General features: G+C 43.2%; 1 long non-coding RNA gene across 1 annotated transcript; it reads left to right on the plus strand.

The window, feature by feature from the left end:
• The first annotated feature begins 13300 nt into the window (after window positions 1–13300).
• On the plus strand, window positions 13301–31177 carry LOC136793706 (uncharacterized). Its single transcript, XR_010839322.1, has 3 exons — window positions 13301–13368; window positions 29308–29398; window positions 31119–31177. It is a non-coding gene; the product is annotated as an uncharacterized lncRNA (long non-coding RNA).
• The last annotated feature ends 40912 nt before the right edge of the window (window positions 31178–72089 follow it).

Here is a 72089-nt window from a genome sequence, read left to right on the forward strand (position 1 = left end):
CATTTGGAGTATGGAATGGGGGCAGAGATAGATAAAATGACAGCCCAAGAATGGAATTAATAAAGCAGCATAGACATATTTCCTGAAAAAATTGGTCTAAGGTGCCCCAGAAGGGCCAAAGAAATATTGGATACCATAGTGAAGGGTATTAGGAAAAATAAAACAAGAAAGAAAATAGCACTCTGCCCACAGCGAGGCTTGAAGAATGATTATGAGCACACTGCTAGTATAAACACTCACGAGTTGAGGACTTGTAACAGCACCCGCTCCTGTGTGTTTCTTGTCATCATGTAGTACAGAGGCAACATGGATTATTCAGAATTGTTCTGAAGCCCTTGGAGGTTCAGATACTTCTTTTCCTTTTGGGCCTCTCAGGCTAACACAATAGCAAAAGAAACCTTGCCGGTTTGTTACAAAATGCACAACAGGCGTTTACCCTGGGATGTTTTTAAAAAACAGAGGTATCTGTACTTAGAGGCTATTGGTTGCTACAGAGTAACATCTGTGAGGGTTGCTTTTTCCATCAGGGAAATCAAATTTCTTATTGTGCTATCAACCTCCTGCCACATCATTTTTAAAGGCGAGCCATAAAATGTTTCTCTCTACTGTGGTAGCAAGGAGGAAAACTTTATTAGGGGAAAAGTAATGCAGTTTGAAACAGTCCTGTAAACCAAAATCTGTTTAGGGAACTTAATTCTGGGTTTTACAAGGCGACCACGTCTTTCTTTGCAAATAAACACACAGCTCTCCAATTCACGTGCCTGGTAGAAACAGCGTTCATGTGGTTGGGCTGTACTGGTTTCAGGGCGCGGTTGAAAATTTGGTGAAGGAAGGGTGGTAGTAAAGTCCACCTCCTTCTTGCTATGACCCAGAAAGGTACAGGACTGAGAACTGGGAACATGGGTGAGATGCATCTGATAGGGATGTTCATTTGCTGCTCACCATGTGTGGCTGGAGCAGACATTGAAGCTGAGTGTGTCTGAGTATAAGCTTGTCTTAATACCTCTTTCTTGCCTAGCCCCTATCCTCGTTTTAAATTAGTAACAATTAACCTGGTGATTTCCAACTGATTAGTGATTTTGACTTGTTCTTTTCCTCACCCCCAAAAACAACCACAAAAAATCCCCAAAGCATGATAAAAGTAATACACATACATTCATTATAGAAAACTTGGGAAATACAGAAAAGCAGAGGGAAAGTGAAGACATATACCATCTTAGAAAAAGTAACCCTGTTGGTTTTCTTTGTGTGTTTAGGGGTGCATATTAAAAAAAAATAATTATGATCATATATACAAAAATGTATGTACTGATTTAAACATCTATTTTTGTGGGTATGAAAGTGATACACATGCTTTGCAGAAAACTTGAAGAATATAAAAGTATAAGGAAAAACTGATTACATAATTTCACCATCCAGAGATAAGTGCTAATATTCCATTTTATTGTATGTGTTTCAAAATGTATTCATTTCAAAGTTTAAAATATAGTTGATTCAGGGACATTTGTAACTATTAGGTGGAATATGATAAAAGAGGGATTGAAGAAGATAATATCTGCTATAAACTATTTTTTTATTTAGTTTTTACCCACTGGAAAAACAAAAATGTCTGAGACTTAGGTCATTCGATATGAGGTGTTGTGTTTTTTTTTTTTTTTTTTTGCGGTACTCGGGCCTCTCACTGTTGTGGCCTTTCCCGTTGCGGAGCACAGGCTCCGGACGCGCAGGCTCAGCCGCCATGGCTCACGGGCCCAGCCACTCTGCGGCACGTGGGATCTTCCGAGACTGGGGCCCGAACCCGTGTCCCCTGCATCGGCAGGTGGACTCTCAACCACTGCACCACCAGGGAAGCCCCAATATGAGTTTTAAAGTTGCAAGACATAATTACTTGAGTTCTTTGGCAATGGAAATGGTTATTATGTTGCTCTATGCAGCTATGCTTTCAGGGAAGAGGGAAGAAGAGATACTTTAACTCTGCATAACATCTTAACCATGTAAATATCTGTTATTGGAGCAAGTGCTGGAACAGAATAATATAGGTTATTTTAAGTGGTAATCAAACATGGCAAAAGCTTTTATCTGAACTCTGGTATAAAGAACAGGACTCAGTAAACATGCCTTCCGGCATTGGTAAGATAGAGAAAGCAGCCAAGGGTAGCATTGCAGGGTCAACCTATATCTTGAGATGTGGAATCCATATTGGAACGTAAAAATCCCACAGATATTCTTGTTTGAGGCTTAGACTGAGTAAGGGAAGACTGGTAAATCATTTTATACAACTAGCACATATCTTAAATGTGATTCTTCTCTTGGTGACTTCTTTTTCCACAGAAGATTATGTGGTAGCATATTTTACCTTTACATGTAAGAGATAATTTGGTTGGGTATAAAATTCTCAGCTATCCCCCCTAAAAAATAATAATCATAAAATAATTAAAAAATTAGAATTCTAATATTAAGTTCATAGTAAACCCACTAAGTTTAATATTTCTTTACTCTTCTTTGCTTTTAGAATATACACCCTAAGCAGATACAGTCATAGTTTTGTATTCAAAGAAATTTTGAATACTGTTTTTATCTGTGTGATTACCAATTTCATAGGCAGTTGAATTCATTTTGTTTCTGTGTATGATTTTAAGGCTTATTTTTTATTTAATTTAATTTTTAAATATGTAGAATATTTACATACTTCAAAAATCAAAATTATATACAAGAGTATATTTAGAGAAGTTCCTATCTCTTTCTTCTCCACCCTATTATCACCACCCTTATAGACATTAGCTAATTTTTATGTTTCTTTGAAAAAATTATCTGTGTATATTCATTTCTGTTTCTCACATAAAAGATGTCAAACTATATAATATTTTGTGCTTTGCATTTTTAACTGAGCAATATTTTCTAGAAGTCACTTTATATTAATTCAGAGAGATCTTGACTTTGCTACATGGTTCTCCACTGTGTATTATGGACTATTCACACAGCCCCCTACTGAGGGACATTTGGGTTTCCAGTCTTTTGCTATTAGAAATGCCTCAGCCATGAATACCCTTGTACGTAGGTTGTTTCATATTCGTGGAGATTTGTCTTAAGGGTGTTTGACATTGTATTTTTGTTCAGTTGGTCTCTGTCCTGGGGAGAAGCTCATGGTTAGGTTTTCTCAGTTCAATTTTATTTGTTAAAGTACAAGTAAATTCCTTCTGGATAATGGTATTAGGTTGATATCAGTTTACACTTTAATATTTTTGCCTCTTTCTTTTGGTCCTAAATACAGGCAGTTCTCTCCTTTCACGTATAATACAGTCTTGAAAATTTGTACAAGAGTTGCATGTGGGAAAGCCGGATGATAGACTTATTTCATATAAAGGAGGTAGGAGTTCCATTCCCAGAGAGCTAAAAAAAGTAAGATCCCTAATTACACCTCAGTTTTTTAAACACAGTTATTTATGATTTATTGCCAACATTTGGTACATGTTCTTTAACTGTGTTCATTTCCTTTCTAATTAATTGAACACACAATTGACCTAAGTCCAATGAGAATCAGATAAAGGTGAAAGATTCTCTGTCTTCTGGCTGCTTAATGATTTTCATCTTTGTCTCGAAGTATTGTTTACATGAACTATACTTCTTATCACTTGTATCAGTACTTTCCTTTTTCTGTTTTCTATTCATTTTTATAAAATAATAGGATAAAATATAATAAACATCCAAGTAATGGCACAAACATCTCTGAACTGAAACAGAACAATTCAGTCTTGGGTAACACCAGCATGTGATAGCTTGAATTGATCATTCCTTAACTATTGAATGAAAGTGTTGAATGAAAGCGTGGGAAAAGAAGTTTGGTGTGACAATATATGTTGTGTGAATGTACAGACTGTCTGGAAGTTGAGCATGAAAGTTGAGCCATCTCTGTGTTTCATGAGAAGTAGGGAGAGGCTGCACAGGAAGCTGCTAGGTCAATACCATTTAACAGTGAATGATAAAAATGCAGAGAAGAATGTGTGGGCAGTCTTCAGATTATTATCTAAGGTGTATGCTAATTGCAGTACAAAGCTGGCCTTCCACATCCTATTCATAGAGTTTCTATAAGGCATGTGATTTTGCCTCTGCATCTTGGGTGTTAATCACAGCCTATGAGTGGCATTGAAATATACAGAAATATCTCTGGATGGTACTTGAAGGAATAATTGTACTGGCTTCAGAAAGCCTAGATGGGATGGCAGGAAACATCTGTTGACTTTGTGGGGAAGTAATGTGTGGTCTGGAGCAGGTGACTCAGGACTAGCAGGAGAGCTTCAGAGGGTGCCCAAAATAGAACCACAAGCCAGCATCCAGATCAGGAATCTGAGACTGAAAAACATCAAATGAGATCAAAAGGAAAGTTCTGGAACAGACCAAAGGTGAACCTTGGGAGTAGAGGTAGAATGAAAACTGGAGGCTGAGGGAGAAAGGAAGACACCTGACCACACATTTAAAACAGGGGATAGAAGCCAGAATGAACTGTCTTTATCAGGAGAATGTTCCAGAGGCTGTGGCTCAGAGACCGGGAGCCAACCATGAAACCCACATGCCTATTTTTGTACATCTTTTCCAAAGGACACTCATGTAATGCAAGGGTTGGTTAAATAAGAAAGGAGAGGAAAAGTAGATATACGGGTTGGGATGCAGGTCCAGGGAATGAAAGCATTAGAATCCTGACTATGATGGATGATTTAGAAGAAGGGTTTCCAACCCTGTTCTGTAGAGCTGCATGGTGCTCCCTGGCCATTGAGAGTGTGCTTTCCAGTGTCCCAGGTCCTTGGGAGAGTAGGAAGGGAGAGGGTGGAGGGGAGAGATGGCCTGTGATGGAAGGCTAGTGCTCCCCACCCGTTTTCGACAGCAGCTCTCCTATGACCTGTTTTACGTGGTGCTGGGGTGCTGTGTAAGATGTCATTTGAAGGAAGGTTCTGCCCTGTGTTTGTTTGCTGTGGCTCCGGTAACAAATTGCCACACCTGGTGACTTAAGAAAAGACAGAAATGTGTTCTCTTGTAGTTTTGGAGGCCAGAAGTCTGAACTCAAGGTGTCGGCAGGACCACACTCCCTTTAGAGGATCTAGGAGAGAGTCATTCCTTATCTTCTCTAGTTTCTGGTGGCTGTTGGCATTCCTCGGCTTGCGGCTGCATCTCTCTGCTTCATCTTCCTATCACCTTCTCTTCTATAGATGTGTCTGATCTCCCTCTGGCACCCTCTTATAAGGATACCTGTGATGGCATTTAGGATTTACAGGAATAATCCTGGATGATCTCTTCATCCCAAGACACTTAATTTAATTACGGCTGCAAGGAATTTTTAAACAATAAGGTCCCATTCACAGGTTCTGGGGATTAGGACATGAGAGCTATCTTTTGGGGGGACTGCCATCCAGCCCACTACCTGCCACTAAAAAAGTTTGAAAACTTCTGATTTAAAATGATAAACATCTGTGAATTGGTTTGAAAGAGCCCCGATCTTTTCAATGCAGGGGAAGGAAGGCAGAGAAAGATGATTATGCTGCAACTTAACGTTTAAATGTTAGGCAGCTACAGGGTAGGAAGCTGATTTAAGCAACAAAAAGAGGTAGCAGGCATATTCATTTAGGGACTAAAAGTGACCTTAGCTCCCTTGGGGCCATTGGCTTTGTGAGAGCTCCCTTAGCTCACTCGGCTTCGCTCACGGCCTCTTTCATTGTCTTTCAACCCTGAACACTGATGATTTTGAAGAATGGTCAGAGGGGGCTCATCTGGTTGTGGTGTGGTTCTCTAACAAAACCTAGTCTTGATGAAAGGAGTAAAGAAAGCAGTTAAAAATGGCCCTACACCCATGTACATGTCACTAGTGTATTGATGTAAGCATAGCATATATAACAAAGATGTATGTGATACAGTCACTGGATTTCTGATCTTATTCCCCATACGGTTCTTACTAAGGAATAAGTGACAATCTTTGAGCATGTCTAAGAGAATGGTCTTTATTTTGTTCCATTTTCTCTACTGTATAGGTACTGTTTTCTTCTTTATAATTAACAAGTAAATTGTGGGGAGATACTCTGAGACCATATAAATACCACGTTCCTCATCAAACTTTCCTTTCTAGATTTTTTTTCTAGATTTAGCATCACTGGTGATTTTTTTGCCTCAATTTTTTCTATGATGGTTTCACTAATTCTATCCTTATTAGTCAACATTTCATTAAAATGAAGAGCTTTCCCTTTTTCATGTTTATATAAGTTCTTGATTATCTGGATAGACTCATGGATTCTTATTTTATTCAGTTGGTTATAAGACACTAATGTTTTTCTTTGTTCTGGTATTCAAGTTGTCCCAAATTTTGCCAGTGGGAACTCCCTCAAGCTGCCTCCTATGTTCTTTTAACATGTTCTTGTCATTCTTTGAGCACTTCCTCACTTTTTGGTATTAGGTGTTCCATGATCTTGTATTTTCCCTGCCCCAGCCCTAGAATCAGCCTTTCCTCCAAGGAGCATAGTTCCTTTTAGTAGGCAATGGTATTTATAAACCATGACCTGGAGGTGATTTGTTTTCTGTTTTGCAATATGTGGATACTATCCAGGAACTGAAAAAAAAAATCTGTCATAGGTATTGTCTTAGTTCAGTCAGGCTGCTATAATAAAATACCATAGACAGGGGCTTATAAACAGTCAAAATTTATTGCGTACAGTTCTAGAGGCTGGAAGTCTAAGATCAGAGTGCCAGCAAGGTCAGGTTCTGGTGAGGGTCCTCTTCCAGGTTGTAGACTGGTGACTTCTCATTGTATCCTTGTATGGTGGAAGGGGCTAGGGAGCCCTGTGGGAGTCTCTTTTTAAGGGCACTAAAGCCCATTTCTGAGGGCTCTACCCTCATAATCTCCCAAAGGCCTCACTTCTTCATAGTATCACCCCGAAAGTTAGAGTTTCAATCTAGGAGTTTTGGGGGAACACAAACATTTGGGTCATAACAGGTGGTCTGAATTTCGGTCCCCCAGAAGCTGACCTTGAGCCAAGAGTTCAAGGGCAAGCTGCTGATTGGGCAGGGCAGTGTAAGGTAAGGGTGAGGCAAGACAGGAAGGGTGCTCTCCATCTGGCTACTACAGTGGGTCACTTTGGTAGAAAACACACACCTCAAAACAACCTTGGCCAAGGGGTGAGAAAGCTGGAGTGTTTCACTCCCCACCTACGGGCCAATGCCCGGGGCTGCTGTGGGGATGGGCGGGGTGGAGGATTCACATTCCCAGGCCCCTGTAGCCTGGAAAGATGGCTGGAAGCCAGGCTGGCTCACACAGACATGGGAGCCAGACAGACATGGGGATTGGAAACTGTGGGCGTCCACAATGTCGGCCACGAGTTCCTGGCACCAGCAGACAAGGGGAGTAAAGCTGACAGAAATAAACAGAGTAACCTTGGGCCCTCTGAAGGAAGGTGCTCTGAGAGGCCTGGAGGTTTCTTCAGTTGGCTGGAGCCTTTTAGATAAGGAACCTCAGAACTTTTCACAGAAAGACCACCCTGGCTTGGCTGTTACCACTCCTGTTCTCGCCTCACACACTGCCAGGCCACATGCTTGGCCTCATCCACTCTTGGCTACATTGGTCTATATCTAGTCGTTCTGCTGGGCAAATGACTTTGAAGAGGGTGGTGTTGGGAGTGTCAGGGTTGGAAGCAGGAGGAGTTACTAATTTGGGCTGTAAAAATAGGAGGAAGGGGGAATAGGATGCCTTGCTTTCTTTATCACCGTCTATTCAACTCCCCAGAAATGTTAATATCCCAAATCTGGCCATGTCTAGCTACCCCCATTGCTCCCTGCTGGCTCTGGTGGCCATCGCCTCTCACGTGGATCACTGTGATGGCCTGTAACCTCTCTGCCACCTCCACCCTTGCCCTCTCTTCCCCTCACAGCGGGCTGAGCGTGGGGTCCGGACGTGTGACGGTCCTGCTCGGAAGCTGACGGCGCCTTTAAGTTATACCCAGGAGGCAATCCAGGGCCGACAGGCCCCTGCAGCCTGGCCTCTCCTGCACCTCAGCTCTCCTCCCATAGCACTCTCCCCTGCCTTTCTTATGCTGACTGATTCTAGAACACACCAGCTTGTTTTCTTGCTGTTCCCTCTGCTTGGGATGCTTTTCCATGAGTCCCATGGCTCCTTCCATCCTTCCTCCTCTCTTCTCACCCCCAGTGTCACCTCTTTCCCAACCTCCCCATCCATTCGTCAGTCTGTCCCTTTACTCTCTTTTGCTCCAAAGCCCTGTGGCAATAAATGAAGCCCAACCAGATGAGAACAAGCCAAGGCTGCCTATTGAGAGTTCTGCTCCAGCAGGGGAGTCCACCGCCATCCCTTGTGTGTGGCAGAGACTCAGAGGCAGGCAGAGGAGTAGCTAAGCTTTACGGTGGAAAAGGGGAGGCTTCAGGTGTGCCCTGATTGGAAGCTGTTATCCTGGGGAGGCTGTAGGTGGGGTAACTAGAAGGGGCCTCCTCCGCGAATGGTTAGGGGTGCATATTTGCTACTCTGGTTGGTCCTAAGTTGGAAGCAAGGGCAAAAGTTAGGGAAGCTGCCAGTTATTAATCAAGTCCTGGCCATTTGGAGCCAGCTGTTACCGGGGCTATTGTCTGGCTTCCTAAACTATCACTGGGGATAGTGTTCTGACCTCCTGCAAGTCTGATTATAAGAGGCTGGCTTCCTGGGTTGGTTTCCTGGGCAGGTTGCTGCAGGTTGTGGGTCAGAATTCTATTCATATATATATTCTGTCATCCGTTTGTATATTCAGTCTCTCAGCACTCACCATCTATCCAGTGTGACGCCTATTTGTTTTTCTAGTTATTGCCTGTCTCAGGAGAGAAAGAAAGCTTCGTGAAGGCAGGGATCTTGTTGCTACTGCGACTCCAGCTCCTCAAACTGTACCAGGCACAAGGTGGTTGCTCAATAAATATGTATTGAATGAGGGAAGGACAATACCAGATCCTTCCTCTATGTAAGTTTCTAGAAATAGAACCTTCTGCTCTATTTTTTTCTCTCTTTATGGGCCAGCATTTTGGACAAGACCAACCACCCACTGAGGAAACTTGAAGAGGTCCATATGGAGAACCCTGGAATTTGGATTTAGGGGACCAAACTCATAGGTCTATAGGAGCGAGGCAGGTGAAAGAATGAACCGGCCTGGTGGGTGGGGTTGACAGAACATGGAGTCTTTGTCCTGCAGAAAGATGGCTGTCTTGACTCGGCACTTTCCAATTTTTAACATGTCAGAATGTGGGCCTCCTGTTTACAGAACATAAGAGTCATCAAAAGAATCTGACACCCTGGAGTTTTATGTAAAAAATACTTCCGATATTTAAATGTTAGCCACTCTTTGGACTTCCCTGGGGGTCCAGTGGTTGAGACTCCACATTTCCACTGTGGAGGGCATGGGTTCAACCCCTGGTGGGGAAAGTTCTGAATGTGGCATGGCATGGACAAAAAATTATATATTAGCCACTAATAAAATACGATGTATTGGGGTAGGGAGGAGGAAGGTGGGAAAAACAAAATGTTTTTGGGGGCTGCTTTCAGGCCTGAGGTAGCAGGCTTGGCCTCTTCTCAGATCCTCTCTGGAAGTCTCTGGGTCTCCCCTCCCTGTTTTGTCTGACCTTCCCCACGATGGAGGCTAGAGGTTAAGGGGAAGGCAGTTGGTGTGAACCCCCAAGCTCCAGCCATTATATACCACAAACCAGGTCTCAGCATATCAGTTGCCTTTGAATGATTTTCTTCATTAGGAGTCCTCTGTAGACGTGAGGAGGGTGACTGCATGAGGCCGTTTTGGCTTTGAGCTGATTCTAAGTGTAGCTGCAGGAGCCATCTTTCTGATTATAACTGAGGTTCTGAAGCCAGATGAATTAATAATGCAGTGACGTGCTGGGGAGAAGGAGGGTCTCCGGTCTTGTTTATGTTCAGAGAAGTTTTAGGTGCTTTCACTAAAAAAAAAAAAAAAAAAAAAAAAAAAGAAAGAAAAAAGTGATTTCTCAGAACTTTAAATCATTGATTGGTACCTGGGGTAATTAAGCTCATTTTCCCAGAGTATAACCCTTTAGGAAATCCTTTTCCTAAGTACCATTCATTACAGTTTGCGAAGGATTTAAAGAGAAAGATTCTGGGCAATGCTGATGATAAAATGGGAGAGGAAAGGGAACGCGGAAGAGTTATTGGTTGTTATTTTCACAGCTACCCCTTAAGAGCCCAACAAAAATTATACTCAAAGTGGATTTTTTTTCCCCTCCAATTCCACAAAAACGCCAAAATGCAAACCAGCTAGGTTGATGTTATTTAAGAAGCTATTATCCGTGGTGAAATCTAAGCACACCAAAAACGCTATCCAGCTTCTCCGGGAATGGGAGATAAATGGTATTTGGGGTAAGGATAACATTTTGCCAAATTTTGTGGTGGTAGCAGACCCCATAGTTATTTGAAGTTGCTTAAAATTTATTCTCCCTAGCTCTGATTGAGCTAATTAGAACCCACAGAATAATGTGGGTAATGGTGTGAATGGGGAAGTCGAAATATGCAATGCAATTAGCTCCTGCTCTTTTTCTGTGTGATGCAACCTGGGAGCTCGTGAGCTTGCAAAAACTTGGAACAATAGGATCCATTGATAACTCAAGCTGCTAGCGGAGTCCATAATTATGATATTATATCTTGCCAGCCTTTTGCAGGCACGAAGGTAGAATGGAACACGAGTAAATAAAATCCAGCAATTTTCTCTATCCATAATTCTTTTTATCAATAGCATATTTTCTCTGTTCTTTTATTTTTTTCCCAAAGAAGATAGAAACTTAGTTGAACATTTTGTGTCCCATCGGAGGACTTCATCTCCATGGGAATAAATTTGGTTTGCAATCAGTTAAATGATAGGTTTTCTTGGTGTTATTACAAGTTGAAGAAAGCTATTCCACAATGCCCTCTTCCTACCATCAGCAGATGTCCTTGACTTTGCTTGCTACTGTTGTGTAAACTCATGCCAGGAGAAAACTTGAATTTAGTCATTTATACCTTAATTTGTTTGGACTGTACTCAGGCTGGGCCGACCTCATGGGCAGGGACCTATGAAGTCTCTTATAGCTGCATTTAAACCTAGCACAATGCAATATAAAGATGAACAAGGTTCTTGCTAATAATTTAAATTTAGATTTTTCTTAATTTAGAATGACATTAAATAGCAAATAAAGGAAACTGTGACAGGTGAAGAGAGAGGGCACAGAACAAAGGAAAACGTTTTATATTTTAGTACCTTTAACATCACTTTTTTTCCTGCTTTTTGAACAAGGGGGGTTAATTTGCATTTTGCACTGGGCCACATAAATTATGTAGCTGGTGCTGTACCCAGGCACAGGTAAATGTAATTCAGAGATTCAGTCACTCATTCAACAACTGTTTTTTGAACATGTACTTGGTATACCACAGTGCCAGGTATAGGAGATGTAAAAACAAAACAAAACAAACAAACAGAAAACCCCAAACCAAAATGAAGAGCTGGTTTCTGCCACCTGGGCCTTAGTACCTGCTTTTGCGAGAAATACCTGCAGCCAAGGCTTGTAGATAATTATGGAATCTCGAGGCCCAGATCTGGTGCCAGGAGTGAATTCCGAGATTCTCCTGGTGATGGGAGGAGTCTGGAAAGAATTTGTAGAGGTGTTATTTCAGATTGTATCTGAGTGTTCAAACTTGTAAGATATTTTAGAAACACTCTTTTTTGTTAAGACAAAACCAAATAATTAGAACTAGCCACACAGAGATTGGAGGCTTTCTCATCTTCTACTCCAAGCTCATAAATTATGAGAGAGGCCCTGCAGTTATCTTTAATCAGATCTGAGAGAGTGATTGTATTCTGCTAGTGACTGTCTAAAAGTAGGAGTGAAACCTAGGTCATCTGATTTCAAATTATTTTCCACTTCATTCCAATTATCTACTCCATTGTAATCCTTAATTTGACAGCTGTTCTTACTTTCCTGTTACTAATATTAAGAAATTAGGAAGTGATATAGCATTTTTCAGAAGATTTGATTTGATTTTATCTTCCTATCAAAACTTATGTAAGGGGTCTTCTAAACTGAAAATGTTTCCGATGCACTTAAATTATAATTTGTTTTCTAAAAACCAACTTCTCCCTCACCACTGTCACCCTGAGGGAGGAAGGTCTGTGTTCTGGAGCCAGCCTCCTGGTGTGGAAGAACACAGGCTTTACAATCAGAGTGGGAGGAATCTGAGTCTGCCTTTGAAGAGCCATATGCCTTTGTAACTGTGATCAGCCTGCTTGAGCCTCCAATTCCTCATCTGGAAAATGGGCGCAGTAATGACTGCTTGGTAGTGATGTTGGAGGGTTTCATGAAATGAGGTGGTAGAGTACCATACGGACACTGGCTGCTTGGTGAATCTTGCTTCCTTCTCTTGAAAGACAAAACATTTCCCCTTCTCCCCAGCTCTTTTAAGGCTTCTGCCTTGTGAAATTGCTTATTTTACATTAATGGCCTATTTTATCTGTGTTTGAACTTGAGAAATTTCTATGACTTTTAACTTTCTGTTAATATATTGGTAAAGAGAGAAAAATGTGACTCTTCAATTTCAATATTTTCCTTCTGTGTTCACTTTCTATCCCAATGGTGAAATCCCAGAATACTAAGAATTTTAGGGAACGTATCAGAGTCATGGAGTTGAATAATTTTAAAATGATAAGGCACTTTGGGGATAATCATAATATATAGCTGTCATTTAAGAAGGCCTCTGGGCTAGGTTGTATTCTGTGCACTTTACAGGTATTAATTTGGTTAAATCTCACAGAGAGTCTTTGAGGAAGTGTGTTTTTGTTTCCATCTCACAGGTAAGGAAACAGAAGCAACGAGTTAAGTAACTCATCCAAGGTCACTTGGGCTGGCCCAGGACCCGTGCCCTAACCATTATGCTAAACTGCCTTAATTATGAGGCATTCCAGACCCCTGATTTTACAGGTGATTGAGATCTGCAAAGAATAACTGACTTGCCCAAAGTCATCTAGCTGCTCAAATGCAGGGGCAGGACTGGCACCCCGGGATACTGACCCCCCACCCCCACCCCTCCCCACCCCACCCAGTGCAAGGTTCTCTCCACGCCCCCCAGAATTACCGGCAGGACAGGCTCACAAGAGGCTCAAACTGGGAACCAGCAGAGCTAGATAATAATATTTCTATTCCTGTGCCTTTCATTAAGGATGCATGATTTTTGTAATTCTTTCCTTTAACAGTAATTGCTCTGTTTTGTCTTTCAGGAACCTGGGCAGGAGGAGATAAGCCAATGTATCTGCCTGTTGAGCCTACAGTTAAAAATAATTATAGAGAACATGGTGATGCTTCAGAAACTGTCAGGTGATGTGACATTTTTCAAATCATGCATTTTTACATTATTCAGTTCTAGTCTGGAGGAATTACCTTCGGGTAGAAAGGAGAAAAGAGTGGGAAAATAGAAGTCAAACATTCACTTGTTTCTTTTGTGGAAAATGCCTGACCATTATTATAAGAAGGTAGATGCAGATAAAATTTGGATATACAGGTTACTTATTACTTACAAGTTACTTATTACAATAAGTCAAAATTACTTACTGAATATACGTACCCTTTTCCAAAAAGAATTTGGTGTGTACAACAAGATTAGTAAGCTGTTTTTGTGATGCAGCTGTAAGATGAAGGGAAAACAAAGAGGCCAGGTGTAAGGGTCAGTGCTGTCCCTGTGGTTGAACAAAACCTTGTGTTTTGGTGGATCAAGGCCGCCATTCTTGTTCTCCAGAAAGGAAGGAACATAGCAATGGTGTCTACAGGAGGCAAAGTTTGTTTGTTTGTTTATCAGAGTATAGTTGCCTTACACTGTTGTGTTAGTTTCTGCTGTGCAGCAAAGTGAATCAGCCACACGTATACATATATCCCCTCTTCCTTGGATTTCCTTCCCATTGAGGTCACCACAGAGCATTGAGTAGAGTTCCCTGTGCTATACAGTAGGTTCTCATTGGTTATCTATTTTACACATAGTAGTGTATATATGTCAATCCCAATCTCCCAATTCATCCCCCACCTTCTCCTCTTGGTGTCCATACATTTGTTCTCTACATCTGTGTCTCTATTTCTGTTTTGCAAATAAGTTCATCTGTACCATTTTTCTAGATTCCACATATATGTGATAATATACGATATTTGTTTTTCTCTTTCTGACTTACTTCACTCTGTATGACAGTCTCTAAGTCCATCCATGTCTATGCAAATGGCACAGTTTCATTCCTTTTTATGGCTGAGAAATATGCCATTGTATATATGTACCACCTCTTCTTTATCCATTCATCTAGTGATGGACACTTAGGTTGCTTCCATGTCCTGGCTATTGTAAATAGTGCTGCAATGAGCACTGGGGTGCATGTGTCTTTTTGAATTATGGTTTTCTCAGGATATATGCCCAGTAGTGGGATTGCTGGGTCGTATGGTAGTTGTATTTGTAGTTTTTTAAGGAACTTCCTTGCTGTTCTCCATAGTGGCTGCACCAATTTACATTCCCACCAACAGTGTAGGAGTGTTCCCTTTTCTCCACACCCTCAAGCAAAGTTTATTTTAATGAAATTCAAAGAGCAGTTTCTCCTAACGAGTGTGGTATAGGACATATTAACCAGTAACAGAACAGCCACTGTATTAGTAGTCAGGGCTCTCCAGAGAAAGAGAACCAGTAGGAGATCTCTCTGTCTCTGTCTCTGTTTCTATCAAGAAATTTATTGTAAGGGATTGGCTCATGTAATTATGGAGGCTGACAAATCCCAAGACCTGCAGTCAGCAAGCTGGAGGCCGAGGTGAGCCGGCGATATAGTTCCAGTTTGAGTCTGAAGGCCTGACAACCAGGAGAGCTGATGGGGTAAGTTCTAGTCTAAGCCCAAAGTCAGGAGAAGACCTACGTCCCAGCTCAGTGTCAGGCAGAGAGGGAATTCTCCATTACTCAGTCTTTTTGTTCTATTCAGGCCTCCAGTCGATTGGGTGAGGCTCTCCTACACTGGGGAGGGTGGTCTGCCTTACTCAGTTTCCTGATGTAAATGTCAGCCTCATCTGAGGACACCCTCACAGACACACCCAGAAGAATATTTTCACCAAATATCTGGGCACCTTGTGGCCCAGTCAAGTTGACCCATAAAATCAACCATCACAATCCTGCCCTCTTTCACACATAATCTTGTGCAGTTCTCTAATTCATGACACAGGTGAGAATCAGGATTTTGTACTAGCATAAATCTATATTACATCAAGAGTTCAAGTTTACAATTGACTTATAATAAACAGTCAGTGAGGGAAAATGAGACTGTTTTGGTGAACACGAAAATAGGCAATCAGGGGTTATGGATGGCAGTTGCAACCTTACATTGGCCTCAGTTCCAAATGTCTGCATTGCGATTTGACTGCATAATATTGAGACAGATTCACAGATAATTAGCTATACTATATGACATTCTTTTTTTTTGTAGCTTGCCTTGATATAATAGAATACATTTCCATTAAACTCATTTGGAAGCTGGAAAGAGGAACAGTAGGAAATATTTGTTTTAATGTTAAAGCGGTGATGACATTGGCTCATGTTTGACTTAGAAGAGTCAGAGAAGAGCACTAAGGACTGAGAACAAGCTGTAGAGACTCTACATTATTACTGGTTATGATGCAGCTCTTATGGTTGGGTCTGAATCTGAAGAGCTGAGCCTGGCCGGCCTGGCATTGCAGTGGCTTACGTGTGGACGGCTGTCATCCTGTAGTTCTTCTTTTGTGATTTTATATCCACAGGTCTGGGTTTTTTTAGGGTGCAGTGTAAAACTACACACTTTCTGCTGTATAACCTATTTACCGCTATTAGTAGCTAATAGTTAATTACTACCACTTCCGTGTGCTGAGTACATTTTTGAGTGGTGGTGCCTCCCCCTCCACCCCCCCAACACACATTGGGTGGTTTAAACAACAAAAATTTGTCTTCTCACAGTTTTGGAGGCTAGAAGTCTGAGACCACGGTGTTCCTTCTGAGGGCTGTGTGAGGGAACATGTTCCAGGCCTCCCTCTGTGGCTTGCAGATGGCCATTTTCTCCCTGTGTCTACATGTTGTCTTCCTTCTGTACACGCCTGTATTCAAATTTCCTCTTCTTATAAGGACACCAGTCATACTGGATTAGGGTCCCACCCCAATAATTCCATTTTAACTGATTACCTCTGTAAAGACCCTATCTCTAAACAAGGTCACATTCTGAGGTCCTGGGGGTTAGGACTCAACATATGAATTTTGGGGGGAACAATTCAACCCACACTATACCTGTATATAACTATATACCAAATAGATATAACTATACCTGTGTATACCTGTATATACCTGTATGTACAGGTATAGTTATATACGTGTGTATATGTATACTATTTTTGCAGCTGTTTGAAGTTTGTATATTTTCAGTACTGCAGAGTTCAACACTATACTGTAGTCTAAGTGTACAATAGCATTATATCTAAAAAAACTAGGTACACACCATAATTAAAAAACACGTTATTGCTAAAAAATGCTAACCATCATCTGATCCTTCAGTAAGTCATAATCTTTTTGCAATAATAACATCAAAGATCACTTATCACAGATCATAACAGAAATAATAATAATGAAAAAGTTTGAAATATTGCAAGAATTACCGAAATGTGACACAGAGACGCAAAGTGAGGAAATGCTGTTAGAAAAATGGTGCCGATAGACTTCCTTGAGGCAGGGTTGCCATAAGTCTTCAATCTGTAAAAAATTCAGTACCTGTGAAGTCCAATAAATTGAGGTATGCCTGTATATACATATATATGTGTAATACATACACATACACACATACTCATTTAAACCTTACAGGTGGGTACTGTGATTATTACCCTTTTAAATATGAGGAAACTAAGGCACAAAGCTCAGTGCCCCACAACTACCAAGTTCAGGAGCTGAGATTTCAACTCAGCCCCTGGACCCTGAGACTGTGTGCAGCTCACACAACAGTGAGTTTTCCTGACAGTACAAGGTAACACGCTGATGGACTGCAAAGGGTTAACATTAGGGATTTAGGCTCTTAAGTTTTTAAAAACTAGTTTACTGAATTGTGAAAAGATGTAGAAATGATACCTGAAAGGCAATTCTGCAGCCCTCCTGAAGCGGCATTTTGTTTGGAAAGCCTCGTGTGCTTGAGATACTTATTTGAAGTCGGTGAAGATTTATCCCAACCAGTAAGTAAGCGTCCTGAGGCATCTGGGCTGGGCCTCTGCTTCCCTCCCCTGGCCTGCCAGCGGTCTGTGTGCTCAGGTTCAGCTGGCTCTCTTGTACGCGCACAATCCTAAGTATTCCTGACAATCAGAGCCAGTATGGAGTTATGGCTGACCCAAAGTATGAAGACCCCACGTGGAGGGACGTGGTGGGTGGGGTCATGGGGTGAGATCACCAGCCCCAGGTATGGGATCATGAACAGAGGCTCGCTCATGGGCCTTCCTCTCCACCTCTTCCATCAATGGGTGGCTTGTCCCTCAAAAGGCCATCAGGGTGGCATGGTAGAAAGAACAAACCACTAAGGGATCTGACACTTTGAGCCATCATCTGCTTCCCCGTTGTCTCTCTGACCTAGGACAAACTATGTAACCTCTCTTTTCTTTGGTTTCCTCATGTGCAAAGTGATCCTTGTTGACTAAATCATCTTTCTGTTGATGGGTCTTTGTGGGGGGCCTTCCACGTGGTAGACACCATGGGGCACAGAAGTCTGAAACACAAGGGGTCTGGTGGTTACGAGCTTGGTCTCTGACAGCCCTCATGAATTCAAATCTCAGTACAGCAGCTGATGAGCTGCTACCTTGGCAAGTTACTCTATCTCTCTCTCTCTGTGCCTCAGTTTCCTCATCTGTAAAATAGGAATCATAAAAGGAATGACCATTTACCAAGTCAATGTGTGTAAAGATTTAGAGCTAAGATTGGCACATACATGCTATGTGTTTATTAAATAATAAGCCCTCTCTGGCTTTTTTTCCCCCTATTTTATATGTTTATCTTTTTTTTTTTTTAAAGCCATTTCTGGCTTTCAAGAATTTACCCTGCTGCTGTGTGGTTGGATAAATGTGTACCGATAAAATGAGACATAATTGCTAAATCAACACTATCATGCTCTAGGAGAGGGTATGGGTTGGGAGTCTGGAAGAGTCAGGGGGACTAAGAGGGGAAAGAGGGAAAGAGGCACTGGGGCTCACTGTATGCCAGGCACTGTACTAAGGACTTCACATGCATTTCCTCTTAATCTTCAAAATAATACTGGGCAGTAAATATTGTCTTCTCCATTATATAGCTGAGAAAACTGTGGCTTTGGACAGGTCAAGTCTTTTACTAAAATTTGTAAGTGACAAAGCCAGGATTCTTTGGGGGCTGGGAGTCCAGGAGGAGGCCAGGTGGGCCAGATGGAGGTGCCCGTGTGGTCAGAATAGTGACAAGACTGCAGTGGCCTGGACATGTTCTGGCATTTGAAAGGATCCTGAGCTGGCTTTTCACGCCGCCCCTTTCAGAGGCCTCCTTGGACTCAGGGGGCCCTTGACACAGGTGTCTTGCTGTGGTGCTCCTTTGGATTTTGCTCATTACTCCAGCAATACTCCAGTGTCAATATTTTACAGTGTGCTTGGATTATACTTTGTTCCCAAGGCTTTACAAGAAGAGCATATTTTTAAAAGATGAATAAATAAATGGTTTAGCTCTCTGTGTTGTTAACCACACTTGATGCTGTTAGAGTTTTCCTTGAAGAGCAAGAATGATGCTCTATGTTCATGGATTTCTGAAATCAGTTATGTTTTTGTTAATTGGATTTTGTTCCCGTTCTTTTGGCTTTCCCCTAACACAGAAAATAAAATCTGGGGGTTAGTCCTCTCCTTCTGATGGATGGCACCCAAGGGCAATAAAAGCATTTTTCACTAGTCTACTTTGTTTTTCTGGAATTCTCTGAGTGACCGTTAACACAAGTCTGAGGGACCCAGGGTCAACTTCTATTTATGTGACAGATTCCTCATGTTGGTTTATTTTACCTCAAAATCTAACCCCATGGAAATGTTTCAAGATGTTGACCTATAAACACTATGGATAAAATTCTGCTTCTTTCCCATGCTTAACAACAAAAACAACCACTGTGATAGATTATAACAATAGCTTCTATTCACTGAGTGTTTAATACATTCCAAGGCACCCTGTTAAGGGCCTTTCATGCATAATCTCATTTACTTCTCTCAGTAACCCTGTGAGCTCTGTGGTGTTTTTATCCTATTTTACAGATAAGGAGATGGAGGCTTAGGGAAGGTAAAGAGTGAGCTTAGGGTCACTTGCCTAGCTAGATATCAGTGGAGAGTGAATTCCAACTCCTGCACTGAGTCAAATTCCTCAGTGTTCTTTAATGCAGTTAAATGCACTTCTAGCAATGAATGGTCTTACCTTCTCCAACAATTCTTGGAACACACTATTGTGTGAAGTTTGAGGTTCACAAAGCAAAGTAGGCAGACCCATCTCAGCTCAGAAACTTTGGAACATTGATTCCCAGAACAAGAAAACCAGGGTGCAATGATACACCACACAACCTGACCCGCTAAAGGGCCAGTGAGCCTTGAGGCCTTAAGTTTTACAGCTGGAGGAATCTCCTGAAACTACGAATTGTGACACACACACACACAGTGCCTTCCTTCTCAGTCACCTTTCCCAGGTGCCTGGTGCCTCCAAACGGGGTGATTGGTCAACAGGTCCTTGTTTGCCTGACTTTCCCCATTTTAGCACCAAATGTCTATCATCCTGGGAAACCCCTCAGTCTTGGGCAAAATGGGACTGGTGCTTATCCCCCCTCTAAGGGAGAGTTCAAAATCATCAGCCTGGCTTTTGACCTCTCGCTGTCAATCCCATCCATCTACTGCTTTTCTATGTAGGGGGCTCTGTCAATGCCCAGCCCGCTGGCTAGAAGCTGCCCTCCAACAGACTCTCTCCTTGGACTAAACTCCAGCCAGGTTTCCCTGAGTCCTCTTCATGAGGCCTCAACCTTGGCCTATAAAGACTTGAACAAACACTACCATAGTTCCTAATAGCTCAAGGCTGCAACCCTAGGATGACCCTAGCCCCCCTTAAAGTACCTGCCTGAGAAAACTCAAGGCTGCTAAAGGAATTTACTGTTTGTTCCAGCCACTGTGGGAGCCCGCCTTTAATAAGCTCCAGTTAGCAAACTCAGATGGGTTTCACGTGGACCAACCCCTTGTAGCCTGTTGTCATTTTCCACTTCCTGATTGAGCCTCTGCCCCCCATCTCCTCCCTATTCTCTCATCCTCCCTTTAAAATGCCCTGTCACCTCTGTACAACTCAAAGCTGAGTTTAGTCCCTGCTGGACCCTTTTCCCTACTGTAGTAGTATGTTGCTGATTAAAATCTGCCCTTACTGCTCTAACTAGTGTCAAGCTTTGTTTATCTTTGACACCTTCTGTATTCTGTCTGTGTTGCCTCCAGTGCTTGTCTCCACTACCTCCACCCCATCACCCCCCTGCCCCCCACCCACGTGCACACAGGATCTTCCCTCTAAGGTCCTGCTTAATCCCCATGGGCCTGCAGTGCCTGCCTCACCTCCGCTCATCCCCTTCCAGCTCTTGCGGGGTCTCCTTTTTTTGACCGCCTATATCACTTGGATGGGGTGCTACTCCCTGGGGAAATAAGATATGCTATAGCATATTGCTTTCTGTGCAGAGATCTTATTTCTGCTTCTGGTTTTGGGCCTCTTGAGGACAAGAACAATGTCTCTTGCTTCTTCGTGTATCTCAGGCCTCAAGAAGGCTTGCACAATGGGCAGCCCAAAGTGGGTGTTATCAATGACGTCTTAGAATAGGCAACTGTCCAGTCCTTGCATTACCTACCCTCCCTTAGAAAACAATGGCTATACTTTTGAATAACTCTCAGTCCACTGGAATATAATATATAATATAAATTACTATATATAATATAAATTACTCTATATATAGTAATATAAATTACTCCTTGGATGGACAGGATAATGAAGTAGCTAAAGAGCACAGCCTCTGGAGTCCCATTGTCCTAGAATTCCTTGCTCTTAATTCAACTTTGAAAAAAATCATGGGCAGGTTTATATCACTTCTCTGGGCCTCCTTTCATCAACTATAAAACAAGCATATCACGTTCTTCAGTGGGTAATTGTGGTGGTGAGCATTATATGTCATAACAGTCCCTGCCACAGAGTAAGTACCAGTAAATGGAATCAGTGAAAAACATACACCAACCACACAAAACATACCATGGATAGAGAGAGTTAAACAAGTGTAGGGTTGGAGGGGAAGAAAGGAAAGGGATGAAACAGAAAATGGGAAAAATGGGGTGCCTGGAGCTTTGGGTCAGGGGTCTGGAAAGACTTCTTGGGTGGCAAAAGGAGAAGGAAAAATGTCTTGTACTTATCGATCTTCTATCTTGTGCACTAGATATTTTGTATGCTGCATTTCATTGACTTCTCAGAACAATGCTGTAAGACATATATTTATCCCATAATTTACAGGTATTGACACTTTGCTGTGGTCACAGAGTTTATAAGAGGCAAAGCTGAGATGGACCTGAGACTATCTCACTCCAGATCCATGTTTTCCCCACATTACCAACCTCCCTGCCTTATCCAGTTACAAGCGTGTGTGCATGCATTGTATGGGTTCATTAAAGACTTTGGACTTTCTTGGCAGCTGCCAACAGTTGTTCTATCTACTCTGATTAAAAATGTGTGAGGATGGGTTAAGACACTGGCTTCACCTGGACAGTCCCTCTAACCTGCTTTGAATATATTGGCTTGTGCAAATACAGTATACCTTGGACTGTAAGGAATAGAAATCCCACTTAAAGTGTTTTAAACAACGAGGAAATGTACTATTCTTGTAACGGAGGACAGAAAGTAGGGCAGGCTCCAGGCACAGTACCTGAATCCTTGGGACTGTGGCTTTATCCCCTGCTTACCCTTATCCATGTATAGGCTCTGTCCTCAGAGTTTCAAGAGGGCTGCCATTGACAGCTGAGACAAGTGACTTCTTTGTGAGTGAGAGAAAACTCATTCCCTCAATTATGGACTAAGTATTCCTTCTCTTCAGTCTGACTGGGTGGTTTAGATTGTGGACCCAACCCTGGCCCAGTAGCCGTCAACAGTGGGAATACTCTGTACTGACCGCCTGAAGTCAGGGTACCTGAACCAGTCACTGGCAAGAAGGATAGGATGACTGTGATTGGCTGATACTAATCAGGACTCATTTCTATAGTCATGACTGGTTCTTAGACTATCTGGGGAGAGAACTGAAATTCTTAATATGTTACATCCAGCACAATTCGGACACAACGAATCAGGGTGGATGCTCTCTATAAACAGCAGTAAGTCTATCTGTTTTGGACTAGCTGATTATCAATCCTAGATACCTGACCACAATGTGGGTTTTCCTAAGAAAGAGGAAGGGAGAATGGATCCTGGGTAGGCAGCCCACGGTGACTGCTTGGTCTGTTATGTGTCTCCCCGAGTGTTAGGCTTAAGGGACAGTGAAGGTAACCCCCCACCCCAGTGGTTAAGACTCTGCGCTTCCAAGGCAGGGGGTGTGGGTTCAAACCCTGATCAGGGAACTAAGATCCCACATGCTGCACAGCGTGGCTAAAAAATTTAAAAAAGAAAAAAAGGAAAAACAACTTAAAAGTCCTTAACCAGCCTTTTCTTCAGTTTACTCAGTCCTTACAAATCCTGACTAATTGGGAGCGTAGACAGCTTAAATCAGCTTATAGGTCTGATTACAGAAGATTTTAAGAGATGTGCAGTTATGTCACTTTCAAGTGCGGGCAGTAACTCAAATTAGATTATAGAGAGATGTCTTCTAAAGCCCCTAATATCTATCTATCTATCTGTCTATCTATCTATCTATCTATCTATCTATCTATCTAGATAGATAGATAAGGTGACTTGTAACAAGCTTATCAATTATGTGTATTTAATTCCTTGCTTTGAACGTGCTTCTGGTGGCTTAATACCTGTGTGTTCTGCCAATTACTTTAACATTTTCCCCCAGAAATCTTGTTTGCACTATTAATTTGGACTGTCAAGGTAGAGTCTGAAATAATAAGGTTTTGGCCTACTCCTGATTTTACAAGGAAGATTGAAATCGTACATGTTCATCAGGTCGATTTTTTATTGGACACACAAAAGGGTGTTTGGTCTTTGGATGCTAGTTATTTGCAAAGTCAGCTGGAAAGAAGGTTTAATTTTTTTTGCTATTATTATTGTTTTTTTTAAGGGAAAATGTAGAAACTTGATCTCTAGAAAATGTTAAATGGAAGTGCAGAGGGGCAGTTTGCCCACCCTCAATGTAAATAGTCGAATCAATCCAGAGAAATGAGCCATCCCTAGGCTCGCAGTGTGGCCAGGTTGAAGGAGCACTAGAGCATGAGAAAACCTGTGTTCTGTTCCTTGCTTCGTACTAGCTGGCTGTGTGACCTTGGACAAGTCACTTAACTTCTCCGAGCCTCAGCTTATCAAGGTTTCACTAGGCCAGCAGTGGCAAACACTCCTGGCCACAGGGGTGAGACAGAAAATACATCTGGATAAAGAGGACTGGGAAGAAAACAAAACAATGAAACAGAAAGCCAACAGAACACCAACTTTATTGTGAGGCTGGGGGGCAATCGGGGATGGTGGGGACTGAGGCAGAGCACAGCCCAATCTAAAGGGGATGGCCCACTAGTCAGCTTCAAGCTGAATGCAGACCTCATGTGACCAGATCTTCTAATTTCTTTTTAAAGAGAAGGTGAAAAATCCAGAGCTTTATATAAAATCATTTACTTTTCAAATATATTGCATGTAACAATAAACCTGTGTGAACCAACCACACTCTGAACAAAATGAAGTTTTCCCCTGGACTGAATTCAACTTGGGGGTGCTAATTTGCAGCCTTTAGACATGATGAACTCAGAAATCCGTTGCCGGTGTGGAATGCTGTGGCCCTGTGAGTTTCATGTGTGTAGCCTCTCAGAGTCACACCAATGTCGAGGTGGAAAAGTCTTAGAAGGTTCCTGGTTTGCCTCTCGTGCACCATCCCTGGCAGTTATTACCTAACCTTTGCTTAGCTCTTCCACAAGCCTGACTGTCCCAAAAGGGACAAACTCTGTTTGGAGTTCTTTCTTGGATTGAGGAGAAACCCTTCATTCACCTACTTCTTGGTCTCAATTTTATCACCTGGAGCGATACAGAACGCATCCTTGGTCTCTTGGGGCTTTAGACCTGGCTGAGACTGCTTCTATCCCCTGACCCACATCAGACAGCTGCTTCCTGGGCAGTCAGGGCTTTGTAAGGTCTTCTTAGAGCACAAAACCCTGGATAAGTTAGAGACATTTCCCTGGAAGAGAATTCAGCTGGAACCCCTTTCACCATGACTTGTGCATGGTTGAGGTGAGTTTCCCTTTGGGGGAGAGAGGAGGGGGCTGGGAGGTATAGAGCGCCACTGCTAGCCTATTGGGAGGCCTGAGGGAGGCAGGGTGCAGCCTGTGTCCTTCAAAGGGTCACCACTGGGGGCTCTTTGTTCTGTAGAATGGGTCAAAGTGGGAGTGTCACTTCGTCCCAGAAGGATAGCCCTGTGACCACTTCTTACCTCATTGTAACCTTTGGATGCTTTCTGCCCACACAGAGATGACCTGGAATCACTTTCTCCTACAGCTGCTTGCCAGGCTCTGGGATAGAGCAGCAGACAGCGGGGCTGGGTGGGCACATGGCGGTGTGCTTTGGCCCCGCTGGAGAGAGGTGGGCAAGTGGCTGCTGTTTGCATTGACAGGCGTGCAGCTCAGGGACCGCTGGGAGCCTGTGTTGGATACGGGGCAGAGTCTTGAAGAGATGTAGGACTCAGCTGCTGTTCAGAGCTGTTCCGTGCGGGGTGAAACGCTTCCTTCAAAATGTGACTCTGCATTATAGTAGAGTCTCCGCGATGTATTGTGGGGATAGTCTTTCACATGCTCTGTGATTCGACCCATAAGTCCAGAACAGGGAAATTAACTAGGTGTAATAAATAATATAGAATCTGGCGACTATTTAGCGTCTGGTAATGATGATAAGTCAGGTTTGAAATGTTCCTTGAGGAGACTGTGAGATTCTGAGAAAGGAAGCCAGGAAGACTGATTAGGGCCTATTGCTGTTCAGAAAATCAACTGCAAAAAATACAGGGAGGTATTGCTAGGCTAATAGGAAAGACAAATACAATCCACCTTGGCCTCTGAAAACCAGATGGGTGTGATCAGCAAATGTCATGGCTTTTAGGGGTGAATGCACAGGAGAGCAAGAGACACCCTGCCACAAGCAGCTAGAGAGCGTTGTTGATTTGATCAGTGACAGCAAAGAAAGAACACGTTAGCTTTTCTCTATGGTCCTTACTTCCTTTGAAGCCTTATTTATTTATTCATTTATTTGTTTGCTTATTTGGTTATTTATCTCTCCAGTTTTAAGGAAAGACCCCTATTGAAGAAATAAAAGTTTTGTTTTTAAGGGTTTGTGCCACCCAAATTTGTTCTTCTTAGGGGGGGTCACACACTTGTTTTTCAGCTCTTGATGTAAAGATTCATATCCTACATTGTGTACAGCTGTACCGGGTGGTGTTTACATTGCATACTTTGAGGATGAATCACCCTATTCTCCCAAAATCTGGCCGCACTTGTTGGATGAATTTAGCAGCAATATAAAATAACCCTTTTGGAAGTTATCTGGGGAGAGAGTAACCCTAATCCTGTAGTAGTAGAAAGAAGAAAAACCCAGATAAAGTGTTGACTGTGAATGGAGGGAACAAAGGCATGGGGAAGAACAGTAGCTAATACTTAGCAGACCAGGGATAATTTGTGATGTATCAGGAAGAAGATGGGCTTGGGTTCATTATTGGCTGTGTGACCTTGGGCAAGTTACTTAACTCCTCTGAGCATCAGTTTCTGCATGGGTAAAATAGGGGAGAACAAATTTGTATCTTGTCAGAATTGAAGGGGAAAAGGTGTGTCAGTGCCCAGCGCTGAGTGTGGCACAGGGTCACTCCCTTCTCCCCACTGGGTGATCTTCTGTCTTCACATATTTGTCATTCAGTGCCTTTACACATAATGAGCACTTGATATTTTTTGGTTAATGTACAGAGGCAGGGAGTCAGAGTGCATTGTCCAAAACCCAGGAGGCAGACAGCCTGCCTCAATGCTGCTCTCTGATCTCTCATTTGGAACCTCGGGTAAATAGGGGAGCCTGGGGAAGGTGCAGGGAAGGTATCCAGTGCAAGACAGAATCCTTCCTTTTCTCACAGGCACATGCACACACAGGCGGCACATGCCAGGCAGACCTTGGTCAGTGCATGTTCCAGTACCTTCCCTTTCTTCTGCCCTCACTTCCCAGTGAAGAGAGGTGATGGTTCCAAATGAAAGACTAGCAATTTAAGAAGTTTTTCTTAAGAGGGAGGAGAACAAATTTATATCTCTTGGGAATTAAAGGAGAAAATGTGTGACAGTGCCTCGCTTTCCTTCTTTTTTTTTTTTTTTTTTTTTTGCGGTATGCGGGCCTCTCACTGCTGTGGCCTCTCCCGTTGCGGAGCACAGGCTCCGGACGCGCAGGCCTAGCGGCCATGGCTCACGGGCTTAGTTGCTCTGCGGCATGTGGGATCTTCCCAGACCAGGGCACGAACCCGTGACCCCTGCATCGGCAGGCGGATTCTCAACCACTGCGCCACCAGGGAAGCCCTTTCCTTCTTTTTAATGTGAAGTATGAATAGAAATGTCAATTCTGTGTAGACAAATTATTTGATTAAACAGGACATCAGTGTGCTCAATGGTTAGATTTGCCAAGAGATCAGAGGCAAGCTGTTAATGGTTTTCCTCATTTACTCGAGGATAAATAATGCAGGAAGCTCATCAGATTCGCCCACAGAGATTTGAAAGAATCTGATTTCCCCCCGCCCCCCCCCCCCCGCCCCGCCCTGAGCTAAGGAAGTGGTGGAGGAAGGAGATTGCCACAAAGCTGGTTTTACTGCTCGAGAGATCTAGAGCTGCAGAAAACCATGTTGAAATCAAATTACACGTCTGTCTTCAGCCAGAGAAGGAAATTGAAAGTTAAGAGAAGCTTCCCCCTCAGGCTTGACTCTATTAATCAGCTTTCATACTGGGCGGTCTCTTTAGAGATTGGCCCATTATAGCTATTGTGCATCAAGCAGGCCCTTCCCCGGTGGGCCATCCACTGTGTGGCAGGAAGTAGATTATCATGAGTAGAAGTCTCAGGGTGAACAGTGGTGTGTCACTGTTAGGCTTTCTAAAAATATGCGTGCTGTCTTCAATTGGCTGCAAACTGTGGCTGATTGAGGACACCAGGGCTATTTTATGACAGATAAATATGCAGTTAAGATGTCCCTGCTGTCCCTGAAAGGGAATGGACAACTGCCTTTGGAATATGAATCCCCATACCATATTCAGCCCTGGAATATTCCTCCTAACTACTTCTTTGGGGTATGAAAGGAGGAAACTATAATCATCCGTTAATATTGGATTGATTTCATTGATTAGTCTAGCTCTCCCCCTACCCCACCCCCTTCTTCCTTCCTTCCCTCCTTCCTTCCTACAAATACCTGTCAGGCGCAGGAGATATACATCTTTAAACACTACAGAAAATTCTCTGCCCTTATGTTAATGCTGCTTGCATTCCTCTGTGTGTGTTTGTGTGTAGGAAGAGGAAGATACTAAGACAAATAAATGTATATATGTGTTTATATACACATAATTGTACCTGTCCATCTTTTTGCCATTTAAAAGCTGATGCTGTGACCAGTTAGATATTAGAAAACTTAGTAGAGGCATTTAAGACCCCAAAGGTTTTTCCAGAAGCTCCCCACTACCTCAAAGAGTGCTGAAAGGAGACAGACTACAAAGCGTCTGCTGTTTGCTTCCATAAGTAGAGTCTTGGGCCACCTCTGGGTGGGAGAGTCAGATGGCAGCCTGGGAGCAGGTGACAGTCGTTACTCAAACTCCAAAGTACTTTGGAGGAACTGAAGGGTCCCCCAGGGGACAAGCAGGTCTTTCATGTCAAGAAGACCATAGCGTTTGGTTTGAGGCAGGTTAGTACTGCCCGCTACTTGAGGCTCAACCTCACCTTGGTTTGGTCTGTGGCTCTCAAGGTACAGTCCAGGGTAGGGCCCACTACTCTGCAACAGAATCACTCGGTATACTGGTTATCTATTGCTGGGTAAAAAAATTTTTTCCCATGAGGCAGTTGTTTTTATTTCCATTTCATAGATGAAGCAACTGAGATCTGAAGAAGTTACCCAAGTTTATACCAGTAGATGGCAGCAGAGTCGGGTGCTTTTGACATCAAGTTATTTTCTTGTTCTATTCCATTATACGTGAGAATGAGATTTTGATACTTTCTCCTTGGCAAGAGCCAGCAGAATTCACCTGGTGTTTAGTCAGCTCCGGCTTCTATAGCAAAATACCATAGACTGGGTGGCTTAAACAATAAACATTTATGTCTCACAGTCCTGGAGGCTGGAAGTATAAGATCAGGGTGCCAGCAGGGTTCTCTCTTAGATCCTTCTGGGTTGTAGACTGATGACTTCTCATTGTATCCTCACATGGCTGAGAAAAGGCCAGTTATGTTTCTGGCCTCTTTTTGTAAAGCACTAATCCCATTCATGAGGGTTCTGCCCTCAGGACCTAATCACTTCCCAAAGACCCACTTCCAAATACCGTCACACTGGGGTTTCTATCTCAACACATGAATAATGAGAGGCCCCAAACATTCAGTTCCTAACACATGATGTATTCATTTTCTATTGTTGTGTAACAAAGCACCACTAATTTTGGAGCTTAAAATGACCTGTATTTGTTATCTCCTATGGGTCAGGAGCCCGGGCAGGGCTCAGCTGTATCCTCTTCTTGGTTTCTGACTTACTTCACTTAGTATAATAATCTCTAGTTGCATCCATGTTGCTGCAAATGGCATTATTTCATTCTTTTTTATGGCTGAGTAGTACTCCATTATATATATATATGTATATATATACACACACCCCACATCTTCTTTATCCATTCATCTGTTGATGGACATTTAGGTTGTTTCCATGTCTTGGCTATTGTGAATAGTGCTGCAATGAACGTTGGGGTGCATGTATCTTTTTGAATTGTAATTTTGTCCAGGCATATGCCCTGGAGTGGGATTGCTGGATCATATGGTAACTCTATTTTTAGTTTTTTGAGGAACCTCCATACTGTTTTTCACAGTGTCTGCACCACTCTGCTTGTTTTCTCATGAGGCTGCAATCAAGATGTTGACTGCTGGGCTGTGGGAGAATCCACCTCCAAGCTCACTCAGGTAGGTGGGGTTGTCAGGCTAAGGGTCATGACTTCTTGGTGATGGAGGCTGGAGGCTGCCGCAGCTCCTAGAGACCACCGGAGGGTTTTGGCACGTGGGCTTTGCCCACGTGGCCACTTACTTCATCGAGCCAGCATGGAGTGTCTCTAGAGCAAGTCTCCTAGCCAGATGTTATGTATAACATAACCTAATCACCTGTGTCATATTCTATTGGCTGAGAATCAAGTCACAGGTCCCACCCACACTGAAGTGGAGATTACACAAAAGTGTGAACACCAGGAAGGGGGAGGAGCCAAGGGAGGCACACCTGGTTTGCTTGATATAAATGCAGATTGCTGGGCTCACCTTGAAGTGACCCAATCAGGATTTCTGGGGTTGGGCTCAGGAATCTGCATTGCGGCCACTGCCCAGGCACTTCCTGGTTGGAGAAGCTACACTGAGCAGCAGAGGACACCTGGCATTCTTTCCTGCCAGCGCTGCTGAGGCTCCTCTAATCCAGTCCTCATGCTGACCAGAGGCCACATGGTGATGGGCCTTGAAGCTCCAGGACTCAGCAGCTAGCTCAGCATCTAAGGGGTGGAAATGCTTTACCTCCACAGCCTGTCCGTGCACAGTGAGCCCAACACTCAGTGGCCATTTACCAATGGGGTCTGTCCCAGAACGTAGACTATGAATTTTATGTCCCTCAGCATTGGAGAAACTGGACACGAATGTTCATGGCAGCTTCACTCATAATAGACTCAGATGGGAAACAGCCCAAATGCCCTTCAACAGGTAAAGGGTTCAACTATGGTGCATCCATGCCATAGAATACTACTCAGAAATAAAAAGAATAAACTATTGATACACACACAACTTGGACAAATAGCCAGGGCATTATGTTGAGCAAAAAAAGCCAATCCCAAGAAGCCACTATCGTGGATTCCATTTATATAACAATACGAACATGATAATAGTTAGAAATGGAAAACAGATTTAGTGGTCATTACGCGTTAGGGGAGATGATTGTGGTCATAAAAGGGCAGCATGAGGGATCCTTTGGTGTTGGAGTTGTGCATTTTCTTTACTCTTGAGATGGATACATGAATCTGCACAGGTGATGAAATTGTATAGAACTTTATAGACACACACAAAAATGAGTACAAGTAGGGCTTCCCTGGTGGCGCAGTGGTTGAGAGTCCACCTGCCGATGCAGGGGACACGGGTTCCTGCCCCGGTCCGGGAAGATCCCACATGCCACGGAGCGGCTGGGCCCGTGAGCCATGGCCGCTGAGCCTGCGCGTCCGGAGGCTGTGCTCCGCAACAGGAGAGGCCACAACAGTGAGAGGCCCGCATACCTCAAAAAAAAAAGAAAAAAAAAAAGAGTGCAAGTAGAACTGGGAAATTGGAATAAGACTGGTGGATTATACGACTGTCAATATCCTGGTTGTGATAGTAGAGTGTGATTTTGCAAGATGTTGTCTTTGGGGGAAGCTGGGAAAAGCATACAGGATTTCTCTGTAGTATTTCTTACAATGCATGTAAATCTACAAGTACTGCAATAAAAATTTTAATTAATAAAATAGGGCCTGGACTTCAGCTTTCTCATCTCATCTGTGCTGTCCCGCACCCATCTGCAATAGATCTTTGTTAAGAGTAGTCACCTTTCTTCTTTCTTCCTCCACAATCCTTCTGGGGAGGAGGTCTTAGCTTCGGTTAAGTTGCTCTCTTCTTTCTACAGGAATCATTCTCCTCAGGTGACTGCCCTTCTTGGGCGAGAGCTTTGACTACAGAAAAACCAGAAAGCTGAGACATGGAGTTTCTTGCAGGGTAAGTAGAATCCAGTCTCTTCTTATTCCAGGGCCTGATTTTTTGTAGCTGCAAAAAATCAGGAGCAAAATCAAGACTCCAAAGGCATGCCCCTGCATAGCTTTCCCTCACTGTCCACTGAACAGTTAGAATGCTGCATCCATAGCATGAGAGACTCACTTCTCCTGTAGCATCATTCTACCGTGAGGCTCTGAGGTTAGTGTTATAGCTTTCGATATTTCTAGTTAGATCAGGAAATCGTGGACCAGCAATCTGTCCTGTTCATCGCTGTACCACCTAGCACAGGGTTGTCCATTAAATGTTTAGTGAATGAATGAATTAATGAATGCTGAGCCTGACTTTATTATTGTCCAGTTTCATTTGGAAGAGGCAAGGAGGAAGGCACAGTGGTTCTCTAAGAAAATGTTACATGGCTCTTGTCAGCATTCATTCCTCAAGGCTGGAATCAGGGCTTCCCTGGTGGCTCAGTGGTTAAGAATCCACTTGCCAATGCAGGGGACACGGGTTCGAGTGCTGGTCTGGGAAGATCCCACATGCCATGGAGCAACTAAGCCCATGAGCCACAGCTTCTGAGCCTGCGCTCTAGAACCCGTGAGCCACAGCTACTGAAGCCCGCATGCTACAACTACTGAAGCCTACACGCCTAGAGCCCGTGCTCCACAAGAGAAGCCAGTGCAGTGAGAAGCCTTCTAGATTTATGGAGAGTACGGTTAATATTATTGTGGGATGGTGATGGCAGTAGAGCCTACGGTTGAAGTGTTTGGAACCAAAGTACCAGAGACCCATATAGGGCAGTTGCTGGAATGTGGACCCCAGTGGGGGAAGAAAAGAGGGCTGCCTCGAGCTGTAGATCTGTAAGAAAACATTGTTGACTGAATCAACGCCATGTCTGACACATACGTATGTAAGTCATGTAAAATCTCAGCATCCAGAATAATTGGAATAGGAATGTGAGCCTTCTGCATTCTCTTTTGAAAATATCAAAGGGTGGAGAGGGGATAAAATGTGGCCAGAAAATCTTTTTAAATTTTTAAAATTTTTGAAAATTTTATTGCCATATAGTTGATTTATAATGTTATGTTAATTTCTGCTGTACAGCAAAGTGATTCAGTTATACACATATATACATTCTTTTTTATATTCTTTTCCATTATGGTTCATCACAGGATATTAAATATGGTTCCTTGTGCTACACAGTAGGACCTTGTTGTTTGTCCATCCTCTATATACTAGTTTGTATCTGCTAACCCCAAACTCCCCATCCCTTCCTCCCCCACCCTCCCTCCCCCTTGGCAGCCATCAGTCTGTCCTCTATGTCTGTGTTTCTGTTTTGTAGATAAGTTCATTTGTGTCGTATTTTAGATTCCACATATACATATGGTATTTGTCTTTCTCTTTCTGATTTGCTGTGCTTAGTATAATAATCTCTAGGTCCATCCATGTTGCTGTACATTGTCCAGAAAATCTTGTTCTTTGCTCTCTGTAAACTCCCACAGACTTTTTGTGACACTCATCCCGAAGAAGTTTTCCTTCCACCAGTCCCTCTAGTGATCCACTCTTTAGAGGGCATGGTTTGGGATGTAAGACAGAAGGGGGAAAGATTGCAGCTAGAATAATTTAAAATTATGTTTTATCCTTAGGACACATGCTTTGCGATAGTTCAAGGGTGTATAGACTACTGCTATGATTAATATACTAGAAATCTATTTAGTGGGTCACTGAATTCAAAAGCTTTTCATCATCTACATTTTCCTAATCAATAGGTATTAAAAGGCAAGTGCTATCAAGTAGGTGGTCTAGGAAATTTTCAGTTAAAACGGAGTTTTTGTTTTCAAAAGAGGTGGAGACATCTATAGGTTGAACTCGCCTACTTTTATTTATTTATTTTTTAGATAACAGTCTCAAGTGTGTTTCAGTGCTTTAAAAAATGTTTTAACTATAGTTTTTTTCTGATTTAGTTTAATCAATACCAGGGCAAATTATTTCACTCTGTGGTATACTTGTGACATGAAATGATTGATTAACTGGAAAAAAAATCTCTGATGGAATAGTGGCTCTAGGCAATGATTATCAATGGCTACACAAACACTAGGTGAAAATTCATGGGGAGACTTTTTAGTGGGTGAATCAGGTTGACATCACCTGAACTCATTGATTATCACAAAAAAGTGCAACAACCAGACATTCTGTGCCTCCTGATGTGATGCAGTAGGACATCACAGCATGGTCTGTAACATCTTGCTGCTAAAAATATTGAACCTAGATGTAATCAAATCTCTAGATCCAACCACCAGTTTATAGAAAATACAGAGGAAAAGGAAACATGTTGGATGATGCCACAAGGATGCATTCAACCACTGGACAAATGACCAGTTTCCTTCAAAAATAAATGGCATGGAGAAGAAAGGGAGAGAAAATGGTTTTGTACTAAAAGGGGCTTAAAACACTAATCAAACAAATGTTATATGCAAACTTTGGAGGCTGATTTCAACAAATTGACTATAAAAATGCATTTTTGAGGGCTTCCCTGGTGGCACAGTGGTTGAGAATCCGCCTGCCGATGCAGGGGACACGGGTTCGTGCCCCAGTCTGGGAAGATCCCACATGCCGCGGAGCGTCTGGGCCCGTGAGCCATGGCTGCTGAGCCTGCGCGTCCGGAGCCTGTGCTCCGCAACGGGAGAGGCCACAAGAGTGAGAGGCCCGCGTACCACAAAAAAAAAACAAAAAACAAACAAACAAAAAAACATTTTTGAGACAATCAGGGAAAAATAAGGGTGGTTCTGAGGTGATAATTAGAAATTCTTGTTAAGTTTGTTGAATGAGATAATGGCATTATGGTGAAGTGAAAAAGAGAAAAAAATCCCAATCACTCAGAAGTACATGCTGAAGTATTTATGGGTGAAATGGTAGGAGATCTGGGTTTTGAAATCCAATATGAAAAGAGGTGGAAGGCAGAGATGAAATAAAAATGGCAGAATTGTTGATAATTATTGAAGCTGGGAATAAGTACTTGGGGTTCATAGTCTATTCTTTCTACTTTATATGTTTGAAATTTTCCATAATATGTGGTTAAAGTAAAGTTGAAACATGTTCTAGTTTTTGTTTGAAGGCCTCAGAGAAATGAAGCAGAAGACATAAGTAATGGAATAAGCTATGCCTCTAAATGATGATTCCATTTTTCTTTTTTTATTAAGGATGGTGTTTTTTTTGTTTTTTTGTTTTTGGGGTTTTTTTTGGTTCTCGGGCCTCTCACTGTTGTGGCCTCTCCCATTGCAGAGCACAGGCTCCAGACAAACAGGCTCAGCAGCCATGGCTCACGGGCCCAGCCGCTCTGCGGCACGTGGGATCTTCCCGGACCGGGGCACAAACCCATGTCCCCCGCATCGGTAAGCGGACTCTCAACCACTGCGCCACCAGGGAAGCCCTAAGGATGTATTTTGTGGCACAGGCTCAAGCTGTCTTAGTTAAAGGTAACAGGGATCCAGAGAAGGAGGTGATAATTGCTGGTCAGATGGAGGAAATTTAGGAGGGACAGTGATAAGTTTAACTGTCTGGAGGTTGTTGGATGCTATGGTCTCTGAATGTTTGTTTCCCCTCAAAATTCACATTTTGAATTCTAATGCACAATGTGATGGTGATAGAAGTTGGGGCCTTTGGGAAGTGATTAGATGATGAGGGTGAGGCTTCATGAATGGGATTAATGCTCTCATAAAGATCCCATAGAGCTCCCTAGCCCCTTCTGCCATGTGAAGATGCAACAAGAAGTCTGTGTCCCAGAAGAAAGCCCTCATCTGACCATACTGGCACCCTGATCTCAGACTTCTAGCCTCCTGAACTGTGTTTATCCTTTATAAGCTACCCAGTGTGTGGTATTCTGTTATAACAGCTGGAAGGGACAAATACATTGGACCATGTTAAATTCAGATATGTTTCCGTTTTCTGCCAAGACCTATCCGCAGTGCCTGCTAGAATGTCTGGGAAAAGATCGGGCACTTAATAAATGTTGACTTGATGAATGATTAAACTTCAGTTAATTGGCACCCCCCTTTTGTATGAGTGGCCTAGATAAGCCTTTAACAAACAACCAATGTAATGAGTAAGTTGATCTAAACAAATCCTTAGTGTTGGAGACAAAATGACCGCTATTAGGTGTCAGGAATATTATGCCAAATAAATACAAAGCCTCTTCGTTACAGTTAGGCACTGGGCTATTTTAGAGATGGAGTCACTGTACCTGCTTTGCAGCCTTATGAATTCTCATTATTATCTCCCTGGTTATAACAAACAAGAATAATGCTAAAAATACTACTTTCTTAGGGACAGTATTACCGGTGTGGAGACACAAGATTATCTGCAAATGAGGAAACAAAAGGGGCTTCAATAAAATTATTTCCTATCAAGTGTAATAAACATGTACAATAGTTATTATTAAGGACCTTTGAGGCAGACCAAATTAATGAGATATGGAGACACCTAAAATAGATTTCAAGTAAAAAAAAAAAAAAAGGAGAGATAGCAAGAATAAAGACGAATGTAAGAGAGAAGAGGAAAATGAAGAAAACAAAAAGGAGTAGGTATGATGAAAATTGCCCTGCCATTCTGTGGCAAGAGTGAAAGCAAACCTAATGACTTTCTCTGCTTTCAGTTTTAAAAATAAGACACATTTCTCAGATATGAAATGTGGCCCATTATCTGTCAGTGGTGTTCTGAGCTGTGTTCAGGCAGCAAATATATGCCATAAAATAAACTTCAAACTCCCCATATTCTCCTTTTAAGGGGTGGCACAAGGCTAGCCTGTTTGGAAAATTGGTTCTTGGTGACAGTTTTTCTACCCTTGCTTAGAGGAATTCATTGCCGAGTATGATGTGTGTGTGCGCGTGTGTGCGTGTGCGCCTGTGTGTATGCTGTGGTTCATAGATTTTAAGGTGAACCCTTTTTTCACATTTCAACATCTCTGAAACCAAGGTGTGTGTCAGGGTTTAATTGGCAGCATTTTTTTCTGTCTTGATGGCTCACAGAATAATGTTGCATATTATAATCGGCCACATCTTACGTTGTAAATTTGATTTATTTAGAGGCAGGGTAGGGTGGAGAAAGAGGAAGAGGACAGAAGTGGGAGAAAATGTGCTGATGCTTTGTATAATGGCATAATTTAGAAAAAATTCTTTTTAACTTCAATCCCCAGTATTCTTTTGGGTGACTGGGAATAAAAACGGCACTTGCTTATATTCTTTGGGTGGATCCGTGAAAATGGTTAAACTCTTCCTTCTGAATTCTCCTTCACTTATTTGTTCCAGCCTTTCCTGTTTCTCATACATGTGCAATTTTAGCTTGGTTCGAGCTCCACATTTACAACTTTCCAAAATGTGTCCATGACTTAAATCAACTATTAGTTTGAGAAGAATCAGCCATGAAAAGATCTGAGAAGAGCATCAGAGCTGTACTCTAAGGTGGGACAAAAATGCCCCTTGGGCTTCCCTGGTGGCGCAGTGGTTGAGAGTCCTTCTGCCGATGCAGGGGACACGGGTTCGTGCCCCGTCCGGGAGGATCCCACATGCTGCGGAGCGACTGGGCCCGTGAGCCATGGCCGCTGAGCCTGCACATCCGGAGCCTGTGCTCCACAACAGGAGAGTCCACGACAGTGAGAGGCCCGCGTACAGAAAAAAAAAAAAAAATGCCCCTTAATATCTTAGAGAATTCTACTTCTTCTAAGTCCAGACATATTAACGTGTGCCCAAGCTGTGCTTCTGCTTCTGTTTCTCATTTCTGGTTTTCTGGGCACAGGCTCATGCTAGATGCCAAGCAACTGCAGGCTGCAGCTCAGCAGCTATGAAACAAAGGGGCCTTGGTTCTCTCCTCCAGGAGGGAATGGCTTATAACCCTTCAAAGCAGTTCCTTTGGTTCCTTTTTGTAGCTGTAGGTCTCAGGGATTCCTACTTAGAGGTAAGGGCATTAACTCTCATGGGCTCAGATGGCATGTCGCCCATCACACAGAGGGAGAGGAAGTACAGCTGGAAAACCAGTGCCTCCTCGGATCAGGAGCCTTGAATATTGAATTCTCATGCAGGATCTGACATCTCTTAAACTGGTTTTGATTTTATGATACAACTGAGCTCATATGAACAGGTGGCATACTATGGCTCTGGTTGGATCAGCAAGATGGCGCTGTTCGAGGTTATGGGGCAGATAGCCAAGGCATCTGAATATAGGCCGCTGACAGCCAAGCGGTGAGTTTGGATATTAGGTGATAGAGAGAAAGCAGTAGCATACAGTCTCTGGCTCTAGCTCTCACCCAAACAACAGGCAGAAATTCAGTGAAAAATACTCATCAAGTCAATTGAGCCATGTTAGCGTAGGCAGGGTTTAAGAGTTCTGGGCATGCGCTCATTGCAGACAGTAGAAATGGGGTGATGTTTGCTTGCCTCCTATGCAAATGTTCTTTTATGCACCCATATAGTCACCAGTTTCATCAGACCCAATCTCTCCTTGCCAGAACCCAAACAAAATGTCACCTCCCTTTTGGAGAGATTTCGTCATTGACAGAAACATAATTTCACTTACCCAGCGAGAGAAATGTTGACACGGACAAGAAGATAGTACCTTTTACCTTCAAAACTGTTTTATAGGAAACAATTTAGGCTAAAAGAGCTTTTTCTTCCATTTTCTCCGTTTTCTCAGCAGCGATTACTCCTTTTGCTGCTGTGCCATGTCAACCTACGTCCAAAGTACCTGAGATTGATCTGATCAGTGTCTGGTTTTAAATGAAGATTAAATATTCCCAGCCCAGGTTTTGGAGTTGGGGCACCTGTGGGGATTTGGAACAAGGTTTAGGGTCCTGGTAATGTTAAGCTTGTAGCTGTGAGGGGGTGGAGGGGATGTGAAATCTCAGCGCCGTGAGAGTTGCCTCTCTGATCATTACCATGTTGGACAAGGTCACTGCAGGGAGAAGGACCATCCAGGTCCTGAGCAAGGGTGTCTATGGGGATGAGGGAGAGCAGTAAGTTAGGCAGGAAAGAGCCGAGGAGAGTAATAAGGGAATGAGCTACCTGTCTATGTCTCCAGCTAGAGGCAGACGCCTTTGTGGTTCGGAGTGTGCCTGGGGAAATCACACTGCCTACATTGATTGATTTGACTGTCGGGCCGTGGAGCTTACAGGATCTTAGTCCCCCATCCAGGGATTGAGCCTGTGCCCCCTGCATTGGGAGCGTGGAGTCTGAACCACTGGACCGCCAGGGGAGTCCCCACTGCCTACCTGTAACTCCCGATCCTCCCCCTTACTTAGCTCTGTGACCTTTGTGAGCTATGACCTCAGTAACGACTCCGTCATCCATCTTGTTTCTCCGGCAGAAACCCAGTCGTCACCTCTGTCTTCACTTGCCCTACTTGATCTGTGAGCAAGTCCTTTTGGTTCAGCCTCCAAATGATCTCAGAGCCAGCCACTTCCCTCCACCTCTGCCACCACTCCAGACCATCTTGGTCTCTTTTCTACAATACTCCAGCAGCCTCCTTAACAGTTCTCCCTGTCTCTACCGTTGGCCTCTGAGAGTCCGTTTTCCATGTGCAGCCAGAGAAATCTTGTAGAAACATAATTGGATCACATTCCTTCTCTGATCATAATCCTTCACGGCTTCCTTTGCACACAGCACAAAACCCAGAGTCCCCAAAGAGCACACAAAGCCCTGCAGGATGGGGCCCCGCCTGTTTCTCAAGCACCTTGCACACCCCTGCTTCCTGTATTCACCATTGTCCAGTCAGTTGAGCTTTCTTTAAGTTTGTTTCATGCTCCAGATCTTTTAGTGGGTTATTTCTGCTGCTTGGAATCCCTTTCTCCCAGCTCCCTGCCTGAGCCTCTCATTCTACAGAGCTTGTCTTGAATGTCACTTCCAATGTGGGCCACCCTTCCCCTATTTCTCTTTGACCCAGCCTCCTATTTATTTACTTCATAGTACATTCCAAATTTGCAATTTGTAATTCTTTTATTTCATTGTCTTGTGTCCCTTTTCCCCACCAGGGCACACAGATCACAGCTGGTCATTCACTGTGCTATCTCCAAATCATAGTGCCTGGCACATTAGTCAGACTCTGTAAATACCTGGTGAATGAATGAATCCAGCGAAGTGCTAAATAGACATGTATTGAATGAACGAGCAAAGCTAGTGATGTCTAAAAGTGTGTGATGCTTTTTAGGGGTATTGGCATTGCTCCCAGGAGGTAAAGTGTTAAGCCCGATGGACACAACATGGTGCAGGGGAAAGACTGGGGACATTGGTACAGAAAGACAGAGCTTGAGTTGTGGCTCTGCCTCTTATTAGCTGTGTGATATAGGAAGTATTTCTTAACCACTCCCAGCTTTAATTTTCTCATCTGTGAAATGGGGATTAGACATCTTTACCTCAGAGGGTGCCATGAGGAGTAAACGAGTTAATGTATGTAAATCCCCTGGCATAGAGCTAGCATGGGATCGGCATTCAATACCCGGTCACTCATTTCTTCCCTTCCACCAACAAAACTGGAACTACAGGCATCCGTGAGCTGATAAGAAAGGTTGTTTTGGAGGAGAGAGAACTTCCAGGTGCCAGCTCCCTCCCCCTCTTACCCCCCAGTCACATATCGTTAGGAATCTCACACCATTGCAGGAAGACACTTTTTCTAGCAATAGAGGTTGCCAGTCATTGTGGGACATATGAGCCAGGTCATTGCCTTTGCTTATTCTTCCTTGAAGTTGCAGATTTCAAACTGAAGATTCTCAGATTCTTCTGTTCAGAATATGACGATATTTGGGGGTGAAACCCAGTGTCTTTTTTTTCCCCCCAATTTTTTCAACTGTGTTTCCTAATACCCTCCTGACTGCCACCTCCATTACTCTGCTTGAATAAATACCAGAGCTCCTAACCCTATTTCATTAAGTGGCATTATCCCATTTGTCTGAAAATCTGCTCTCTGCTCTTCCTTCATTAGCAGAGGGACTGAGCTTTTTCTGGGGTCCTAACTGTTCCCTCTCACTTGGCTTCTGGACTCCTTCCTTTCCCCTTTTCCATCTCCTTCTTGTCCATGTTCCTACCATCTTTCTTTCCCTTTTTTCCTCCATCCCTCCTTATCCTCACTGTCTCCCCACTGAATGTTCCTTTTGTCATCTCTCTGCTCGGTGGTCCTCCTTGAGTAGCATAACTGGTAAAGCAGATACTTGGGTGCCCCTTGTCACATCCCTGGGTCTACTTGGGATTTCAGCCATGGCTATGGAGGGCAGCTTCAGGTCCTCCTTGCTTCTGTGCTGCAGGGCCTTCTCCAGTGCCAAGTCAGCCTGGAAGTGTCAGGGAGTTATGGCCTCAGAGGCCACTCTCAACCAAGTGGGAGGGACCCTGGGTCTTGGTGACTAATTGGATTTGGCATTTGAGGGATAAGGAGGGGTGCCGGATGACTGCCAGGTTGCTGAGTTTGGGGAGACTGGGAGAGTCCCGGGGACAGCAAGATAGAGAAAGGACAGAGGGAAACTATCGAGTGAGGGCAAGCAACCTCAGGGCAGGAATCACTTTATTTACCTTTGTATTCCCAACATTTAGCACAGCACCGGCATCTAAGTGTTCATGAAATGTTCACCGAAATAGCAAACCCATTTCTTCCTGTGCCAGTGCCTTTAGGGAAAGCTGTCCGGTTGGTATGGCTTTCTTCAGAAAGCCAGGAACAGCTACCCAGGCACCATAATCTTATCCTGGAGATATTGATAGATTTTTCTCTTTTAATATTTGTTCCATCGTAACACAGAACATCAGTATGAGAGTCATAAAACTGCTATTTCCTTGTCATTTATCAAGCCACTGTGGAAGTCGTTTGCTTTTAGGGGGGATTAATCTTCTAGAAAATCAGTATTGCACAGTATTTCAGTACGCATCCTAAGTGGTTCGGCAAATGTAAATTGTTTAGCATTTATATATCACTTACATTCTTCAGGAGTACACATTAGTTAATTCTCATGATACCTAGAGATAAGAGTCAAATTCAAGGCATGATCTGTATATGTTTCCAGTTTAGAAGTGTTCTCCGTCTGCCTTTTTTTTTTTTTTTTTTTTTTTTTAATTTTTTTTTTTGCGGGCCTCTCACTGTTGTGGCCTCTCCCGTTGCGGAGCACAGGCTCCGGACGCGCAGGCTCAGCGGCCATGGCTCACGAGCCCAGCCGCTCAGCGGCATGTGGGATCTTCCCGGACCGGGGCACGAACCCGTGTCCCCTGCATCGGCAGGCGGATTCTCAACCACTGCGCCACCAGGGAAGCCCTCCGTCTGCCTTTTTTGTCAGTAGCTATTTCACTTTCGATCACAAGACCTCTATTTAATTTTGTTTATCCCATTCTTCTTGAACTGGTAACACATGATGACTTTTATTTGCTGTGCAACTGCTATTTGAATAGCTTGGAACTTAGAGCTGATCTCAAAGGTCCTGCATCCTGCCTGGAGTTGCAGGTTGTTCTTGGAGTTGATTGTAGTTGATTGTATTCTCCCACCCTTGGAAGAATATCTACTAGGCTTCACAAAGACACCAGCCCCTTGAGTGGAGAAAGTATGAACATCAGTCCAGGAATGAGGCCAGTGTGTTGCCCTGGGAGATGCATGACCGAGACACCAAGGAGCATGCCCTGGAGGTCCTGTGCCCCTGGACGCAGCTACAGGGAGCCTTGGCTACCTCACTGAGGCTCTGCACACTGGAAGGCTGGGAGACAGCTGAGTGCTGCTAAGGAAAGCAGCATGCCACCCAGAACAAGGCACAGTAGCAGAGGCCACCAATATTAGATCAACCCAGGTATGGAACAAGGAGGCCTGTCTCCCTCCTGCTGGCCCAGGCTATGGCTGTGGCTGACGTGAACCCTTCCAACACGTGGACCAGCAGAGAGGTGAACTCTAGCGGAAGGAGGTGAGGGCTGACTAGATGGACACCACTCCATCTTAATACCATGAAGAATCCCCTCGTACCCAGATGCCTCCCAGAAGGTTGGGGGTGAACCTTGAATTTAAGTCAATCTTTACCCCCAAAGTAAGTCTTGAATTAGAAAAGACCAAGTTATCTTACGCTGAAGGGTGAAATATTTTCCACAATCAGCAGAAATGGAAGCCCAAGAGCTAAGCCAGATGGGTTACAAATCAATTTTTAAAAATCAGCTTTGCAAACTTTATAGACTCTCATGACGATCGAACATTCCATCAATTATTTTGTTATTATCCCATTCAGCAAATGAGGAAATTGAAGCTTAGAGGTGGTAAATAACTCACTCGAAGTCACCCAACTAGTAAAGGCGGTGCTGTTTTCTAAGCCAGGTCTGACCCCAGGTCTATCTGACCCCAGGTCTGTCTGATCCCAGGTCTGTCTGACCTCAGGGCTATCTCACCCCAGGTCTATCTGACCCCAGGTCTGTCTGACCCCACGTCTATCTGACCGCAGGGCTATCTGACCCCAGGTCTATCTGACTTCAGGTCTATCTGACCCCAGGTCTTTCTGACCTCAGGGATATCTGACCCCAGGTCTGTCTGACCCCAGGTCTATCTGACCCCGGGTCTCTCTGACCCTAGGTCTCTCTGACCCCAGGTCTGTCTGACCCCAGGTCTATCTGATCCTAGTTCTCTCTGACCCTAGGTCTCTCTGACCCCAGGTCTATCTGACCTCAGGTCTATCTGACCTCAGGTCTATCTGACCCCAGGTCTATCTGACCTCAGGTCTGTCTGAGCCCAGGTCTGATTTTTGCTCTTATCCTTTACCCCAAGGGATTACTAGTACTTCCTAAACTTTCCCGCCAAAGTGTTCTTAAGAGGTACAGGCCTGGGATGCATAGCCCTCCCGTGGTGGGGTGTGGGTGTGGAAGGCTGAGGACTGGTTAGGAGTTTCTTTGGCAACTGTAGGCAACATGGAATTTCTTTGTCTCATTTTTTTTCAAAAATTATATTTGCTATGAAAAACTCATTCATTTTGTATTCTGCTACATATCCACTTTCAAAATGTTTTAAATTATATAACATTTAGAAAAATGAGTTTTCATAGATGAGCCATGTTTATCCTCTGGCTCCAAGTATAACTGGGCCAGCCTTGGTGAACCCTCCAGGGTACATACATCCTAATTTGAGAACCAGTGGACGGTCTCAGACAGGTACAAGGTGGGGAGACAAACGTGGATTCATGCAATAAAAGACGGCTAAAGCAAAATAGAAAACATTTGGACCACGGTATGAGAAAACAAAGAAATGGGGAGAGAGAGAGAGAGAGAGAGAGAGAGAGAGTGAGAGAGAGAGAGAGAGAGAGTGAGAGAGAGAGTGTGTTTGTGTGTGTTTGTGAGAGACAGACAGACAGAGGCAGAAAGACAGAGAGAGACAGAGATAAAGACCAAGACCTAGATAGACAAAAGAGACAGACCAAGATAGAGAGGGGATACTGATTGTTGGTTGATTGGCCCAGAAGGTTAGAGCAGGGCGTCAGTGGAGGCGCTGGGTTTTGTGCCTATGTGTGACTGATTAGCTTTGTAGGTTAGAGCAGGAGGTGACTGGACCTGAAGTTGTTAGCTAGATCATCATGTGGGTCATCCACAGCCACAGACCCCTCTCCCTCTTCCCGCGTCTGGGAAGGGAGTTGATCTCTGGATGGGCTTGGTGAGAGTAACTGTCCTGAAGGCACGTGGAGTTAGAGATTGAATTCACTGGCGTGGTGGACTCTGATTCTGCCTGCAGATGTGTTCTGGTCTCTAGAAATGTTGTCTCGCTGCTCCTCTGTGTCTCCGGGGATATGTTTTTATTCTCCAAGTAACTGGATTCCTAGTTTGTTTTCCAGAAGGGAGTATCCTAGTTTCTCAGGCATGAGTATTCCCATTGTTGGAAAGATTATACTTCTTTATTGTAAGTTGATACATTAGCATCCTGGTGTAACAACCCATCTCCTGTGAATTTTCTTAGCAAACATCTATTCCCAGAGTGAGAACACACTTGGGTGAATAGAAGAAGTCAGGTTTTGCATTTGCAAAGCTGAGGTGCAGCCCCTTGAACCCGTGATAGAACCTGCGAGTGTGAAGAAGGAATCTCTCTCTGAGGCCAGGTCTGAGCAGCCAGCCAACCGGTTTTACCCACCCCTTTCAAGGACATCTTCCTGTAGGGAGATTAACCTTGCACTTGGCTATGGATACAGTTATAAAACTGTTCAGTCTCTGTAGTAAGCAGAGGACTGCAGATGGAAAAATGACATGGCATTTTCTTCTTAGCAAAGTAATGATAATATATAGTGTTGGGAAGGGCGTGTAGAAAACTGCCTTTTCATACTGCTGGTGAGAATGTAAAGTGGTTTAGCCTCCGCCTCCCCCCTTTTTTTCTTATACAGTAAAAGATTTAAAAATTCCTCTGCCCTTTGATTCACCAAGTCTACATCCAGGAATTAATTCCAAGGAAACCAATGATAATAACAGTATGGCTTATAACAGTGAAAAAGCATACAACCCCACCATACATGCCCTGCAGTAGAGGGTGGCTAAGTCAGTTGTGGTTCATATACATGATGGAATACAACAAGGCCACTAAAATGATCATGCAGCAGTCAATTCACTGACATTGAATGGTGTCCCTGATCCAGTTGAGTGAAAAAAATATTGGATAATATGTTCAGTACATGTAGTCTAATCCTGTTTTGAATATGTATGTGTGTATATGTATATATGTGTATGTTTGTATATATGTGCATATGCCCCTTAACAGTGGCTTCTCTGAGAAGTGAGATGGTGACTGCTTCCAACAAATCCGTCTGGTCCCTCACCCCTGTTGAGACATCAGAAGACCTCTTGGTCATAGTCCATTTAGGCTTCCTAACTCCACCCGCCATCCCTGTGTTAGCGGTCTCTTGTTCGAGATTTTTTAGACCCAACCAGGCTGGCTTCTGGCTCCTACTCTAAACTTCTGCCTGCTCCGTGTTTCTGATTATTCTACTTCTGCCGCATATCCCCCTTCCCCATCAATCCCAAGCTGCTCACACCACTGAAGTTTGATTCTTCACCAGTCCATGAACATCTCCTTTAGTTTCCTGGCTGCTGTTGTTCTTTGCCAAGCTGGTGCCTTTGGGACTTGACTTTGTTTCCCCTCTCCTGGTCCTCTCAGCTATGCATATGCCCGTTTAGCCAGCTTGCGGCTGTGGTTTCTCAGCCACCTGCAGCGAGGCCATGCCATCTGTCTGGCTTTTGCTCATCTCCGATGTTTCTTCCATCTCCTGTACTATTGCCACCGCCCCCATGCCTTCAACGGCCCACATGGCAGGACCTGTCACTCGTTCCTGGAGAACGTCCAGGAGATGTGGGGTTGAGCAGCACTGAGCTCGCCTTCCATGTGGGAGGCCTGGCTGAGCTCCACGCGGCTTTGCGGATGACCCTGGCCTGCCATTCTCTATTAAGCATGGCTTGTGTCTGGGATGGATGGCGTTGTCTTTCCACGGAGAAGTGGGCTTAACCTGTGCAGGGAAAATGGCTTCACTGATGGGTAGGACAATGGGATTGAAGGGGAAAAAAAAATGTTCCAGAAGCCAGCAATGATTTAGTGCTGTACTTTGTTTGTTTTTTTTTGTTTTTTGCGGTATGCGGGCCTCTCACTGCTGTGGCCTCTCCCATTGCGGAGCACAGGCTCTGGACGTGCAGGCCCAGCGGCCACGGCTCACGGGCCCAGCTGCTCTGCGGCATGTGGGATCTTCCCGGACCGGGGCACGAACCCGCATCCCCTGCATCGGCAGGCGGACTCTCAACCACTGTGCCACCAGGGAAGCCTTAGTGCTGTACTTTGAAAGCATTATTCTTTCTCTCTTTTTCATTTAGGATCTCTACTCTTTGTCCAAGAAGACCTAAGATATCAGTGGAGAGAAGGTGCCAGAACCACAGACATTCTTACGCAGATGAAGCTGAGTGTGAGTACCATCTGCCGCAAGTTGCTTACCCTGTTTGCTTTTTAGTTTCCTCACTTGATAAAAAGAAACTTAGTAATAATAGTTACTTACTGTATGTTTACTATAAGCCAGCCACTCTGCTAAACCCTGAATCCTCCTAACAAAAATATAGTAGATTCCATCAGTTTTCCCTTTTATAGGTTGGGAAAAGGACATTTTAAAGAGCTTAGATGTCCAGGTTCAGACAGCTTGTAAGGCATGAGCCAATATTTGAACCCAATCAGCCAACTACGAGCCCACACTCCAAGTCTACACTATTTGCCTCTTCTAAGGACCAATGTAGGTGAAGTGCCTCATTCAATGCCAATACATACTAAGTGCTCAAAAATTGTCCCTCTGAGGGCCATCCTGAGTTGACATGAGGTCAGACTTTAGAGTCAGAGATTCTCCTCTTCATGGATATCCCCGGGCAACAAAAACCCAGGAGGGGCTGGCTGCGTCTGTCTACCTCATATCAGCATCTGTAGGCTGTAGGCTGTGTCTTTCATTCCCTGTGTGACAATGAGCAATGAGCTTCCAATTTATGGTGTCCCGCTTTCTTTATGGAGCCCCTGTTCCTATACCCCATCAATCATTGTCACTTTGAATTTCTGCAGTGTTTTACAAAATCAACCTATGCTGATCTTGCTGTTGGTTTAAAGCTCATGCAATGAAGATCTATGCCTATGTTGTCTCCCTGAGATGGGCATTGTACTGCATAGAATCTTCAACAACAAACGCTCAACAAAAACAACCAGGACAATAGCTATTACATCAGCTATTACAAGAATTAATGTTACCCCACCACATAGGCACCCATGGTTTGGTGCACTAAGTGCTGAGTTCAGGGGTCTCAAACTCAAATTCCTGTCAGGCCAGCAGCTTAAAGGAGGAAGCAGGCCAGGTGGATTGCAATGAACCTAGAGCCCGTGGCCTCAGCAAAGGGGTGACTGCTCTGAGCTCTGGCCGGTGTTGCCAGGCTGGACTGCAGGCTCGCCTTTGTCAGAACTTCGCCTTTCTCAAGAGAGATTGTAAATATGGGTTTTTATGTGCAATTTCTCAATGTAAAATGTTGGCGAACAATTTGCATTAAAAAAAAGAAGTCCTCATCTGTTGGCTGTATACCATTTGTTTTTACATGTTCTGACCTAGATCCCTGTTAGGTCACTGAATGAACACTACACCATAATAAGAGTATAAACTGTGATCCTAGGAAAGTGGATATAATCAAAGGTTTAAGTATCAGAGGTCTCTAAAGAACCATTGTCAGGCCATTGCCACTTAGAGTGGCAGCACGGGACCCCAAAAGCCTCACTCGTTGGGCCAACACTAATTGCTGTGGCCTCCATGCTCATTCCAGGCTCTCATCCTAGGTTCCTTGTTCTTGTTTTTGTGGCTTTAACGTTCCTTGTGTTCTCTCCCGGCCTGATCTAGCAACTGGGCCCAGCTGTGTGCATTGACTCACTGTAGCGCTGCAGAGCCGAGGCTTTCGGAACCCAGGTGGGGCTCCGTGAACCCCCCAGAGCCTCAACTCCTGATGCCTGTGCTGAACCTGCCCCCCGGGCCAGCTTTACCATCTCCTCACCAGGAGTCTTTGAGGTAGAAACCACGGGTGGACACTAGGCATGTCATATAGACACTAGGTGTCCACACTGGCCAAAGGGCACATGGGGACCCTGATCCGAGATCCCTCCTGGCACTTCTGGGGCCCAGCGGGGTGTTTCTAGTCATCACTCGATGCAGCCTGACCTCATGGCTGCAGTGAGCTCCACGGAGTTGTGAACAGCTGGTTCAGGTGGGATTGGGCGTGGATGATTCCATCTCTGTCTGGCTCCTCCCCTGGGACTGAGATGAGCATTGACATGAGAGCCCATGGCAGTGGGTTTTCCAAGAGGAAAGGCAAGGTTATGTTCTGATGGGAGAGAGGTCTTCCCAGAAGCTTGGGGGATCTGGCCATTTGGGTTCCGGTTCACCAATGGGTTGGTATAGGTACTTTAGGATGAAAGCTGTGAATAATCAGAGGGTATTCGAGGCCCATTTTTATGTCAGTGTCTAGGACCTGTGCCAAGCCATCTTTAAAATTCTCTGCTCTGTTAGAGTCTGTTGCATCATTTTGGTTCATGTTCTGTCAGACGAAACCTATGTATTGAAGTTCTCCTCTGGACCACTTGCAAGTATTGACCAGCACTGCAGTTAGCAAAGCAAAAACATGGTAGTGGATACCCAAGGAACTCACACTTTCCGGGAAAAGACAAAACCACTGATACATGTTGTTTTTTAAATCTGAGGACTTCCAACCAATGAAGCCCCTTCTTCTGTCTGGTAAAGCTGTTGGAGTCATTTGAAGCTGCTGGCCCAAGGCCACTTGGCACAAGGAACAGACCGGGGCTTCTTGCCCTCGCCAGGCTGGGCAGCCCCAGTGTCCTGTGATCATGCACTGTTGGTCTGGCTGAGTGCCTTCCCTCTTGATGATGTCTTGCCCCCAGAGTCCACAGAGCTGGAAGGGACAGCATCTGGGCCTTGCAGAGCCTTCAGGCTCCAGGTTTGCATTTATTACAGCCAACAGTTTTCATTTTTGACAAGTTAAACAATCTTCTTAGTGTCTTGGTGTTTCACCGTGAAGCATCAGCACAAGTTGTGTGGAACAGAAAATTCATGACATGGATTTGTTGAAATGAGGTAAGAGAGATGCTGGGTCCTCAGACAAGTGGGTGTCTTAGTGCTGAGTTCAGGGGTCGGGGGATGATCACCAAATCATCACAATTGCTGATCCTGGGCTCAGGAGGGGAAGGGTATCACACTATGATGAGTGGGACCTGGGCTTTCATTTTTTTTCCCAAAGGCAATCAGTGACAGGTGAATCTGGGCCAGCACACTCCTTGACTTGGACCTCTATCATTCATTCCTCAAACATTTATTGAGGGCTTCCCTGGTGGCGCAGTGGTTGAGAGTCCGCCTGCCAATGCAGGGGACATGGGTTCGTGTCCCGGTCCAGGAAGGTCCCACATGCCGCAGAGCGGCTGGGCCCGTGAGCCATGGCCGCTGAGCCTGCGCGTCCGGAGCCTGTGCTCCACAACAGGAGAGGCCACAACAGTGAGAGGCCCGAGTACTGCAAAAAAAACAAAAGCCAAAAAACAAAAACATTTATTGAGCACCTACTCTGTACCAGGGACTATGCTGGGTGCTAGGGAACAGAGTAATGGATAAGAAACATCATTACTGTCCTTATGGATCTTTTGTTCTAGTTATGGAGGGCAATAAACACAGAAGCAAATGTCACATAATCTGTTTAAAGAACATTCAGTAGGCTAATGGGATAGAGAAAGGTGGGGGAGGGACTGCTTTGTGAGAATCGGGCAGTGAAAGGCACTCCAAGGGGGCTGACCTTTAAGCTGAGACCTGACCTGTGAGGAAGAGGCAGCCACGTGGAGATGAAGGGAAAGAGCACTTGGAGAAGAGGGGCTGGCAGGGGCACAGGCTCTGAAAAGGCACCGTGCTCGTCGTGTGCAAGGGAAGAAAGGGGACCCGTGCAACCAGGGAGACAAGGAGAGGGTAGGGGAGACAAGCTCAGGAGAAGCTCCGTTCAGGTGGGGCCTGATGCGCATGGTCAGGAATGTCGATTTCATTCTAGTCGCCCCTTTCAACCACCAGGAAGGAAGGTGCTGGGTTTGGAAAAGTGGTGTTCGTCACGGGCTCATGGATGGGACTAGACAACTATCCTTGTTAGTTACACGTCCCAGGTTTACGTCAGAGAGTGGCCACGTTCGTGCCCAGACCTACCCCAAATCGTGTGTCTTTCTGACCCTGCTCTGCCTCCCTTTCTACCTGACACTGAAGACAGAGGTTGTGTGTTATAGAGGATGTGGCTATGGGTCACACCAACGCCCACTATGATCACATAAGGCTCTGAACCTCACGGTCCCCATCACACAGAGGGGCCTCAGGTGAGCACAAAGTCTTCAGCTGGGCATTACCTGTGAGGGAAGTTTGCACAGTCCAGGGGTAGCAGGGCTGAGAGAGGAATTCATTGACAGTGTCAAAATAACTGAAGTAAGGAAGAATGTTATGAGGGATAGAGTTACCTATTTTCATTGAAGACAGAAGACAACACATTTCTTTTAAGTAGGAATTCTTAACTGGTGTCCTTAGACCTTGAAGGGATCCATGAAAGCAGTTGTGGCATCCACAAGCTATCTTCCATATTTCAAATATCTCTAATGTCTAATGGAACCACTTTGGCGGTGTCTACTGTGTAGCAGAATCTGTCTACCAAAGCTGAATGCTGAATACACACATACCCTAGGGCCCAGCAATTCTTCTGCCAGGGTATTGGGTACCAGATACAGGAATGCTCATGTATATTCCCACAAAAGACAGGTACCAGAATGTTCAGAGCAGTACTATTGGAAGTAGCCAACACCTGGAAATTACCCAAATGCCCATCCATAATAGAACTGATAAGTAATTTGTAGGATATTTATATAATAGAATATGCACTAGGCATTGAGAATGAATGATCTTTAACTGTGTGTAATGTGGATCTTATCAAATGTTGACTGAAAATAGCCAGAGAGAAAGAATACATCCTGTAAGAACCATTTGCCCTGGAAGTCAGGATAGGGATTACACTTGGAGGGGGTGGGGCATGGTGACTGGAAGGGAGGTCAAAGCTGCGGATGGTGATCTGTTTCTTGATCTGGGTGCTGGTTACGTGGGTGTGTTCAGTTCGTGAAAATAAATTGAGCAATGCACGTTTGATGTGTGTGTTTTTAAATGTTAATTCAATTAAAAATTTTTAAAATGCTTAATGGAAATTTTGTGATAGCCATTTCTGGGTTTTATTGCATGCCCAGTTAAATACGACTTTTCATAGTCTAAGAAGAGAGAGGAAATTAATTGTTGCTGGAAAAACTGTTTGGAAGGCAATACTTTTTAAAACGTGGGCCCAGCCCAGGGCAAAATTGATGGATGATTTTCTCCGGGGATCCCTCGTGAAAGTTTTGGAGCCAGTGAGCCAAACTTTCAAAACAGGTTGTCTCACTGATGTCATGCTTGTTTGAGTCCGTGGCAAGTTTGTGGTGTTTTCATGAACATTATAAGAGAATATTGTCGTTCTTAGATGACTTAGATTCAGACCTTGCAAGATGTAGGGAGATGGGTTAATGATTTTTTCCTGCTGGCGTGTTTTAGATTGGCTTGTTATGAGTTTACTGTTCAGTGAGAGTGAGGTGTGGGTTCCAGTTCCCGCCCCCCCCGCCCCCGCTCTGCCCCTTCCTTCCATCTGGAGAACTGCAGGTGGCCATCTGTGTTGTGCGACACTTGGCTGCCACCTCCTGGTCAGTCGTTAACAAGGAGGACCTTAGGCAAGGGGAGGAATCGTACGCTGATTGAAAGTGAGTTTGTCACTTGGATCAATGAGACAAAGGGCTTATGTTCTGCTTGGACCCTGGCTTATTGCTCCTCTTGGCACCTGGGCAACCTTCTACCATCTGCCAGCCACCCCTTGCCACGATCTGGCAGCCAACCAGCCAATCCAGCTTCCTGCCTGCTGTGTGACTCAGTGCGGGGGAGTCAGGCAGTCCATGTAACTGATCCAATTCATCCTGGTTTTGCAAAGACAGTGCCAGCACTGGGGTTTACTGCAGGTGGTGGTCGGGAAGCGAGAAGCCTCCACCACTCTCCTCTTGCTCCGTTGAGTTAGTTCCAGGAGCATGGTGATAGCTTCACTCCAGATGCCTGGAGGAGTAGTCACAGCTGTGTCATCTAGAAGGACACGGAAACCCAAAGGCGGGGAAGGAGGTGGAAAGGGTCAGCAGCCGTCTTCTGCAGGAGTCATGTGACGGTGAGAAGAGTTGGAGAGCCACCTGCCTAGGCTTTGGACCCCAAGACTCAGCCAGTGATGCAAGCTGCTGAGATCCTACTACCCAACAGCCAATCTTGTCTTTTACCTGAGTGTCTACTCCTCCCCTCCCTGATTCAGGGGGTAAATCCAGATGATTTCTCAGCCAAATTTAGGAGTCCATGTCTTCTTGCTAATGAGTGGTTTAAGGAAGAGAATTTATCCCAGACCTAGTCAAAGAGAAGAGAGGGAGATATATTGAAGGATAGCTGGTAAATATTCCCTCATACGAAGGAGTGGCCTCTCTGTCTTGTCTTGATGTCATTCCTGAAATGGCTGCAGCCATGTTGTGACCATGAGGATTGCAGGTCTGGAGGTAAACTGACACATTTAGGCTGCTGGGGGAAAGATGAAGAGAACCTGGATCCCTCAGGATACCACAGAGCCCTTAAAATAAACAAGCCTGATCTGTCCCACCTCTGGACTTCCCATTACGGGAGCTCATCTGTTTCCTTATTGTTTAAGCCTACTGAGTTTGAGGTTTTTGGTCACTTGCAGCCCATAGCTCCCTCATTAATCTGAAGCTTCAGTCCAACTTTTCCCCAGCTGCATGCAAATATTGTCAGTTTCCAGCTAGAAAATTTTACCTGGATATATCCTGTGAACCATTATTTTTCAGGTCCGAAATATCTAAAACTTACCTACTTGTCTTTCCCTCATATCTACACCTCAAATTTATATTAAAATTAGTAATTCTTGACTTCTTCTCCTACTTCCAGTGTGATAATACGCCACACACATATACACATAAGTACACATTTTACTTTAATAATCATATGCAATACAATTTTCTGTTATGTTTGAAATGCTTACTGCGTGGCAGGGTCTGTACTAGGAAGTTTAGGTAGATTTATATAAATTATTATAAATCCTTAAAATAGCACTGAGGATAGACCATTTTATCTATTATACATCCATTGTGTATCTTAGAAAAATAAAGCACAGAGCTGTTAGGTAACTTTCCCTAAGTCACACAGCCTATCTCAGGCAAATGGGGATTTGAACACAGGAAAGCCTCCCCCCTGTGGATGCTCCTCTTCTCTCATCACCTCTTCCTTTGGACCTGTCTTGCATCTCTCTTTTCATTTCCTCTCCCACTGTCACCCTTCAGGTTTAGGCCCAGTGTCTCACGGCTGGACTACTGCAGTGGAAAAGGCTGACAGACTCCCTTGCCTCAGATCTTAGCTGCATGTCCCTGCTCTACTGATTTCCCTACAATTGTAGTCATTCCACTTTTCCACTTGAAAATCGTCAGTGATTTATCATCATTTGTGGCAGCAGCCGCTGTGGATGGCAGGTAATATAAACGTTTAAAGTTTGTTGAATGTGAGACCCTAGGCTCTAACTTGCTTGCACTGGGACCAAATGCCTTTGCGAAAACTGGGCAGTTCAAGTAAAAAGCCATTGGTTGGCTACCAGTTTGTAATCAACGGCCTTGAAGACAAAATCCGCACTTTTTAATCTTGGTATTCGGGTCATCTAAAATTGAATCCTCAGCTAACTTCCTCCTGTCATTTCCTACTTACCACCCTTCCGAAGTCTCTTACTCAGACACGTGTGCCTCCTTCTCCCAAAATGGTCTTGGCACCTACGCTCTTTCCTTTTTAAAAAAAATTTTTTTTGGCTGCACCACACAGCTTATGGGATCTTACTTCCCCAACCAGGGAACAAAATGGCGTCCGCAACAGTGAAAGCCCGAGTCTTAACCATTGGACCACCAGGGAATTCCCTTGACCCCTACGTTCTTTCTCATCACTTTGTTCCAGGACTTTTGTCCATTCCTTCTTACCTTTTACTTGATGGCCATGACCCAGCTCTAGTCTCTCTTCCTTGACAAGGCACTTTGGGGATCACATAAGAGACTCTCTGGGCTGAGGATTCAGGTCAGGCTCCAAGATCATTCTCACCGGACATGTGCCACTCCTCAGTTTGAACTCTGCCGGTGACAAAGAGCTCAGGACCTGCTAAGACAGCGCAAGCCACCATCGAGCAGCCTTGCCTGCTCCACGTCCTGCCATAGGTTGAGCCAGATCTAATCAGCCCAACATCTACTTTTTGAGGTCAGACAGGACAAGCCTGCTTTTTTCTTTTGAATATTGGAAGGATAGCAGCCATGTCCTCCATCTTCTCAGAATCCTCCATGTTCAAAACTCTCTCAGTCCGTCTCAAATCTTGCCTGTGTTCTCCAAGAGATCACATGCAGTGTTTGATGGTCCAAGCAAGTTCTGAAGCCCTATAAGGAAGCATTTGGCTTTTAACAGTGGACAGGTGGTCAAACCCAAGGGGAACAAAGTGGAGAGAAATATGAAGGGGGCACAATTCACAGAGCGGGAGCCATTCCATTGGAAAGCCTTCCGCACAAAGTAATAATGTGTGTGAAGGGGAGGTTCTTATGTGAGGTGGAGTTGGAGAGTTGTGAGTGTGTGTGTGTGTGTGTGTGTGTGTGTGTGTGTGTGTGTGTGTGTGTCTGGGAGGGATGGGTACTGGTGCTGGAGGTTTTTCTTTTCCTTTATTCCTTTTTTTCTGGAAGTATAGTTGATTTACACTGTTGTGTTAATTTCTGCTATACAGCAAAGTAATTTAGTTATATATATATATATATATATTCTTTTCCATTATGGTTTATCACAGGATATTGAATATAGTTCCCTGCACTATACAGTAGGACCTTGCCATTGCCATTTGTCCATCCTATGTATAATAGTTTGCATCTACTAATCCCAAACTCCCAATCCACCACCCGCCCCCCCCTTCCCCTTGGCAACCACAAGTCTGTTCTCTATGTCTGAGTCTGTTTCTGTTTCATAGGTATGTTCATTTTTCTCATATTTTAGATTCCACATGTAAGTGATATATGGTATTTGTCTTTCTCTGTCTAACTTACTTCACTTACTATGATAATCTGTAGATCCATCCATGTTGCTACAAATGGTATTATTTCATTCTTTTTTTCTGACTGAGTAGTAGGGTGGAGGTTTTTCTGAAACATCTGCCTGAGGGAACATGAAAAGTCTGTTTTGCTGATAGTGTATTTAATCTAAATCTGTAGATTAGGCAGCGGCCACAATGGATTTTGGCATATTTAGCCATCCCCTTGCATTGATTATCTGTGGCACTTGCGTGGCAACTAACCTCATCCTTCCTTGTGATACTGTGAGCTGTTGTGTCATTGCTGGCCATGTTATTGAACTTCCCATGGGTGTCTCTTGTTTGCCCGCGTAGAGGGTAAACCCCTCAGAAGGAGGGACACTGGCCCTGAGTCTGGTGGCCCTCGTAACTCCTAGCAGGGTAGGGGAGCGGAGAACAGGTGCTCACAAGCACTTGTTGTCAGACTCTCAGGGAATAGAAAGAACCTTAAATACAATGGAACAATTGCCCGATGGGCTCTTCAGGTTGAATCAGAACATTACAGGTATCACTGTATCTCAAGGTTAAGGGTCTTTAAAAGCTATCTGTCTGAAAAGTCTTCCATTTAACTGAGAAATGTTTCCCTGTGGCTTTTACCAGTTAGTGTACACAGAACATGGATTTCTGTTCCTTCGAGGAGCCCTTAGAATAGACAGCTATTATGTCTCTTCTGTATGTAGTGTGTGTGTGTGTGTGTGTGTGGTGGGAACATTATCTTTCCTGTTGCAAACCATTGTAATAATGGGCCATGCCAATGAAGGGGTCTATAAGTAATGAAAATTTGTACATTACATAAGCAAATTTAATATAGAATTTGTATATTCAAAAGAAGAATGTAAAAATGAAGATATGATTTTGCCTTTAATCATGGTAGGGTTTAGCTGTCATTTTTATTTGCATTTCTTCTTTTCCATATCTACTGGTATAGATTTAAATTAGGGATCTTTAAATTTAAACAAATTTTTTTTTAATCTCAAAAAGAACTTCTCGAACCTAGGGGCAGGACAGGAATAAAGACGTAGACGTAGAGAATGGACTTGAGGACACGGGGAGGGGGGAGGGTAAGCTGGGACAAAGTGAGAGAGTGGCATGGACATATATACACTACCAAACTTAAGGTGGAAAGCTAGTGGGAAGCAGCCGCATAGCACAGGGAGATCAGCTCAGTGCTTTGTGACCACCTAGAGGGGTAGGATAGGGAGGGGGGGAGGGAGACGCAAGAGGGAGGAGATATGGGCATGTATGTATATGTATAGCTGATTCACTTTGTTATAAAGCAGAAATTAACACACCATTGTAAAGGAATTATACTCCAATGAAGATGTTAAAAAAAAAAAAAAAAGAACTCTGTTGTCCTGAGTTGATGACAGGTACATGGAATCCTGGAAGAGAGAGCTTCCATTCTTTGGAGACCTTGTCCCAGGAAAGACTAAGTCGGGGCAGTAATTTCCACTTCCTGTCTTGTTGTTCTCACCTCCTGGAGGCTCCCGGTGTAATCCAGTGCTTTGTCTGAACACTGAGCTCCATAAGGCCTAGTTATCGCCAGGCTCCTGCAGAGCTAGAAAGCTTATTCAGAATGGTGTCCAGGCCTCCAAAAGATGGGCAGAGTCTGTGCATTTAAGCCTTGGTTTCTGCTTCAGGCATGAGGCAGGGTGAGAGAGGGTGTAAATTAAAAAGGACCAGTCATGTGCTCATCAGTGCATTCCCTGGGCATTGGCCAGGAATTGCAAAGAGTAAGTTTGTTTAATTTTCTTCTGAATACTTTTCTATGCTTTCTAATTTTTCTTTAGTGAGCATATAGTCATTCATTCACCTCTTTACTAAACAGCTTTCAAGTCCTTACAGTGTGCTAGGCATGTGCTGGGTATTGAGTAAACAATAAGTAAAAAGAAGTTCCTGTCCTGAAGGAGCTTATCATTGGTAGAACAGTCTTTTTTTTTTTTTTTTTTTTTTTTAGAGCAGTTCATTTTCATGAGCAATTACTACATGACAGGCAGGCATGGCACCAAACATTTTACTTACATGATAATTTATATCCTCACAAGAATTCCACGGTGTAGAAATAGTAATCCTCGTTGAAAGATGGAGACGCCAAAGCTTAGAAAATATAAGCAACTTTGCCAAAAGCTGTTAAGTAGCAGGGCCAGGGTTGGAACTTGTGCTCGATTGTTTTTCTGGTCACTCATATTTGGTGTCCCTTCCCCTATCCTATTGACTTCGAGCAAGGCCATGCAACAGACTTTGACCAGTGAGAGGAGATTGGATGTCCTTTCTGAGCACCTTTAAGATCATCGTGCAGTTTGATTGTTCTCTGCCATGATGACAGTTCCAGGTAGAGGCTGCTATGTGAGTCTGGGTTCCAGAGTGAAGGTGACAGAGAGCATGGCTACCGCCCATCCATAATGGGCATGTAGAGTGAATTTATTGCTGTTGGGAGCAAATCCTGGGGTCATTTGCTCTGCAGCATGACCTTCTGACTGGCACAGAACCTTTAAACCATTACAGCAGAGTATCTTCTTTTATATTATTTCTATAATTAGAAATCAAAACAGTAGAATTTGGAGAAGGCATTATGCGGGCAGGATTTTTCAGTGTAAAATATTTATATGAATGTCAAATATTTTTCTCTTGTGCCTTATCTGCTACCACTCCTCCACTGTTAGAATCTTCCATAATCAGGGATGTTGACTAATCATCTCCGGGACTCATCCTGCATCTTGCTGTCTTGATACCCTTGCCGATGCCTCTTCCTGGAATGTCTTATAGTTGAATTCCATCCTACAAGCATTTATTGAGCATCTTTGAAATGTCCGTTATCCTGGTCCTCTGGAGTCCCAAACTCCTACCTTCTTCCCGAAGGCATCCCTGATGACCCCAGGCCCATGTGATCTCTCTTGCTCTCCCCCAGACTCTAATACCATTATTTACTGTATATGATATGTTACTCAGAACTGTTTACTATCATTTTTAATTGAATAAAATTCACAGAAAATCTACCATTTTAACCTCCTTAGGTGGACAATTCAGTGATTTCTAGTGTATTCACAATGTTGTGCAACCATCAGCACTATCTACTTCCAGAACACTTCCATTAACCCCAAATAAACCTCGAACCCATTAAGTAATCACTCCCTGTTCCTCCCTCCCCGCAGCCCTTAGCAACTGCTAATCTACTTTTCTTTTCTTCATGGATTTACCTATACTGGGTATTTTTTATAAAGGGAATAACATTTTTGTGGCCTTTTGTGTCTAGCTTCTTTTTTTTTTTTTTTTTGCGGTACGCGGGCCTCTCACTGTTGTGGCCTCTCCCGTTGCGGAGCACAGGCTCCGGACGCGCAGGCCCATGGCTCACGGGCCCAGCCGCTCCGCGGCACGTGGGATCTTCCCGGACCGGGGCACGAACCCGCGTCCCCAGCATCGGCAGGCGGACTCCCAACCACTGCGCCACCAGGGAAGCCCTAGCTTCTTTTTTTAAATTGAAGTATAGTTGATTTATAGTGTTGTGTTAGTTTCTGGTGTACAGCAAAGTGATTCAGAACATATATATTCTTTTTCAGATTCTTTTCCATTATAGTTTATTACAAGATATTGAATATATTTCCCTGTGCTATACGGCAGGACCTTGTTGTTTATCTATTTTATATATAGTAGTTTTATCTGCTAATTCCAAAACTCCTCATTTATGCCTCCTGTCCCCCTTTCCCTTTGGTTTGTTTTCTATGTCTGTGAATCTGTTTCTGTTTTTTAAATAAGTTCATTTGTTTCATTTTTTTTTTAGATTCCGCATATAAGCAAAATCATATGATAACTTGTCTTTCTCTGTCTGACTTACTTCACTTAGTAAGTAAGTCCATCCATGTTGCTGCAAATGGCATTATTTCATTCTTTTTTATGGCTGAGTAATGTACCACATCTTTATCCATTCATCTCTTGATGGACATTTAGGTTGCTTTCATATCTTGGCTATTGTAAAGGGTGCTGCTGTGAACATTGGGGTGTATGTATCTTTTTTAATTAGAGTTTTCTCCAGCTATCTGCCCAGGAGTAGGATTCCTGGGTCATATGGCAGCTCTATTTTTAGTTTTTAAGGAACCTCCATACTGTTTTCCATAGTGGCTGTACCAATTTACATTTCCACCAACAGTGCAAGAGGGTTCCCTTTTCTCCACACTCTCTCCAGGATTTATTGTTTGTAGATTTTTTGATGATGGCCATTCTGACTGGTGTGAGGTGATACCTCATTGTAGTTTTGATTAGCATTTCTCTAATAAGTATCTAGCTTCTTTTTTAGCATAATGTTTTCAAGATTCTTCTATGTTGCAGCATTTATAAGTACTTTACTTCTTATATGGCTGAATAATATTTCATTATATAGTTATACCACATTTTGTTTAACCATTCATCTGTTGATAGACGTTTGGGTTGTTTCTACCTTTTGGCTATTGCACATGGTGTTGCTGCTGTAAACACTGGTATACAAGTTTTTGTGTGGATATATGTATCTTTTTAATATGTACCTAGGAGTGGAAATTACTGAGTCATTTAGTAACTCTAGCTTTTTAAGTCTCTGCTTTTTATTTTCTCTAACAGATTGTGAGCTCCTGGGAGCAGAAGTCTTCTAACTCTCTTTATCTGTGCTGCTGCAAACATTCATTCCTTTGGCAAATGTGTGTCCTGTTGAATGCCTACTTTGTGCCTGGTACTTCCCTAGGCATTGCAGGTTGATTATCACAGAGTCCAAGCCTATAATCTGAGAGGTCAAATGGTCTGGCTTTCCATCCAGTAGAAGAATCGTATTTCTGGGTTATCTAGTCTTTGTATAAACATTTATACAGCTCCTTAAAAAATAATTTCTATTGCATTTTGTGATTACAGAAACAGTATATGTTTACTGTAGACAGCTTGAAAGTACAAGAACATATTAAAAAAAAAAACCACAAAAATAACCCATAATTCTGTAGCTCAGAGATACACGCTGCTAGCATATTATTAAAAGTCCTTCCAGACTGTTTTTTCAGTCTGAGGCATGCAGTTCATGTAATTAGAATCATCCTGTATTTATCAGCTACTTCTTGTGCAGTGCTTGCCATCTCCTCATCATCACCAGCCACAGCTCAGTAGGCTTCAGCCAGTTTCCCACAGGTGTGTAACTTGACAGCGCCTCACCCTGGACACACACCATGTGCCTCTCGCTTCTCTGACATGGTGCTGACAGTGTGTGACATGTCTGAGGGAACCGCTCGACATGTGAAACCGGGACCTTTGACCAAAGAGGCATGCCCTTTTGTTCCTTGGGCTTTTTTTTTTTTTTTTTTTTTGGTACTTGGGCCTCTCACTGTTGTGGCCTCTCCCGTAGCGGAGCACAGGCTCTGGACGCACAGGCTCAGCGGCCATGATTCACGGGCCCAGCCGTGGCATGTGGGATCTTCCCGGACCGAGGCACGAACCCGTGTCCCCTGCATCGGCAGGCGGACTCTCAACAACTGTGCCACCAGGGAAGCCCGTTCCTTGGGCTTTTGAGAAGGAGATGGGGCAGTTAGTTTCCTCCTGAAATTGGCCAACGTGATATTTCATGTTTATTTTCTCTCCGCCTTCTTCGCTGTTCAATCCTCCTACTCCTCCATTCTTGCTTCCTGGGGTCCTATCACTGAATAAACCACCCACAGGTCAAACTTTATTGTAGATGTTACTTTTGGGGGATTACAGTCTAAGACATTAGATGTGCAGTTTCAGACAAAGAGTTTATTTAAACATTATGCCATGAGTTTAAGATGGATATATATATATATAATTTATATTTATGTTAATTACAATGTATATGCATATGTGCATATGTATTAATATGTATATATACATATAAGTTTTATATTTATATATATATTCCTTCATCCCTGCTGTCTTCTAAGATCTCCTTGTATCAGAGGGGCATGTCCCAGAATCCTTCACCAGCCAGGTTCTGATTTAGACTCTGTCAGTGAGAGGACTCACACACGACTTGAAAACAGGGAGAAGCAGAAGAAAGTATTGCTTCTCTAGCGCTGATGAGCAAGGGTGTGTAGGTGAATGTGAAGTTCTGCACCATATGGTTATTGTAAAGTTGTGTAGCAGCTTCTGTAGAATCACATGCAGTTGCAAGAAATAGTACAGAGAAAATCTTGTGTATATTTTACCATTTCCCCCAATGGTAATGTTTTGTAAGATGGTATTATAATATCACAACTATGATATTGACATTGATACAAGTCACCGATACTATTCAGCATTCCCTAGTTCTGCTTGCACTAATTTGTGAGAGTGTGTTTATTTCTATACAATTTATTAACTTTTAGAGTATACAGTTCAATGGTTTTAGTATATTCACGGAGCTTTTCAACCTTCACTAATATCTAATTCTAGAACATTTTCATCAATCCCAAAAGAAACTCTGTACCTATTAGCTGTCACTCCCCATCCCTCCCTCCAGCTATACTTTCTCTATGGATTTGTCTCTTCTGGACATTTTATATAAATGGAATAATACAACATGTGATCTTTTGTGACTGCCTTATTTCATGTAGCATAAATAACATTTTAAGATTCATTCATGTTGCAGCAAGTATCAGTACTTTGTTCCTTTTGATAGCAGAATAATATTCCATTGTATAGATATAGCACATTATTTTATCCATTCATCAGATGATAACATTTGGGTTGTCTCTACTTTTGGATTACTATAATTAATGCTGCTATGAACATTGATGTGCACGTTTTAGTGTGGACTTAACATTTTCATTTCTCTTTGATGTATACCTTTCAGTCGCAACTGCTGAGTCATGTACTAACTCTATGTTTAACATTTCCAATAACTTCCCAACTGTTTTTCAAAGTGTCTGTACCGGGCTTCCCTGGTGGCACAGTGGTTGGGAGTCCGCCTGCCGATGCAGGGGACACGGGTTCGTGCCCCGGTCCTGGGGGATCCCACGTGCCGCGGAGCGGCTGGGCCCGTGAGCCATGGCCGCTGCGCCTGCGCGTCCGGAGCCTGTGCTCCGCAACGGGAGAGACCACAACAGTGAGAGGCCCGCATACCGCAAAAAAAAAAACAAAATCAAAATGGCTGTACCATTCTACATTCCTACCAGCAATGTCTGAGGGTTCCAGTTTTCTCACATCCTGGCCAAAACCCATTACTGTCTGTCTTTTTGATAGTTCTGTACAATCGTATCACATAGGTAGGTTTGTGTATCCACCACCTTGGTAAAGATCCTGAACAGTAAGTAGCATCACCACAAAGATCCCTCATGTTGCCTTTTAAAAGCTTATCCACCTCCTTTTGGTGCCGCACCCTCTTCCTCCCACCAACACCTGGCAATCACTAATTTGTTCTCAATCTCTAAGATTGTGTCATTTCAAAAGTGTTGTATACAATGGAATCACACACTAATTAACCTTTGGGGACTGACTTTTTTCACTCAGTGTAATTCCCTGGAAATTCATCCAAGTAGTTGCATGTATCAATACTTCGTTTCTTTTTATCCCTGACTAGTGTTCTGTGTTCTGAAGGCCTGGTTTAAGTAGTCACTCATTGAAGGACATCTGGCTTGTTTCCAGTGTTTGGCTATTATGAATAGTGCTGCTATAAACATACATGTACAGGATTTTGTGTGAACATAAGTCTTCATATCTCTGGGATAGAGGTCCAAGAGTGCCATTTCTGGGTTGTATGGTCAACAAATGTTTAGATTTATTAAAAATTGCTGAATTGTTTTCCAAAGTGGTTGTGCCAGTTTACATTCTCACCAACCATGTATGAGTAATCCAGTTTCTCTGCCTCTTCAGTAGCATTTTGTACTGTCAATCTGTTGTTTATTGTATCTTTACCTAACCTTTGTTTCTTGTATTTTTCTCTATGTGAAATTTCAAAAATTTACCTTGTTAAAAAAAGACCTCTTTTCATTCAATGGCGGTGATCTTATGTTATGGTTAGGAAAGTCTTTTAAACTCTGATATTATGAAAATGATTTCTTCTGATATTTTTATAGAGAGGCAAGTAGGCTAGAGGAGTTGAGAATGGTTGGAAGGCTCTCTGCAGTGAGATTTGCTCTATTCCTGTCCTGGCTCCACCACTTGCTGTAGCTCCCACTTTTGTTGACGTGCTCCTCCAAACTTTTCTCTTTTCTTGAATGATAGCTTCTGTCCTTCAACTGTTACTTAGGTGATGTTTTTTCATTCTGTTTTCATCCTGGTCAATCTCTGCTAGAGATTCTCCAGTTTGGCAATGTCTGTCTCAAAATGACATACCCAGACGTGAGCACTCCACTCCAGATACATTTTGACAGTGCAGAGGAAGTGGGTCTTAACCTGAGCTGTTCTGCACACCATCAATGTTAGCCAAATTTCCAGTGACTTTTGGAGGCAACTGTGTTAACTGCTTGGCCATTGTTGAACTTATAAAAGCAAAACCTCATCATTTTCACGTGACCTGCTGTTAAACTGAACTCTTCCATCCTACATTTCTGCATATAATTTAATGATCATTATCTGTTCCTGGGGTAGTTCCATTGATTAATGTATAGGGGTCCTAGTTATTCATATTAATGCTTTTCATCTTAAATTCTATTTTGTCTCATAAAAATATTACTGTTTTAGAAGTTTTCTGTGAAGATTTTTCCTGCATTTCTTTTGCTTTTACATTATTTTCAGATTCCCCAATACTATTGGGGGATTACTCTTGTATATAGTGCATTGCTGTTTTTTAAAAAATACTATTTGATACTCTGAATTTTAACAGGTAAGCTTATTCATTTATATTTGCTGAAAAACTGGTATAATTAGACTCATTTATGTCATCTATTTTGGGATATTGTCATTCCTTCTTTTCTCCTTTCTTATTTTCTGCTTGATTTTAAGAGTTCCCATTCTTTTCTCTCCTGTGTGCAAATTAAAGATTCTATTTCCAGTTTCTAAGTGCTTATCCTTAACAGTGTTAACATTTCTTCCTAATATTTTAAAGCCTAAACTTATTTAATATCTTTATCCTATTCCCATTCTACATTTCTTCTGTTCTTTCTTTAACCGCAGGGCAGAGCTTTATATTTTTCTAATTAAAAATAATCTTATTAGTTTCGATTCATTCTGCTAGGCTGCTGACTGATGGTGAGGTCCTGATCCTGTCCTCTAAGTCCTCTTTCTGTTTTGTGTGGCCTTCAATTTTAATATGCATGAGTTTCTTGAAGTCAATAATAAAAAAAAAACTTAACCAGTCAGAGCTGGATTCAGGGCCCTATGTTTCCCATTTAGGAACTCCATGCCTTACAGATGGAGGAGTGGGGAGACACCCATGAAAATCCACTCTCCTGAATCCTATGAGCTGTGTCTGACTGTGACCAGCTTTCTGTGCCTGGACTAGTACAAGACAATTTCATCACTTTCCCCCCAAAGTTCTTATCACAGACGCTCCATCATTCAAGGCTGACTGTTGATTAAAATTAATTGAGGAAACGCTGTGCCTCCAGTCTCTCCCTCGGTCTTCTGAGTGATGAAACTGTCAATGATGCAAGGCAGGAATCCATCAGAATCTCAGCCTTTGTTGAATGAGACAGCTGGCCGATGTCTGGATGAGTCACGTAGCTGTGGTGGAGTGGAGGTGGGGGACTACGTGAGCACAGAAAAGACACAGGTGCCTTCCAGCATGGTGTGGGCGAATCGTGACAAACGGGAGGCAGGAAACCTGGGTTCTAGTCTTGGCTTCTGCTGATGGTATAAAATATCAGGGGTGGAAAATTCTGTACACTTACACACATACGGATGCTAGACGTGATTTCGTTACCTTGGAGATTTCCTCCACTTTTTAACCCCTTGCAGTCTCTTATGTTGTCACTCTTCTGTTGAAACTGTCTTCTCCTCCTTGACCAAAACCCCAGAGATGGGTTTTTTTTTCCCTAATTCTAGAAGTTTTCTTTTGTATTTAGCACCAGGGACCCTCTGCTTTCTTTCTGAAATTCCTTTCTTTTTTGTTTCTCTGTCACTGCTTTGTCCTGACGCCCCCGGCCCCTTTCCTCTGCTGCTGCCTTCTATTCCTTCCCCTGTTACTTAAATGTGGGCTTCCCCCCAGCACAGCCGCAAGTGCCTGCTGGGTTTCTTTTTTCTGCTCTTTAGAAGTCAACATCTGTATCATTTTTTTAGATTCCACATATAAGCGTTATCATATCATATTTGTCTTTCTCTGTCTGACTTACTTTGCTCAGAATGACAATCTCTTGGTCCATCCATGTTGCTGCAGATGGCATTATTTCATTCTTTTTCATGGCTGAGTAATATTCCATGGTATACATGTACCACATCTTCTTTATCCATTCCTCTGTTGATGGACATCGTGGTTGCTTCCATGTCTTGGCTCTTGTAAATAGTGCTGCTATGAATATTGGAGTGCAATAAGGACCTACTGTATAGCACGGGGAACTTTTCTCAATACTCTGTGATGACTTATATGGGAAAAGAATCTAAAAAACATTGGATATATGTATATGTGTATGTGTAACTTATTCACTTTGCTAAAGCAAAGTGAAACTAGCACAACATTGTAAATCAACTATATTCCAATAAAAATTAAAAATAATAAAGGTATGACCGTGGACAAGATCCCTAAAAAAAAAAAAAAAGTCAATATGCCCCACATGGAATTATATCCAAAAGGAGTTTATCCTTGATTTCTCTGTTTTTCTTGAGAGTCCCATCATTTCCTCAGTGACGCTGACTCAAGATCCCGAGTCCTAGAATTGGATGCTGACCTGTCTCCAGTCTTCCTAAATTAAATAAATAGGTACTGAGTGCTGAGTTGTAGGCTTTCCCATTGAAAAGCTCAGGGTCTGGAGGATTGGTGTGAGAACCATGGCTGTATAACCATGGCTGCAGTCAGTAGGTTCATGTGTTCTGGTAGCCCAGAGACAGGAGAGAGGGGAAGATGGCACATATCCATGGGGGATCACCTAGGTGCCATTTCCTGAGCCAGGCTCCTCATATAGAGCATCTCAGTTGAAGCTTATGACCCTCTGAGGTAGATATTACAGCCAAGGAAATGTAAGTTCAGTGGGGTCAGGGTTATATGACTGAATAATAAGTGCTGCAACCAGGATTCAAAATTAGATCTGTTATTTTTTCAGGACAACATTGTTCTCTGGGCTGTCACAGAGGAGGTGACAAAATGAACTTTTAATCATTTGCAGATGAACTTTTCTTAGTAGTTCATATGTGGAAAAGAATTCCTATCATAAGGGAAAAGAATGTAAATAGTTTCAGAGGTGTGAAAGAGTGTGCCTGAGAGTTCTAAGTAGAAATAAGAAACATAAATGGGGGGGGGGAATTAGCAACATGGATGGACCTAGAGATTATCATACTAAGTGAAGTAAGTCAGACAGAGAAATGTCATATCACTTATATGTGGAATCTAAAAAAATGATACAAATGAACTGATTTACAAAACAGAAATGGACTCACAGACTTAGAAAACAAACTTATGGTTACCAAAGGGGAAAGGGGGCGGGATAAATTAGGAGGTTGGAATTAACATACTACTATATATAAAATAGTATCTATATATAAAATATCTAAAATATCTATATATAAAATAGATAATCAACAAGGACCTAGTGTATAACATAGGGAACTCTACTTAGTATTCTGTAACAAACTATATGGGAAGAGAATCTGAAAAAGAATAGATATAAATATGTATATGTAAAAATAAAATAAAATGATAAAAATTTTTTAAAAATAAGTGGGGGAGGAAGTTTAGGGAGAGAGATGACATGTCAGCTTTTGGACATTTGAGTTTGGGGTGTTTATAGGTCAGCGAATAGTAGAAACGATGAGTCTGGAGTTTAAGAAAGAGATAGGGAATTAGAAATTTAAATTTATGTCATCAGTGCAAAGTAGGGGTTAGAGCCATGGAGGTTGTAAAATTATCTAGGTGGGATGGGTAAGGCCAAAACAGAAAATATATGGGCAAGGAACTACGGAGAACAGGAAGATTGAGAGGGAACTGTCAGAGAGGCAGGGGAGCTGCAGGAAAGAGCAAATGATGAAAACCAGAGAAGAGTGTCGAGAACTTCAAGGCCAGCAGGATTCTCACAGGGATAATTGGGATCAGGACTAAAAATGGCAATTGAATCTGGCAATTTAGGGGGTCAGTGGAGAAATTGGCGAGAACAGTTTTAATTTGGAGATGGGAGGTGGAATGTAAGTTTCAGGGGGTTGGGACATGAGCAGGGGGTAAAGGGCAGAAAAAATATGGCAGGGGGACTACTCTTTTAGGGTGAGAATGTCCATGTTCTTCTCCCTGTGGTGTCTCCTGCAGTCTTCAAGGCCCAGCTCGAAAGCAATCTCGTCTATGAAATTTGCCCCGACACCGCTTTCCCTCTCTGTGTTTCCAGGTCCTTCTTGCCGTCATGGTAACTACAGCCACCATCTGGTCTGTGTTTGTTATCTGAGTCCAACTTCCAGGACTAGATTGTAAGCTCCTTGAGATGTGAGACCCTCTTCTTGGTGCCACCCATAACATCCAGTCCTGAACACAGGGGGTGCTCACTAAGTGCTTTGTACACAGTAGGCACTCATGAAATGTGTGCTGAATTGAGTTATTTAGAAACTGACATCACAGAAAGCAATGGAAATTGTCGTAATAATTCTGGTGAAGTTTATATACATATGTATATATATATATTTTTTGAGGGGAGGCAATATATGCTGAGTAAATGAAATGGAGCTAGGTTTTCTGATTGGTTTATCTTGAGTTAGATAGCAGGATCAACGATTGTTTCAGTACTTTAAATATTTGGTCTACACGAAAGCACACAATTAGCATGAAATTTTGTTTGACTTGTTGTTTTGTTCAAATTGTTGAAGTTTGTCAACTGATTTATCTAGGAGTTTTACCTTTGTTGAGACTTGAGCTTTCAAGGGCTCCCACCAACCTCAGTGCTCTGGATAGCTTTGAGGTTATGAAATGGAGAAGGGATACTAACCGAAAAGAGGCGAGCGTTGCTATGCAGTGTTCTAGAAGACGCTGGACTTAGGCTCAGGATATTTGATGTCTGGTCCCAGCCCTGCTCCCGATTAGCCGTGCCGCCTTGCTCAGCTGCTTCTCTGGGCCTCAGTTCCACATATGTAACACAAGGCGGTTTAGACAAGATGTGTCTAAGATCGCCTTTCCTATTTTAACACTGTATGAATCTGTGAAAAACATTTCTACAGTCATAGTCTACAAAATCTTTCAGCCTCATGCTTGCTACTTTCCAATATCCATGTGGCAGTGAACATGGAACTATTGAGGGAGTAAAGCTCAAACTTGGTTCCTTGCCTCCCTCCTCACCAACTTAGTCCTGCCTTGCTGTCATTCTAAAGAACTAAATGCAACTTGATCACCCCAGCTTGGTTGTTGAACTGAAAGCTCTGCAGGGAAAAGGACTATGTCTAATCTCCTCCATGTATCACCCCAGCACCAGTTCTGGATCCTACATGCATTGTTCAGCCTGTTTGCTTAACTGACCGTTTGACTTGCTTGACTGTGTTGAATCTGTGTGGGAACCTCTTGAAGGTGAATCTCTCAGCTTGCCAGGTAATTCATGATTCCTATTTGTTGTTATTGATTTTAATTATGTACTGTATTTATCTAAACATTCTACATAGACTCAGAAACTTCCAAAAGCACAAGGGATAGATATAGACATAGATACTTAAGATTGAAAATAAAAACCAGAAGAACAGAAGAAAATCCCCATCAGTGACTCTCTCTTACATTTTTGCAATCACAATTTGGATGATAGGTCCTGCTGCTTCAGGCTTTCTGAGTTCTGAGCAATTTCTCAGTTGGGTTCAGGGAGTTAGGTAGGGGTGAGTGGATGGTAAGAGCCTTCTTATCTGATGTGACAGAACTGGTAGTTGTTTTAATGTAAGGACTGGTTAAAAATGGGCATCTGAAAAAAATGATGCACACACAGCTCAAACATTTTATTTCAGTCTAAAAACCTGTGAATGAGAGACTTCCCTGGTGGCGCAGTGGTTAAGAATCCGCCTGCCAGTGTAGGGGACACAGGTTCGTGCCCTGGTTGGGAAGGTCCCACATGCCATGGAGCAACTAAGCCCGTGTGCCGCAACTACTGAGCCTGCACTCTAGAGCCCGCGAGCCACAACTACTGAGCCCACGTGCTTAGAGTCCATGCTCTGCAACAAGAGAAGCCACCACAGTGAGAAACCCGTGCACCACAACAAAGAGTAGCCCCTACTCGCCACAACTAGAGAAAGCCCGTGTGCAGCAATGGAGACCCAACGCAGCTAAAAATAAATAAATAAATAAGTAATAAAATAAATTTAAAAAACAAAAACCTGTGAATGCATATTTCGTTCTCAATCTTTTGACTGAGGGTCAAGTCCTTACTCTTCCATATACATGCTTTCTCAAGGGGGAGGGGAAACCTTGATTGTTGCAAAGCAGTCTGAGCACAGAATCCTGGATATTTATAATAATTCCATTAGGGTTTTTTTTGCTTTACAATGGTATGTTAGTTTCTGCTTTATAACAAAGTTAATCAGCTATACATATACATATATCCCCATATCTCCTCACTCTTTCATCTCCCTCCCTTCCACCCTCCCTATCCCACCCCTCTAGGTGGACACAAAGAACCGAGCTGATCTCCTTGTACTATGCGGCTGCTTCCCCCTGCTTCCCACTAGCTATCTATTTTACATTTGGTAGTATATGTAAGTCCACACCACTCTCTCACTTCGTCCCAGCTTACCCTTCCCCCTCCCTGTGTCCTCAAGTCCATTCTCTAGTAGTTCTGCATCTGTGTTTACCTTCATCTAATTAAACACAGCTTGAGAATCTTTCTATAGTTTTCAACCTAATTTTCATAGAATTAACTCTCTTTTGTAACTCATATTTCATCAATGTTTATATTTAGTTATATAATTTCCATAGCATTTAAAACTGTTAAAAGCAAAGCAATCTACAGATTTAATGCAGTCCCTATCAAAGTACCACTGGCATTTTTCACAGAACTAGAACAAAAAAATTCGCAATTTGTATGGAAACACAAAAGACCCCAAATAGCCAAAGAAATCTTGAGAAAGAAAAACAGAGCTGGAGGAATCAGGCTCCCTGACTTCAGACTATACTAGAAAGCTACAGTAATCAAGAAATATGGTACTGGCACAAAAACAGAAATATGGATCAATGGAACAGGATAGAAAGCCCAGAGATAAACCCACACACATATAGTCACCTTATCTTTGCTAAAGGAGGCAAGAATATACAGTGGAGAAAAGACAACCTCTTCAATAAGTGGTGCTGGGAAAACTGGACAGCTACATGTAAAAGAATGAAATTAGAACACTCCCTAACACCATACACAAAAATAAACTCAAGGGCTTCCCTGGTGGTTCGGTGGTTGAGAATCTGCCTGCCAATGCAGGGGACACGGGTTCGAGCCCTGGTCTGGGAAGATCCCACATGCCATGGAGCAACTAGGCCCGTGAGCCACAACTACTGAGCCTGCGCATCTGGAGCCTGTGCTCCGCAACAAGAGAGGCCACGACAGTGAGAGACCCACGCACCATGATGAAGAGTGGCCCCCACTTGCCACAACTAGAGAAAGCCCTCTCACAGAAACGAAGACCCAACACAGCCAAAAATAAATAAAAATAAAATAATTTTTTTTCTTTTTTTTAATAATTGTTTTACAATAGTGTGTTAGTTTTTCCTTTACAACAAACTGAATCAGTTATACATATACATATGTTCCCATATCTCTTCCCTCTTGCATCACCCTCTCTCCCACCCTCCCTATCCCACCCCTCTAGGTGGTCACAAAGCACAGAGGTGATCTCCCTGTGCTATGCAGCAGCGTCCCACTAGCTATCTAATTTACATTTGATAGTGTGTATATGTCCCTGCCACTCTCTCACTTCGTCACAGCCCACCCTTCCCCCTCCCCATATCCTCAAGTCCATGCTCGAGTAAGTCTGTGAAAATAAAATAATTTTTAAAAAATGAGTGAAGGGCAGAAGCACAGTGAGCAGATGGAGGTCCCAAGAGCCAGATGATCTTACACAAAGAATATAAAATAAATTAAAATAATAACAAAATTGGGCTTCCCTGGTGGCGCAGTGGTTGAGAGCCCGCCTGCCGGTGCAGGGGACACGGGTTCGTGCCCCAGTCCGGGAAGATCCCACATGCCGTGGAGTGGCTGGGCCCGTGAGCCGTGGCCGCTGAGCCGCACGCCCGGAGCCTGTGCTCCGCCATGGGAGAGGCCACCACAGTGAGAGGCCCGCGTACTGCAAAAAAAACCCAAAAAACAAACAAACAAACAAAAAATAATAACAAAATTAATGAAATAAAATGTATACATATACAAATGTATATTAATTAAAAAATAAAAAAATAAACTTAAAATGGATTAAAGACCTAAATGTAAGGCCAGACACTATCAAACTCTTAGAGGAAAACATAGGCAGAACACTCTATGCCATAAATCACAGCGAGATCCTTTTTGACCCACCTCCTAGAGAAATGGAAATAAAAACAAAAATACACAAATGGGACCTAATGAAACTTAACTTGCACAGCAAAGGAAACCATAAACAAGACGAAAAGACAACCCTCAGAATGGGAGAAAATAGTTGCAAATGAAGCAAATGACAAAGGATTAATCTCCAAAATTTACAAGCAGCTCATGCAGCTCAATATCAGAAAAACAAATAACTCAATCCAAAAAAGGGCAGAAGATCTAAATAGACATTTCTCCAAAGAAGATATACAGATGGCCAACAAACACATGAAAGAATGCTCAACATCATTGATCATTAGAGAAATGCAAATCAAAACTACAATGAGGAATCACCTCACACCACTCAGAATGTCCATCATCAAAAAATCTACAAACAATAAATGCTGGAGAGGGTGTGGAGAAAAGGGAACCCTCTTGCACTCTTGGTGGGAATGTAAATTGATACAGCCACTATGGAGAACAGTAAGGAGGTTCCTTAAAAAACTAAAAATAGAACTACCATACGACCCAGCAATCCCACTACTGGTCATATACCCTGAGAAAACCATAATTCAAGAAGAGTCACATACCACAATGTTCACTGCAGCTCTATTTACAATAACCAAGGCATGG

This window comes from Kogia breviceps, chromosome 2, assembly GCF_026419965.1.
Source record: "Kogia breviceps isolate mKogBre1 chromosome 2, mKogBre1 haplotype 1, whole genome shotgun sequence".
NCBI classification, from domain to species: domain Eukaryota; kingdom Metazoa; phylum Chordata; class Mammalia; order Artiodactyla; family Physeteridae; genus Kogia; species Kogia breviceps.